Below are 72,089 nucleotides of genomic sequence, written 5' to 3' on the forward strand. Positions count from 1 at the left end.
GATGTATAGATTTTGGTGATCGCTACGTGTTCGGGGATCGTCAGCTAAGCTCATCACACTATCGATATCTTTTGGTATTTTGCTAAATTTTTGAATTTGGTCATATGGCATATATAGACTAGTTGTGGATTTTAGCTTAATTTGATAGTGTGGGTGTATTAAAGCCATGCGAAAATGGCTTAATATCCTGTTTTGTTTGTTTTGGATTGGATTATGAATCATACATGACTTGATAAAAGTTTAGTATTTTATGAGTAATATTTCACATGTGAATATTATGTGTGGTTTATTTGGTTGGTATCAAAGTGAATATATTATATGATCTATAATAAATGTAATTTTAAAAGAAAATATAAAAGAATGTTAATGTCTATGTACATGTTTGTGGTTGTTTATTTTGTTTGATAGGTTAAAGAGATTACCAAGAATTATAAAAGTGATATTTGTTTTGTATCTTGGATTAATAAAGTAATGAAATAGAATATGGAATTAGGAAGTGAATTATGTTAAGTATTTGTGAATATGCATGAAAATAGTTATTTCGTTTATATGCTGTTAAAATGGTATATGGTTTGATGTTTAAACATTGGCTTTTGTTTCCTAATTTGATTAGTAAAAATAGGTTGTTTTGACGTTTAATGTAATAAAAATAAATTATGTACTTATAATAAGACGTGAATTTTGGTTGTATAATTAGAACATGTATATTTGTTTTACATTTGGGAATAAATTGATTTGGTTACAGGAGAAGCTAATTACCTAATACACGTTAAATTATTTTGGACATTTTTTTAAAGAGATGTATGTGCGGTTTGACATTAGTATGTATAAAATACTTTTATTGTATAATTTAATTTTGGTCAATAATACTTGGCTAATCATAAATTCAAATTATATGGAATTTTATTTGGCTATTATGTGCTTGTATATTCTTTTCGAATGGGTGAATTGACAAATTTAGTAACTCTGTGACTTGATTATTATAACGTAATTAGTTACTCTATTTTATTTAAATAGGCTTGGTCATAATAATATAAAATGCTATTGATTAAATATTTTATGTGCAATGGTTGAGTTTGTTTATTTATTTATTATATCTTTTATTATTAATGCTGATTATTAAATTATGATTGAATAAAAATATCAAATCGTGCTATGTTCGGTAATGCCTTATAACCCTAATCTGACGACGGATACGGGTTAGGGGTGTTACAATTTCTTTATAAATCAGTTAAATTGAAGTCACACAACCTTAACCCAGAATTCACTTAACATAAACTTATTAGGAGTTATTGCCCTTCTTCTTTCTCAAATTCTCAAGCACAGAGAGTTAAGAAGCTTACTAGTTTCACAATCTCTTTACTTCCAAGCCCTAATTCTCACAACTTCTACTCCGTGCAAAGCTCTCTTAAGTTCTCTTCTTCTCTGAAGTAACCGAAGAAGACAAAGCAAGTAAAAGAAACTTATAATGTGAATTAAAGAGAATTTTTCTTCTTTACCAGAATATCCACTTTCACCTATATATATATCCTATACATGGTCTCCAAAACCCTTTTAGCCAATCGTCAGAAATCATTATGTCTCCCACTATGGGACTAACTGGTCTCATCCTAACCAAACCAAAATTGAAACTCAACTATTTACCCAACACTCACAAATTTTACGTCTAGCTGACATTAAATTTATTTTTTCCATAATAAGTATATTATTTTCAACTTAAAAAAGTATATTATTTTCAGTTATTTCTTTAATTATCCATAAATAGTTCATTATTATTGTATAATACTCAAATTAAAAACTTAAAAAAATTTATAATAAAGTCGATAATGGCAATAGAACAATCACAAAGCAATAAGAAAAGAAAAATAAAACACACAGATTTTATGTGGAAAACCCTTTCGGGAAAAACCACAGGTAGAGGAGGAGAAATTCACTAATGTTGAAAACTGAATGATACAAGAGGAGTTCCGACTACATCTATTTAAATATTGGCAAACCCTATTCTATTCAATGTCAAATAGAAGAAGTGTAGTTCTATACATATTCTACTTGTGCGGCATGGTCCTTACCATGGGGGCTCCGCCCTCGCCCTAAGCCCCCAAGGCCTTTTGCCCCCATAGATCCCCTTATTTTGCCACTTTATTTTATTTCTTTAACAAGTGATGGGATTCGGGTTACATAACTCTAACAGAAATCAAGAAAATTATAATTCTACATGCTAATCATTTAAAAGAAAATTTGAATTGCCTCGAATGATAATCATCTTTAAACATGGTTAGGAGTTTCGTCATGTATTGTTAAAATTATCAATTCAATTTTATAGCATAAAAAAGAAAATTATATATTTATTTACAATCATATGATTAAACTTATTAACACGTTGGACTATTAAGCCAAACATGATATTTTATAATTAAAAATAAAAATTTTCCTATTTAAGAATTAAGGGTTCTTGATTATTAATAAAAATAACATGAAAACTAAACATCATATGAAATTTTCTAATTGCTCTAACATTCCATATTTGTTGCGTTAGTATTTAACATGTACTCATTTTCATCATTTGTTGATCCTTGACCAATTTCTTCATTATCTGAATCGGAACTTTTGAATCTATATCATTAAGATTGTTAAAATCTTCTTTTCTCATATACTCTTCAAAGTATAGGTCATCCAATTTCATCTATAAATGAAGTTTACAAATTATGCAATAAACTAGCACGATGTAAAATTGTTTTTTAGACTAAACTAAAGTGGTGTTGTTGATATGAGAAAACTTTTTTAGAACAATAAATGTCCTCTCAACCACATTTCGAAGTTTTTAGTGTCTCAAATTAAAGAGTTCATGAGCCATCTTTGATAATGATGCGGAACTCGATATTGAATTTAGAAGCCTGAATAATCAACTCAAAGCAAATCGAATGAAAATTAAACTTTCTTGGAAAAGAAGAAAACCATGACAACAAGGAATTTTAAGACTTTCAAAAACCTAAAAATTAAATGGAATATATCAAGATTAAAAACAAAAAGTTTCTAGAATTAAAGAAAATAAGCAAAAATTGAATAATGGATACGAAACACAAGGTAGAAGATGATAGGTGAATGGTGGCAAGATAGATGGATAAGTAGCCTGGCCTCCTTTGATGAACAAGTACCAACAAAGAACTATAATGGCTTTTACTCAACCTTCCCAGTTGACTTGAATTAGGCAAGCTAAAATTATGATGAACCTCCTCCACAATCTTAAAGAATTGATGCAAAAGTTCTATCATGAAAGAAACTAGCCTTATAAGAAAAATCTCCCTTGAAGTATTTTATTAATAAAAACAAGCAAATACATTATATGGTGGCTGTAGAACATATAATGTCATATATAGAGAGAGACCTAAGCTACTTGGAAAACAAGGAAACAACCCTTCTTTTGTCTCCAAGCAATTGGCCTAGTCATAATCTTACTCCTTAAGTTAAATTAGTCTAAAATACTAAAAAAAAAAATCATAACAAATAAAAGGTGAGTATTTGGTACATTAGCACTGTATTTTTTTATTCCATGAGCAACTTTAAAGAATTGACACATATCTCTTTTTTAGATATTTATTTTGTTAATATTTTATTATACTCCTATAACACAGTTATCAATCCCCAGACACTGCTTGCGGTGTCTAAAAACTCTATTGGCAGTGTACCAAATAATTTCTCATAAATAAATCCCTAAAATATAAAACTTTATAAATAAATTATTGTCTTATATATAATCAAAAGCATTGATATCGTGCCCAATATGATGTAAACTCGAACCAAAGCACAAAACTCATAATTCACAAAATAAATTTATCCAAAAATTTATGCTTGTGCAGTTTTCACTAAAATGGTCATATCTTAAGCTCTTGAAGTCAAAATAAGCCGATTCAAAGTGTTTGTCGAAGCTAAGAGATAAATCTTTCATCGGTATGAATACATCTTAACCTAGAAATACCTAGATCCCATCAAAAAATGCGTCGCAAGTCAATTGATCATCTAGACATGAAAATTGGAAACTTTGGTGAAATTAATTTAATAAATTTCAACCTATTCATTCATGTATCATTATGTTTAGCTTCATTCTCTCAAATGGTATTGTATCTCATAATATGTTGTAAGAAAATATTTTGTATTTGCATAACCAACATCTACTATATAATATTTCCTACAAAAACTACATTTAAAAAATTTTGATAATTTATAAAAAATAAAATAAAATTATAACAAAGTGATGATAATATTATTGAATTAATAGATGCAACTTTTAACCTGTTTTAAGATCTCTCTCAAACATCATTTCTTAGTGCTCTAGAATTTGAGTCACAACCCAACTTTATAATTCTTCAATTATATAGCTTTTATAAACTTAATTTGCACTTGATTGTGAGTTCAATAGCAAACTAACTTTAAAACATTTTTATAATATCTCGATTGTTATTCTTTCATGTAAATTAGATAAATAATAATATAAAATTTACAATATAACCTTTATAAAAAAAAAGTTGTGAGGTAATCAAATATGTATATCTGAATAATATAAATTTTATAATATTGTCTTTATAAGCCTAATTTGCTAATGGGGCCAAAATTGTATAAAATATTTGGACTTCATGTGTCCAATAGAAAATAATTTTTATCTAATAATAAATATATAATTATATTTCAAAATTAAAATAATTTCTTAAAATTAAAATATTTTACTATTATTATAAAAAATAATTTATATAAAAAAATTTAAACTTAAATCATGTATATGTATTTAGAAAATTATATGGCAATTTATTGTAATTCTTCGTGTAATTACCCAAGAATTAAAAATTAAAATTGAGTGCTTCAATTACATTTCGCAGCTACAAATTACAATTGTTATGGAGAGGAGAAATTAAAAATAAATCAAATATTAAAACAATTCTCAAAAGAAATGACAAAAGTGTTGAAAATAGGACATTCATATGTCTTGTCTGACGTTTGTGAAGTATTGAGGTAAAATAATTTTTCTTACATGGCATCATCAAGGGCTCACAAGATCTTATTTTGCTCACTTTTGATCTGATGGTTAAGAGCATCATTATCTACACTAAAATTGTTTTCTTAGAAGTTAACACCCTTTTTCAAGGGTGAAGTCAAGCATGCAGTCTCTCTTTTAGTTAAATGATTCAATTGTACTTTTAGTCTCTCTTAAACTTAGATAATTTAATTTAATTTAATTCCTTTAATCTTTTTATTAAATAAATATTTTTTTTACTTTTTCAAAAATTAATTATTCAATTTAAGTTATTTTAACATGTATTTTTTATTTTGGCCTCCAATTTCTTTTTTAAAATTGTCTCCCCTTCCACTAAAAATTATTAATTTCACCTTATATTTTGCTTTGAAATTTAGAAAAACCAGTCGATCTAAAGAGATGGTAATCAAAAGATCTTTTTTGTTGTTGTTTGATTTAATAATCAAAAGATCGAAGTTGAGTTTATAGCTTAAACAACTTTGATTTAATTTATTTAGTTTTTACTTTTCATCATATTCAAGCTACAAATCATCTGAAATACAAGCAAAAGTAAACTATTACATAGTTTTTAATTTGACACACAAAGCCTTCCAGTTCTTGCTGCAGTCCAACATCTTCGTAACCCTGACAAGTTTGAGAGAAAAACCCTGCAATTTAATTATCCCAAAAAAATAATAATAAAAGAGAGAGATAATTTATATATATATATAAAGCCAAATAAAATTGGGTTTTTGTGTGTGTATGTACGTTGAATTTCATGGCATTTTCACCTTTAAGGATCAAGGCAAATGATGTTCATTTTCTTCCATGCAAACAATACTTCACGTTTGGAGTAGTACATGTGCCCAGGAGGATCATAGTAATACTGCATCAACATCACCACCACCATCATTATCAACTTAATATTTGCAGGCATGTATGTAGGATGAAGGATACAAGGGTGGTTTGATATACCTTATAAATCCTACCAAGGCCCTTACGGCCAGACGGAACATAGCGCTCCTCCGCAACCCATCCAGGGAGCAACCAGTAATAGTTAATATCAGTATTATCAAAGTGCCGGACGGAGACAGCCCGTGACGTCCTTTTACCCCTTTTCTCGGCCTTCTCTTTCACTAATCGTAAGGTGGCTATGGTCAACGGCGACCGCTCCTTAGGCTGATGTGGTCGCGGTTGTGGTAGCGTTAATATTGTTGTTGCTCGTCTCCCCCTCTTCTTAGAGCTTGAGCTCGAGCTCGAGCTCGACTGCCCATTCTCTGCCTTCATCACTGTGCTAGAACTTGCCATGCTTTTTTGTTTTGTATGACCCTTCTCCATTTCTCATCATCTATATATAGCCCCAATGTGGGTTGATAATTTTACATATTTGCATATTTGCCTCTCATTTTCCTCTTTTCTTTTACATTTGTCCCTTAGGGTGTTGAATCATTTTCAATTTTACCCTTGGACATACATATATACCTTTAAATATTAGTTGAGCATAATTTTTAAAAATTTATTTAGGATTATTTTTTGGTTAAACAATTATTTTTAAAATGGTTGTTATTAAACGTGCGGGGATGATTTTTATGTACGTTGCATGAAAATGCATGTTGCGCGTGCTATCTAGAGGTGCTCATGGGCCGGGTCGGGTGGAGTTCGGGCCGGGCCCATAAAAATTCCAGCCCGGGCCCGGCCCGAAATATGGGCCTAAGATTTTGCCCAGGCCCGACCCGGGAAAAAATCATAAGCCCGGGGCCGGCCCGGCCCATTTTTATTTTAAAAATTTTAAAAAATTAAAAAAAGTATTTTAAAAATATTTTTAAAATATTTTAAAATTAAAAAAATTAAAAAAAAGTATTTTAAAATTAAAAAAATTAAAAAAAGTATTTTAAAAATATTTTAAAATTAAAAAAATTAAAAAAAAGTATTTTAAAAATATTTTAAAATTTAAAAAAATTTAAAAAGTATGTAAAAAATATTTTAAAATTAAAAAAAATAAATATATTTATTATATCGGGCCGGGCCGGGCTGGGTCCGGGCCGAAAAAGTGGTGCCCGAGGCCCGGCCCATTTTCTAAACGGGCCTCATTTTTTTGCCCAAGCCCATATTTCGGGCCTATATTTTTATCCAAACCCTCCCATATTTCGGGCTGGTCGTCGGGCCGGGCCGCCCGGCCCATGAGCACCTCTAGTGCTATCTCACTTTACTCACTCACTTTTATGAGCGCGTATTGTTGATTTTAGATCTTCTATTTTACTTGATCACCGAGAAATTAGGAAAATACATAATTGATATTGATTGAAATGCGATGGAACAAAAAGATAAATTTTTGAGCAATTTGATATTTCATGTTTATGTGTTAAATTTTAAATGGATTTAGAATATCATAGTTATAATTGCAACCCAATTTTTATAACATTAATATTCAATCTTCCATAAACATGTTTAATTAGTGAACATGAAAGTTTCAAAGATTTACAAACACTAAATTTATGAATTTTTTTTGTTCATTCATTAAATTTATGATTATTTGTGTGATTTATGGGTTTTACCGATGAATTTCTTAAGAAATGTTTTAAAATAAATTAATATATTGTTTATTTTAATGTTTAATGTTCTTATCAAATGATTTAAAAATCTTGAATTTAAATCATAATATTCATTATTTAAAGGGTTAAATTGAAATCAATCAAAAATTTGTGGTGGTTCTCACAATAATGAATTTTAGTTGGGATTCCCCTACGAGAATTAATTATGTAACCCCTGAAAGATTTTTTTCCTTTTCTGTTCACACTTACAATATATATTATTTTCTAATATATATTTTTTTATTTTAATTGAAAACATAAAATTTTACAAATCTTTAACAACATTATTTTAAATTTACACAAATATTATATTTATTTAATATAAAAATAAATGCGCATTCTTTTATTACATTTCCCATTATTTAATTTCCTGTTTGACCAAAGTTTAACCGCCATGAAAGCCTCGGAATTTGAACAGTAAAATGTCCTTTGTTCATTATCGGAAGGGTATATTGTAATTAATCAATACGCTTAGGGGTAATAAAGTAATTTGAAACAGGTATTTACCGCCATACATGCATGTAATCCAGATGGATTTCTTTCCTTGCAGATACCCCAATCTGCATTTATATTTTGTAACCGTTCACTGCTTTTAATACTTTGCCATTTAAAAAACTTTTCTACAGATCCCTTACCAAATGAACAGCTTTTTCAAATAAACATTTGTTTTTTTACGAAAAACATCATATTTTTTTAATTTATCTCTAAAATACTAGCTTAAAAATTACTAAATAAATTTTAAATAAAAAAGATAATTATAACATTGTTATTATTTTATATGTTTTTTTATCTTTTTATTTATTTCTCTATTTTAATTACAAAATATTGAAATTTTAATTATATATTGAAGCTTCACTTTTTAAAAAAATTATATGTGACTTCAATTTTAATTAATATTTAATTCGATTATATAGTCACCTTTCTCCAGTTTTAAATGCATCGGTTTTTATTTCAAAAAGTTAAATATTGACCTATAGATGAATTATTAGATTAGTTTATGTTAAAAATATTAAACAATAAACAAAAAGTAAAAGAGATGATAAAAACAATATATAATTATCATTGTCCAAGTGGTGGTGTAGTTAACTATATGATCTAGACCCCTTTTTGATATTTTTGAGGCCTTAAGCTAAATAATAAATTGGGTCTTTTTTTTTAATTAGAAAATTTAATACAATAAAAGTGAAACTTTTTAGGCCCTAGAGATGAAGCATTTATGGTTAAAAATTGAAAACCTTAAGCATTTAATTGATTTATTTTAGTCTAATTTTTTTTCTCATATTAAAAGTTGAAAAAAAATTTTGACCCCTTCCAGCTCTGAGCGATTGCACTCTCAAACAACCCTAGGGTTGAGCTTGAAATGACCATGCATGTCTCTGTGGTTCACCTTATCAAGTAGTTGATGAGACACTCCCACTTTATGAATTAATCGCCTCTTTAGACACTCAACTTTCATTAGAGTTTGGTGACAAAACCCTTATTAAGAACAATACTAACCTAATGAGAGGTCAACCAACTCTCGGTAGACAACACTTTACAATCTTCTCGTAATAGAATTGGTCTCCCTCAATAAGGGTTTAGCTTAATATCAAGGTTGAGACTTTGGGAACTTTGAAATTTCAGGTTCGAGTCTCACTTTATGTAAATCCTATGTGGGTTCTCAACCTATATTTATTATAGTTTATGTTCCACTATATGTGGACTCTGTATTGGTTTATTTTGATTCAGATTTGGGTATATTCCGATTATCAGCCTGACTATAATTTATAATGATTAATTTATTTTATAGTTATTTGAATGTATTCTTTGTAATTGCAATTGTGACAATATGTATATGTATACACAAATTTCACATAAAAATGAGACTTGGAAAATTAGAACAAAAGAAATTATTTATGAAATTGAGTTATGATTTTTAGATAACTACTTAGATTCTACTATTTAGTAGAAATCTGATTTAAGGGCTTGGTCTTGTATGGATGTGAGTTGTTTCAAGAATTTCAAGACTTGATATTGAAACTAGGTATGAGCATGTTTGCTTGAGAATTTGGTTTGATTTGATTTAAATTCAGTGGTCTTTAAGACTTGAGTTTGATTGAATGAAGTCCACATTAAGAGTAACTGAGACTTGATCTAGAAAAATAGGTTTGAATAGAGTAAGATCCAGATGTTTTTAAATTTTGATCTTGGGTCGAATATTGTCCCACCAAATTTGTAAACTCAAATTTATGAAGAGATATGAAGGACAAATTTTGTTCCACCAAATTTGTAGACTCAAATTTTGCGTCAAAATAAGACTTGAAAAATTAGAGCAAATCAAAGAAATTTTATTTATGAAATTGAGTTACAATTTCTAGATAAATTCTTCTCTTCAATGAAGCTTCTAAGGGTCATCCAGATTTGATCTTGGATGATGTGGGTCATTTCAAGGGTTGTCAAAATTTGATCTTGAAATTGAATTTGGAAAGATTTTTGTTTGAGAATTTGGTTTGGTTTAATTTGGATTCAAAGATCGTTGATACTTTATATTGAAAACGAGTTTTATCTCTTTTATCCAATAATAGTACTTTAATTTTGAGACATATATTTTATTTTTAAAAGTATAATCATATGCTATTTTACTAATTTAGGTTAAATAATTTTAAAATTCTCTTGGTGGGAGATAATTTCTCATATATTTTGACTTATTAAATAATTAAATAAATTCAATAATATTTCTTGTAAACTAATTATACTAATGTTAACTAGTTAAACATATTTATTGTTAATTATTTATACTTGGCTACAATCAACAATGACAATAAGTATCGATACTATTTTTTAAAAGTTTGATTGAATTAGTGTCATCCATCAACAAAGTCTCAACCCAAATAGAAAATTATCAAAAATTTATTTTTTAACAAAGTAACAATATTATTTTGTGTGTATTTTTTTATATTTATATATAAAAAGTAGAAAAATACACATATGATAAGATAAGGCTCCATTTGTTTCACTGAAAATGGCTTCCGGAAAATTATTTCTGGAAAATGACTTACTTTTCTGGAAAAGATAATATTTTCTGGTGTTTGGATAAATCTGTGTAAAATATTTTCTTTTGTTTGACAGGTTCTTTAAAAATATTTCATAAAAGTCGTTTTCAATTAAACAAACATACATTTGAATTTTTTTTATTTTTTAATTGAGTTTATTTTATATCTATAATTTTATATTTTACATTGTTTTTACATATATTAAAAATATTTTGTTAAATTTAGGTTCATTGCAACGATTATTTTTTAGTTACATGACTACCAACTAAGTATTTTTTATTTAAAAATGTGACATTAACAAAATTGACAAAAAAAAAATCAACAATGTTAGCAATTGGACTTGATTTTCAAATCTGGAAAGTAGAGGGACTAAATTCTTGAAAATAAAAGTACAAAGACTAAATTGCAAATTTGTGAAGAGTATACAGACTTATGACATATTTTAACATTTATACTACAAAACATTTATTATTGATATATTTATAATTGTAATAAATATTTAGTATTAAAATATTAATATTGATATTTTCAATAATATGTGAATAATATTATTTAAAATTATTATTTTTAAAATTTACTATTAAAATAAAATTTAAATATTAAATAATTTATTAAAAATAATAAATTATATTAATTATATTAATAATTTATTATATGACTAAATATAAATAATTAAATACGTATGTTTAATAATATTAAAAAATATAATATTTTATAGTAATATTTTAAATATTTTTAAAAATAAAAATAAAATTTATTATAAATATAATAATATTAAACTTGATTTAAGTTAATTTTTATATAAAAGTAAAATTATCTATTGAGGAGCTCTTCTCCGGAAAATGACTTACGCTTTTCAAAAGGGTAAGTCATTTTACAAGGAAAAAGGCTTATTTTCTGTTGACTTGTAAGTCATTTTCCGTTGACCAAGCTGTTTTCTGTGAAACAAACACAGGAAAATGCAGAAAATATTTTCCGTAAAACCTTTTACATGTAAACAAACGGACCCTGAAACTTAAGGCACTATGTTCTTTAATGTTTTAACTTTACTATTTCAACGAAAACCTCATTTGGGTATTATATAAACTTTTTATAAATATATTTGTTACATGAATTATTTCACTTACATCGTGAATGTGCCATAATCTAATATGCTTAATTTTAGAGAATAACCTAAAAAATATGAAATACTAAAATAATTAAATAAATTTATATGAAATGTTGGGTTTTTTTTTTTTTTGTTAATTCTTTTAGTAATCGTATTGTCAAATAATATTTTTACTCATATTCAATTACTTTGTGATGTTTGTGAATTGGGTGATTATAAAAATTTTATTGAAATAATAATAAAAGCTCTTACCTTTTATCATTTTATCTAGATAATGCAAGTACTTTCATTTCATTCAAATAACTTTTTCATTTACATTGATTTACTAAGCTAATCAAGAGGGAAACATAGCTTTTGCTCCAATTTCTTGAGGATAAAAATTATTCAAAATTGAATATAAAATATAGAATTATTGATGACATGTTTAGTTATTAGTGTAATAATATGAAGATGAAATTTTACTTATTATACATGTTTTAAAATAATTAGACATAAAATAAAATATAATTAGTAGAAATTTATATTTGAAATTTTAGTGACGAGTAAAGCTCTTGTAAAAAATAAAGTATCTTCAAAATAAGAATAAAAAAATCTTCTCTTATCACAAATAAATCATGCGAGTGGTTAAAAATTACTAATTGTAATTAGTTTATTATGAACTCATGTGAAAACATGTGAAAAAATAGTATTATCTTTGTACAGGGTGAGAAGAATATCACATGGTGCAATTGTTGAATGTAAGACGCAAGCTACAACCTTCAATATTCGGAACCTCAACCTTTGTCAATTATGCTGAGATCTCATTGGCTCATATGAGCCACTCTTAATCATATATATTTAAGTACAAAAAATTATAACATATGAAGATTTTAAAAAGGTAATTGATTGTATAAAACTAATTTTGAGTATTTACTCATGATATAGGTGAAAAATAAAATTATGTAAACAGATGTATTTATAAAAATTAATATAAACAACAAATGAGGCTTTAGTTGAATGGTAAAATACAAAAATTGAAAACTATAGAGACACGTATAGGTTCAAATCTCTATTTATGCATGGTTTTCTATTTCTCTTTATAAAAGATACAGAAAGACAAAAGCATTGTCCAAATGATAAAATGTACTTCGTAAAAGTAAAATATTTTTGTTATTGTCTAACTGAGTTGATACTCGATTATCTCATGATACAAATTTAATAAAGTATTTAATATATAGAATAGATAAATATTATATAAATAAAACTAATCGGGCTTCTCTGCTTAAGCCTAAAAAGGTAGGCCCAGGGGAAATAGAAAAGCACATCTAGCAAAAATATTCTAAAAGTCGCCCACCGTGGGGCTCGAACCCACGACCACAAGGTTAAGAGCCTTGCGCTCTACCGACTGAGCTAGACGGGCTTAGTTGTACAATTATCAGGCTTTAAATAAAAGTTTAAAATAACAAGTGCTACTATCATGTTAAGGGTATCAAACTCATGTTGCTATTGTTCACAACGATTAAAAAGATTCATATAGGTACAACTACTCATGATTAGACTATTTGTCCGAAAAATGAGATGGTTTGAATAAAATACAAAGCTTAAAGAATGAGTTTGGATAGAATTTAAGGTTCGTCTTTTATATGGCTCAGGCTTTGGGCAAGATTTTTATGGCCCGAACTCTGTCCAGCCCGAATATATTATGTTATTAAAATTTATTATATTAATTAATATTTATATTTATATTAAATTACTAACTCAATAACAATTAAAGTTATTACCCAAAACCTAAAAAAAAAAAACTTACCCAACTAAATAACCCAACTCAATATATAAAATTTTAAAAATTATATTTAATACAATAAAATATTTATTATATTTATAGTAATATTTTTAATATAAACACTTTTTAATGTGTTAGAAAACTTTTATTTTAGAATTTTTAGTGGTATTATATTTTTTTATAAAAAATTATTTTTAAATAAAAAGTAATCTAAAAATTTAAATATGGACAGGTCGAGTCGATTTAGGTTTACTTTTCTTAAACTAGTCGAGTAAAAAAAAAAAACCTATTTTTTCAAACCAAACCAAACTAAATCGAGCTTAAATTTAAAAATTAATTTATATATGATCATTATTTCATCTATAGAAATGTATACGATCACAAGATAATTATCCATACTATAATAAAATGATTGACTAAATTTGATATCATCAAACTCAATTGATAAAAATACGAAAAAGTTAAAGTTGTTGTTTTATTAAAAATATAGAGATAATTATATCATTTAATTATTTTATATATTAAATTAAATTCATCTCGTACTCTTAAACTAACAATGTAAAAAAAAATCATTTTCTCAATTATACCTACTATTATTATTCATGTAACTTTTAATTATTAAGAAAAAAAAAACTATCCACTTTTTAAAATATTATTATTTATTAAAAGAGAAAAATTTCAAAAGTACACGTGAATTTTGATTCAATGTACAATTTGATACATGAATTTTGATTTGGTGTAATCATACACATGAAATTTTGATTATGGTTCATAATTTTGATTCAACCATACACATTTAAAGAAATAAACACATAAATTTATTTTTATATTTGATAAATATAATTATTTTTTATGCAATAAACATAAAATGTACTATATCAATAATTGTGTTAATAATTTGTGAGAATTGGATCGAATCAAAATTTACATATAACATCATTTTAAATTTACGTATGGTGTACACAAATATTATATTTATCTAATATGAAAATTAATACGGTTTTTTAATTATTTTTTCTATTATTTAATTTTAATTACGCAGCACGTTGTTTGACCAAAGTTTAACCTCCTTGAAAATCTCAGAGTTTGAATCAAAATTTCATGTGTAAAATTACAAAAAGAAAACAAAGTTTATGTATAAAATTACATATTAGATCAACGTTCATGTATATTTTTTAGACTTATCATTTTCTTAAAATGTAAAATTTATATAGGAATTATTATTTTTCAAAATATAAATTTATATATAATATATTACCTTTTCACATGTGCTTTTTACAATTTTTTTGGAAATAGACTTGTTCAAGAGCCTACTGACCTTAGCTCAAAAAAGTATTTAAAATATAGGAGAGTTTGGATAAAAGTATAGAACTCGAAAATGGGTTTTGAAAAAAATAGGTCTATTTAAAATATAAGTCGAGTTTGGACTCCAAAATTCAAGGATTAAGCCTAACCTATTTTCTACTTTGTAATATATTTTTTATTTTATTTTTATATAATATGTAATTTATATAAAATTAAATTAAATATATAATAATATAAATGTAAGGTATAAAAGATATGATAAATGTAAAAAAAAATTATGCTAAGTTATTGATGATTAAAATTCAATAAAAGAAATTCACCAAAAAAGTAGTAAAAGAAAAAAAAATTAAATTAATAAATAGTATATTTAAAAAGAATTAAAAAATAATATAGATGGACCTAAACTGAGTTTAGGTTGGTCATTTTTAAATACGAGTGCGTTTGACCAATACTTGAGGTCCATATTTCGAACCGGGTCAAACTTAGATAAGCATAAAGTGGGTTGATATCACTACATGAGTTTAACCTGACTTGGGAAGCGAACACCTCTATTTGGAGATTAGGATTTTGTTAGTTTGTATGCATATTATTAGTAATTTATATATAAATATGCATGCATATGAAATAACTTTATGTAACACCCCTCGCCCAACTCGATCACCAAATCCAAACTACAGTATGTTACATTCGTTGTCAGAGAAACTACCATTAAATTCACAATATAACAATCATTTACGCATGCAATTCATTGTCAATCACATTCATTTTAGGTTAAACAAACAATTCTGAACCTTAATCAAGCTTACAAAAGCTCTTTTATCATCCCGAATACGAAATATGACCAAATTGTAAAGTTTTTAAAATGTATGGATCGATGTCGTGACTTCATCTAGTGCTTGTCACAACATAGCCATCTTAGCATGTCACGTCACGACGATAAGCCCTAACTCTTCATGACGTCACTTATTGTAATGGCAACATTGCGAAGTCCAAAATCTAAGGTCACAACATGGCCCCTGTTGTTGGTAAAAATGAACCATTTGGTACCTATTTCATACTCTCCAACCAAACCTATCAATTTATGCATCAATTACCAAGTTCATTTGAATCAAAACACACTAAGCACATACCAGACAAGCTCAACATCTATAATCAATTTCAAAACAAGATGTCCAATACATTTTAACCAATTAAACTTGAGCATTTCAATACCATTTGAGCATACCAACCAAATTCATTCAAATGCCTTGCCAAATCTATCAAAACATACCATTCCACTTTCAATACACACATAATTCATTCATCAACACTTTTATGGCATTAACCATAAACCAAAATAACCATTTATTAACAAATACCTTAAGCAAAATCATTATACATACCAATTCATACATCCACTTAACCATTCATTTTACATCATACCGCAGTTTTTTATATACCAAATTCAAATAGGTACATATATCGTCTCCTCAAGACATCAACCATTGTCATGAAACACCTTCAACATCATCACAAGCCAAATTCATTTCCATGTTCAACTCATCAAGACTTTTAAACATTAAAGTATGTACCAATACACCTATATACATGCCACAACCCTAGGTTCAAAATGATCAAACATTTACCAATTCGGTGATAGGATAGTGTGAGCTTCGAGTCAATCCAACTTGACGCATTTCGCAATATATTGATCTATAAGAAAAAGGGAAAACAAACGGGGTAAGCATATAAAATGTTTAGTAAGCTCATAGGCATTAAATAAGGCTTACTTTATATTACAATCAAATACAATATGATACCATAATTTGACATAGTTGGCTAGTTATTGCAACACACAACATTAACAATGTGAGTTTAACATATAATCAAACCAAATGACATCTCAACCATATATCAATCTAATTCATTTTAAAGTCAATATCCTAATACCATGCTCATGCTCAATTCAACATTTATCCATTTGAACATCAAGCTCATATCATATCATGTCATTTCAATTTTTCATTTTACATTAACCACTTAGCTAATGAACTCAAGTAAATGGACTTAGATATACAAGTAACTACATCACACCAATTGCTTGTTCAAGCTGAATATATATATTTATGTCAGGTTACCAGTCTAGGCTAAACCTTTATAACTACAAATCTGATTACTTGTACAAGCTGAATATATATACATGTCAGGTTACCAGTCCAGGCTAAACCTGTGTCATATGTATCTTCGAGTCCACAACAAATGTTGGATCTCGTTAATATATGTAACCAATCTCATACAAGCGCGCATAAAACCCTATTGAAATGTCAATTGTATCCTAATCTTTACTAAATTCATAAGGGCCTCTTTTTCAATTATAACCAACATTTTACAATCTAGTCTAATTCTCACCTTTTTCATCAATTCACAATTAAACGCATATACGATTACAAATAAAATGCACAAAAACCTATATAAAAAATACCATATGAACTTACTTGGAAAAAATAGCAAACAAGTTGAATCTTCAAAGACTAATCAACAATTTTGACTTTTCACCAATTATCTCTAGATTGATCCAATTCTCGATCTAAGCAATTATTTTAGACAATTCATCAATACCAAACATTTATGCATTGTATCATGACATAAATGAACCTATGGAACTTTATTTTTCGATGCCCTAAAGTTTTGAATTTTATTCAATTTAGTCCCTAAAACCGAAATAACTACATCTTTCAATTTTGAGCTTCGATTTTAAAATTGATTTCAATTACATTCATTATAGTTCCTCTACTATCTATTATTACTGAAATTTCACATCAATTTCACAATTTATTCACTTTAGTCCTTATGTACAAAACTAACAATTTAAACATTACAATCTAGTCCTTTTTCATATCTAAACTTAAAATATATCAATTTAATACCAATATCTTCAAGAAATCAACAATGGAAACTTTCAAAAACTTTAATATTTTTAAAAATTGGTACATGGGCTAGCTAAATCAAGCTCCCATGACCTAAAAAACATAAAAATTACAAGAAAATGACTTAAATTACCTTAACAATTGAGGATCGAAAGCTTAGAACCCTAAGAACGTTTTTATCTTTTCTTCTCTTGGATTAATTCGGCCATGAATTCCACTAGATTTTGTTTTTATACATAGATTAAATTTTGATTAACTTTAATTAGCTTTACTTCATTAAATCCTAGTAAATTTAAACCTTAATCATAATTAATAAAAAATGAGTGGAATATAACATCATTCTCCAATATAGGATGAATTAAAATGGTTTATTTACCATTTATAATCTTTAGTTATTTAAAATCTATAGTAATAATATTTTTACAATTTAAGCTCTGCCCCTTAATTAAGCAATTAATTGACAAAATTACCGAATCGAACTCTAATATACTATTATACCAACTTCGTAAATATTCATATTTAATATTTACAGACTTGATTTACGAAAATGGGGTTCCGGAACTGCCTTTTTCGACACCACTAAAAATCAAATTGTTACACTTTAAATTTTAAAATAATAACTACAAAAATTTAAAATTTTATTTTAAATAACATTTATACATTCTTCTTTATATAAATATATATATATATATATATTAAAATTTAATAAAATTCTTTTTTTTGGTGAATTACAATAACAAGGCAAATCCCAAACAACAAGCGCAACTAACGTGACTCAAACTCAAGTCACACCTGGGGCGGTGAACACCCTTGACCATCAGACCATCACATGAGATATGATTAACTTAATCATAGATTTTATGTAAGTATATAACAGATATTATTTTTCTATCTTAATTTATTTTTAACTTAATCTTAACAAGTTATTTCAAGTTTTTTAATATATCAAATTTAATTTTTCTAATATGCTAATATATATGTATGTATAGGATCACTAGTTCATAGTTGGTATAACAGAACTAGCCTTTCAATTGAAAGAAGAATCAATGGTCCAAGTAATTCATCTAATACCATAAAATCAATAAAAATTGGTTGAACCTCTAAAACCGTTCTAATCGATTAAAAATTAGTTGAATTTGGTTAAAACTAATTTAAATATTTAAATTTATTGTTATAGTTTACAAAATGATTGTTTGTATTTCTATTGTTATTTGTTTATGTTTGTTTTTTTTTTTTTCAACTTTCTTGATTTTTTTCTACCTTTTTGGTGAATGTTCAATATTTTTTTATTATTACTTTTATGATTAAACTAACAGTCAAACAATTGCATTGAAATTTAGTCGTTTAATCAATTTGACTAATGGTTCAATTTTTACAACATGGCATATTATCCGACTAACATAATCACTTTGTATTTATATGATCACTAGTTAAAAATACGCCCTTAATTACCCTAAATTACTATAATTTGTGCGTATTGCCATGATTGTTAATTAGATTTATTTGATTTATTGCATAATTGTTTCTATTTTAATTGTTAATGTTGTGTAAAACTATTAAGTTGAAAATTTAATTAAATTTAATTTTAAGATAACTAAGAAGTTAGTCTAGTTGTTGGTAAATACATAAAATTTAGATGCTAGTCTTTGTTAGTTTATTGCATATAAATTGTTGAAATATTATTTTTTGCTAATTCATTGCATAAAAATTGATCGATTGTTAATTCCTAAATCAATAGTTTAACAATAAGGTTCAGTAGCGCTACCAATTGAAGCAACTTATTAATTTTCATAAAATATGATCATCAAATTTTGAAAATTTAAAGAGACTTAGTAAAGTAAATATATCTTCATATGAGAAAGAAAAACTTCAAATTTTATTTTAAAACAGTTTTCAAAATCTAATTCTAGACATTCCAGACGAAAAATTTCTAGACATGAGTAATTTTCTTTTATAAATAAACAAATAATTGGCTCGATTGGTAAAAGTAGAGTTTTAGGATCTTGAGTACCTTAGTGTGAGACTTATCATGTGCAATTATGTGCTTGGGTCATTGACTCTTATCATGTGTGATTGATTTAATGTGTAGTTTTAATCTAGTTTGTTGACTTTGGTCTAAATTATACTAGTTCTTAATTTTCGTACTATACAAGTTTGATTTTTCTTTGTGATCATTTGTAATGTAACAATTTAGTACTTGTGATTATTCGAACATATATTTGTATTTCGTAATTCTTTAAAAAAAAAAAACCTTCTCTAGCACATCGTAAAAGTGAGTTAAACTAAAGGCTAAAAAGGTAGTCCCATTTTAGGGGGAAAGAGAATACCAAAACTTTCACTCTTTGTTTAAAGGAAAGCCCGGAATAAAAACAAAGAAAGCGCCCACCGTGGGCCCATCGTAAAAGTGAGTTAAACTTAAGGCTAAAAAGGTCGGCCCATTTTAGGGGGAAAGAGAATAGCAAAGGAAAGCCCGGAATAAAAACAAAGAAAACGCCCACCGTGGGGCTCGAACCCACGACCACAAGGTTAAGAGCCTTGCGCTCTACCGACTGAGCTAGACGGGCTTGTACTGTTGCTAAATTGTCTTATACAAATAATCAATATTTTGACTTTGTTATAATTTATTGGAGTCTGAAATTAGAATGTAGAATAAAAGAAATAGAAGACTTTTAAAATTTTGTGTATGATTTATGTGAAAAATATATGAAATATAATGTTAAAATTAAATAAATATAAGGGAGTTATATGCATAAATTCATGTGAAACTAAATTAAGTTGACATATTAGGTATTTAATATCCAAGTATAAAAATCAGTGAAGAATGCAGTTCAAACTGCAATTTCTTGGTCAAGCAAAACCACTAATTTAACAAATCTATACCCAAATTTGCCTAACAATGCTCATATTGTCACCACATCCCATTGCATTTCTAGCTAATTTGGAAGTTGAATGTGTCCAAACTTATTTGTTCAAGATTTAGGGTGGGTTTGGATGGGCGATTGGGTGCGGTGCGGTGCGGTGCGTTTAGTTTATTTTTTGTCTCACGCTACAGTATTCTAATCTCACCGCCACCGCTATTTTTACACTAACCGCAGGTAAACGCACGGCCCATCCAAAGTCACCCTTAGAGGGTTAGTTTGGATGAGCGATTGGATGTGATATGGTGCGTTTAGCTTATTTTTTTGTCTTAAGCTACAATATTGTTATAGTATTTAATCTCACCTTCATCGTTGTTTTTACATTAACCGCAGATAAACATACCACTATCCAAACCCACCCTCAAACAAGTTAATTTCATTTCATTCTCTCAACTTTTGGTGGATTATATTATAAAAATATTTTTGACCATAAATACTTATCCGATTTAAAATAAATACCGACAAATAAATGATAATTTTCCTCATTACGTATGCAAATCATCTTCCAAGAGAGTAGTTGGTGACTCAACTGTTTTTTTATGGTAATGGAGTTGTTAAGTGTGTATATAGATACAATCCTTAATTATTTAAAGGCTTGTTCAATCCTTGATATTTCCAAAAAGAAAAACAATGGGGAGTGTTGTTTTCCATGAATTCAAGAGACAAGCTTCTTTTTTCTTAAAAGAACAGATCAAAACTGTAAGATTGGCTTTAACAGATGTTACACCAGTTGAATTGTAAGCTTCTTTTTTCTTACAATTGTTTAGTTTCAATATAAGTCCTTGTTTTATCCGACAATTTGTTGCTTTTGAAGCTTAACTGAAGAAGCCACAGATGGGAACATGTTATCACCAAATGCATGTAAACTGGCTGAAATATCAAGGGCTGCCTTTGAAGTTGATGATTATTGGAGAATTGTTAAGATTTTACATAAGAGGTTATCAACTTTCTTTCTTTTTCCTTTTTCATTCTAACATTTGAGATTATTCATATTTTGAATTCGGGTTTAATAATCTTTTAGTTTATGGCATTTGCTAGGTATAAGATTTAATATTTATAACCTTTTTTTTATTTTTTTATTTTCAAGCTTTGAAAAAAGAATCGGTTTTAATCAAATTCGTTTCGTTTTTAATATTTAATAGAATTTCGATTCAATTCTCGATATATATAGTGGTGAAGTACTGAAGTGATTAAATAGGAAATTTTCCCTTTAGCCTCTCCAAAAATTAATTTTTTTAGCTCTTGCATTAATGAATATTTTTCATTTCTAGCCCCTCCAAAAATATAAATAGGTTAAAATGTGTCAAAAGTCTCTGTACTTTTTGAAAATTGAAAATTGAAAATTTAGTCTTTATACTTTTATTTCATGGAATTTAGTTCCTTTACTTTTAAGATTTCAAAATTTAAGTCCAATTGTTAACACTGCTAAATTCTTTTTGTTAAATTCAAGTTAATTACAAATTCATTTTTTTAATTACATGGCTACCGAGTGAGTAGATTTTTTATTTAGAAAATGTCGTAGTAACAAATTTAACAAAAAGAACTTAGAAGAGCTAACAGTTGGACCTGAATTTTGAAATCTGAAAAGTAGAAGCCAATAGGACTAAATTCCATGAAATAAAAGTTCAAAGTCTAAATTTTTAAATTTTGAAAAGTATAAAGACTTTTGGCACATTTTAACCATATAAATAATGTAATTTAAGCATTCTATCATAAACTTTTTAACATTCATCTCTCCAAAATTTTATAATTTTATCTTAACCCCTAAATAAATTTTCTAGCTTTACCCCAAAATATACACAATTTTTTTTTCTTATCGAATTCTAATGTAAGGAACTTTATTAAGGAAAGAAAACCCTCATATTTTCTTGTAAATTATCATATTATTAACTCTTAGTTTCATATTTAATCAATGACATCCCTTCCTCCTGCTCCCAAAAAAAAAAATTAATATAATGTCTTTAAAAATTGAGAAATTATAAATTAATATAATGATAAAATTACACTTTAATCTTTCGAAAACTTTTAGTAATTTAATTTTAGCATCTTAAAAAAAATGGGGACTAAACCATTAGTAATAGATCTAAAAATCAAATCTCAATATCTACCATCATTTTTTTCTTATTTTCAAACTTCAACCATCTTTTTTTATGTTTCAGGTTGTCCAAGTTTGATGCAAAGAATTGGCGAGCATCCTACAATGCTTTAGTATTATTGGAACATTTGTTAACTCATGGTCCTTTAAGGGTTGCTGAGGAGTTTCAAGATGATGAACATTACATCAAGCAAATGGCAAATTTTCAGTACATTGATGAAAAAAGGTTGCTAACTTAATTTATTAATCCAGTAACTTCTCATCATTCAATCAATATATATATTTATGGAAAATTACTGTATCTTAAAAAAAAAATTGCAGGTTCAACTGGGGACTGAGAGTGAGAAAATTATCGGAGAAAATCTTGAAATTACTTGAAAATGAATCATTTCTCAAAGAAGAAAGGTCAAGAGCTCGACAACTAACAATGGGGATCAAAGGCTTTGGGAGCTTCAACAATATTTCGCCTTCAAAAGATGAAAGTTTCAACTGGTTTAGCAACAATGGAAGGTTTGGGTCTACGTTATATTTTGATCAAAACGATGAAGAGCATTATTTCTGGGAATTTAAAGAGAAATTAACTCCATGGAAGCTTGAAGAAACTAAAGGTACTAATATGAGTTTAAAAAGAAGTAAAGATGGAGAATATGAAATGAAGATGGAACATCCATTTTGCGAGCATGAAATGGAAGATGTTGTAGAATCATTGCTTTCTTAAATTATGTGAAAAAAAATATGAAACTACAAAGACAGGTTTTGTTGTTGTTTTGATAATGCTATGATAGTGTTCCAAAATATGTCTTGTTTAGGGTTTTTACATAGTTGTGTTTGTATAGTAGGAATGTGCCAAAGAGGAATTGAATTTGAGTTTTAAAAATAAAACCAATCAAGCTCCAACCCAACTTTTAAGTCAATCTTTAGTTTAATCCTTTTACGGTTTGATTCTGCTTAATAAGGGGTTTAAATTTTAGGCCTAGACTTCATCATGGGCTAGGTTGGGTTCTGTTTGAGTCGATTCAAAATTTTAGGTCCATTTTCTAAGCTTGGATTCGATCCAATTAAAAAAATAGGTCTAAAATTTTGTCTAAATTTGACCTAGATTAAAAATGCTAAACTCAAATCTGGCCCGACAATATTAAATTTTTTAGATTATTTTTATATAAAAATAAATTTAAAAAATATAATACATCAAATATACTAAAAACAGTAAAATAAACGTTTCCCAATAAATTCAAAATACATTAAAAGAAAATTTTATACTTAAACACTAAGATAGTTGCAACTTAGCAAGTAAAATGCCTCTAAAATTGTAGCAAAATTAACAATAAAACAAGAGTTATACAATTTTCAAATAACAACAAAATAGTTACAAAATGACGGTAAAACATCAGTAAAATAATAGCAAAACAACAAAGAAACAACAACAAATCCTAGCCAAGGCTTGATCCGTTTAGAAAATAGACTTTATTTTTTGTCCAAACTCACTTTTTGGTGAGTTTTTGGGCCTGGATAGGTGACTTAACCCATGATCAAGTTTAATTAAACCCCTACTCTAAAGGAAATAATTTTATATAATATGATACACATTAATAGTAAAGGTAAATTTAGTTTGATTTTTTTTCCAAAGCGTCCATCATAATCCGTTTAGATCAATTCTTGATTTTTCTATTTCAATTTTAAGGTTTGAATTTTAAAACTTATTTTGTTTTTTCATACTAATTTTAAGTTTTGAATATTCTAATTTGCTTTAATAAAATAATTTTTTTATGATTTTTAGATATTATTTGGTAAAATTTCAAAGTCATAAATATTTAAAAAAAATTTCAAGTTAAACAAAATCAATTACTCTTATATAATATTTTTTATGAAAATTATTTTTTATATAAAATTTTTAAGTTATTTTTACATCATAAAAAATTTAAAATAATTATAAATTAAAAAAATTAGAATTTCTAAATTATTTTCCTAAACCCTAATCACTGAATTTGAATTTGGGCTTAAAAGCCCAAGAAAAACAACACGAATTCATGCATGGTTTAGCCCACTTCATGATTGAGTCGTGGATGTAAGGGATGTAAATTATAATTATTACAATTTTTATTTCTTTATTTTATGCTTAGACTTCTATTCAAGTAATAATTCTATTTTAAATTTATCACAATATTTTAACTAATAAATGTATTTTAAATTCTAAAAATTCTATTAAATTATGATTATTTTTAAATGTATAATTATTAAAACTTCTATTTTATTTCAACTTTTTTAACTAATAATTCTAAAATAAATATTATAATTATTTTTAAATGTGAATTAAGTAATATGATGAAAATTAAAAGGTATTCTCATTAGTTTAAAATTTTTCTAAACTCGTGCTTTTATATAGATAACTTCTAATGCGGTATGTGATTTTACGTGTTTAATATTTAATTAATTTTAAAATATTGTACTTTTAATTGTAGCAATTAGTGTAAAATAATATTTTTTATTTGAATCATTCAATATAATTAAAATTTATTAGTTTATCAATTCAAATACTATAAATGAAAATTTTCAAATAATAATTAAATCATTTTTAACATATTCAACATACTATATAATTTTACTATATATAATTAATGAAAAGTAACATTATTAAAAATAATAACTAATTAACATAATTAATTCTAATATTAATTAAGTGATAATAAATACTAATAATAGTAAATTATAATTATAATTATAATTATTGCAACCTTTTTTCCCTATATTTTATGTTTAGAGTTCTAATAATTCTATTTTAAAATTAGCATAATTTTTAATTAATAATTGTAATTTAAATTCTAATTATTTTGAGTTCTAAAAATTCTATTTTAAAATTAGCATAACATTTAATTAATAATTGTAATTTAAATTCTTATATTGGTTTTGTTATAATGTTATAACGAATCTTTATTCTATTTTTTTTTCTCATCATATTCATATCAGATTTAGATCAACAAAAATTGAACAATCAAATAAAATTAAACTCAAATTTTCGCGGGCGAATATTTACTCTTTTTCTAGTTCAGTTGCCAGGTTAACCCATGACCTCTCAGAATCAAAATAAAAAGAAATGCATTGGTCTCTGGTTTGTTCCGCCATCTTCCCTGATAAATCATTAGGATTCGTTTTCAATAGAATCCTCTACATTCACGAGTTCTGTCATCCTTATCGCTCTCGATTAATGCTTAGGTCTGAATTCTCCGATGGAACCTTAATTTAATATTTCTATTTATTTAATAAAATAAAAATAAAATAAAATTTGTTCTTGAGTCAACCTTCTTAGTCTTTATTGACTTAAAGTTTTTTTAAACTTGTACTTATATATATATATTATAAATTATAGATGAGTTGTTCATGCTAATGAGGCTTCGATTCAGTTGACAAAAACTGTTTTAGATATTGAGTGTTCAAGTTTGAGACTTATTATATATAATTAAAATGTGTGGGTCTCTGAGTTCCATCATGAGTTGTTGTCATATGTGAGTTTTAGTTCGGTTAGTTAGTTCGTGCTCTGGATTGTTAGGTTATGCTATAATAGTTCGATACTATACTAAGTGATTACTCATACATATATTTGTACTTGTAAAGTTTCAATTTTTTTTAAAAAAGCGTTAAATATGTATTAATGAATTAAAATTAAAATTTTATATGTATATTTGTAGAATTTTAGTCACATGTTAAGATTTATTCCTAATATCATATTAGACTTGTACTAAGCTTAAAATTTAGTTGTTGTCTCTTTATTTAAATTTATTAAAATATGTTTTAAGTTAATTAATATATTACTTATGTTTCAACCAAAAAAATCATTTATAAAGTAATATTTGATATGTTATTTTCAAATTTTATACATAAGAAATAAAATTATTAACATGTACATTGGTAATTAGATCTATCCAATACTCGAGTTTTTCTTTTAGCTACATAAATATGGGCCACTAAACCTTGACTCAAATTAATTTTTTAACAATAAAAATATTAAAAAATAGGTTTTTTCAAGTTAGGTATAATTTTTAATGTTGACAAATATGAGGGTTTTTTTTTTATTAAAATGACTTCAATTTTTTAATAAATTACGAAAATGATATATATTTTTTATTATATACGTAAATAATCTGAAATGAATAGTAAAAGTTGATGGAGGCAAAGAGAATGGTGCCACCAACATGCCACGTCAGCCATCAAATAAAAAAAATCAAATTTTTAGTGGAGGCAAGTAAAATGATGCCACCTGTATAAATACAAGGGACATCTTGAAATTTTTCAATAATTGGAGGGCCAAAAAATAAATAATGATGGTGGAGCCATTCAATAAAATAACATTTTTTTAAATTTAAAACAAAAACTAATAAAATTTAAAAAAAAAAGAAAATGGGTGATATATTACATTGGTGGTGCCATTTAAAATGACTCCACCAAATAAAATAATTTTTTAAAATTAAAAAATATAATAAAAATTATAAAAAGAAATTGGGCGATATATATTGGCGGCGCGATATAGAATGGCTCCACCATTTTTTAAATTTAAAATAAAAACTAAAAAAAATATCCTGTGGTGGCGCAATTTAGAATGGCTCCTCCACCATTGTTTATTTCTTGGCCCCCCAATTATTGAAAAATCTCAATATTTTCCTAGTATCTATATAGGTGGCGCCATTCTATTTAGCTCTACCAAAAAATTAATCTTTTTATTGTAATGGCTGACGTGGTATGTTAGTGGCGCCATTCTCTTTGGCTCCACTAACTTTTACTATTTATTTCAGGTCATTTACATACATAATCAAGAAAGTGGATTATTTTCGTAATTTATTAAAAAGTTGAGGCAATTTTAATAAAAAAACCACAAATATGAGATAAAATTATGCTCTAAATTTAAAATTTAATCTTTATACTTAAATAAGTTTTTAGTTTTAATATAATGTTAACAATTAAAATTGATAAATTTTTCATCGAAATTTGTTATCAATAAACTCATACAATCATCTTAATTTTAGAAGTAAATGGTATGAAAATATGCTAACAAAATTTGACAAAAAAAAGTTATCAAAATAAAATGATTGATGGTATAACTTTACCTAAATGTAAGTAATAATAATCCTTAAAAACATAAAAATTATTAGATTTTTATTATAGTCACAATGTGATGAACGAAAATATTTTATATCGATTGACATAGACATTATTGTCAATATAGGAGAATATAAGTTCGAGTGCGCTGAAACATATTATTCTCTTATGGTTGGGTTGGGACTATGGATAATTTTAAACATTGTATCAAAAAAAAGAGATATAATCAAAATCTATAATAAAATTATTTAAAAAAAGAATTTATATATCACTATAGAAATATTTATTTATTTATTTTGGGCATCTTAAAAATATATTTAATAACAAAGTTTTCAACCAAAAAAGAATATAAAATGAAGGTCCATATGTGTAATTCGGGTTGAGTTTGAATCCAAACCCGAAAAAGACAAGACCCGTCATAAGCGCGTAGCCGACTTCATTCAAAAAGAAAAATCAAAATTCTCACCCGCCCAAAACACGCAACTAAAAACTCGTGGTGGAGCCCACGACTTCTTTTTCCAAATCCGAAAATCAAATCTCAACCATTCATTCTATCAAATCCAACGGCCGTAAAGCCCCCATTTTCCCTCCGAACATTCTAGAACCTAGTCACCCTAATTTAAAATATATAAAAGCACTAACCCTTAATACTAAGCCACACAGTTCATTCTAAACAGCAACTCTTCGTTCTTCATTTTCTTTTTTCTTTTTCTCTCTAGTTTCTTTGATTTTTCTTGGAATTTAGAGTGATGGCCGGAAAAGGAGAAGGACCGGCGATCGGTATAGATCTCGGCACGACTTACTCTTGCGTTGGAGTATGGCAACATGACCGAGTTGAAATCATCGCCAACGACCAAGGCAACCGTACGACGCCGTCCTACGTTGCTTTCACCGATTCCGAGCGTTTAATCGGTGATGCCGCTAAGAACCAAGTCGCCATGAATCCGATCAACACCGTCTTCGGTACGTCTCTATTTCCCCTTTTATCGTTAAAAAAAATTGCATTTTAGATTTAGATCTGAGACTTTGTATGCCTTTAGAAATTGTTTCTACGAGGAGATCTATTTTTTTTATTTTTATATGCTATTTATGACGTCATTATATGATTTGCCCGAATTTAGGAGAGTTTGGCTTCCCTGCTGTAATTTTGTTGACTGTAAAATTTATTTACCTTTTTTTTGTTAATTATTGAAATTTAACAGATGCTAAGCGATTAATCGGCAGAAGATATAGCGATTCGTCGGTTCAAAGCGATATGAAGCTTTGGCCTTTTAAGGTAATCGCCGGTCCTGGTGACAAGCCCATGATTGTTGTTACTTACAAGGGCGAGGAAAAACAATTTGCTGCCGAGGAAATCTCATCTATGGTTTTAATCAAGATGCGTGAAATCGCCGAGGCTTATCTCGGAGCGACGATTAAGAACGCTGTCGTTACTGTCCCAGCTTATTTCAATGACTCCCAAAGGCAAGCTACCAAAGATGCCGGAGTCATTGCTGGTCTTAACGTTATGCGAATTATCAACGAGCCAACAGCCGCCGCCATTGCTTACGGTCTTGACAAGAAAGCCACCAGTGTTGGTGAAAAGAATGTGTTGATTTTCGATTTGGGTGGTGGTACTTTTGATGTTTCATTGCTTACTATTGAAGAAGGTATCTTTGAAGTTAAGGCCACTGCTGGTGATACACATTTGGGTGGTGAGGATTTTGATAATAGGATGGTTAACCATTTCGTTCAAGAATTTAAGAGGAAGAATAAGAAGGATATTAGTGGGAACCCCAGAGCATTGAGGAGGTTGAGGACTGCTTGTGAGAGAGCAAAGAGGACTCTTTCATCGACTGCTCAAACTACCATCGAGATCGATTCATTGTACGAGGGTATTGACTTTTACACCACGATAACTCGTGCAAGGTTTGAGGAGCTTAACATGGATCTTTTTAGGAAGTGTATGGAGCCAGTTGAGAAGTGTTTGAGGGATGCTAAGATGGATAAGAGCAGTGTCCATGATGTTGTTCTTGTTGGTGGTTCCACTCGTATTCCTAAAGTGCAGCAGTTGTTGCAAGACTTCTTCAACGGGAAGGAGCTCTGCAAGAGCATTAATCCTGATGAGGCCGTTGCTTATGGTGCTGCGGTTCAGGCTGCTATCTTGAGTGGTGAAGGAAATGAGAAGGTTCAGGATCTATTGCTTTTGGATGTCACTCCTTTGTCCCTTGGACTCGAAACTGCTGGTGGTGTTATGACTGTTTTGATTCCGAGAAACACTACCATTCCCACCAAGAAGGAGCAGGTGTTTTCAACTTACTCTGATAACCAACCCGGTGTCTTGATCCAAGTTTATGAGGGTGAGAGAGCTCGAACCCGGGACAATAATTTGTTGGGTAAATTCGAGCTCTCTGGCATTCCACCAGCACCCAGAGGCGTTCCCCAAATTACAGTTTGCTTCGACATTGATGCTAATGGCATCTTGAATGTCTCTGCCGAGGACAAGACTACTGGCCAGAAGAACAAGATTACCATAACAAATGATAAGGGTCGGTTGTCGAAGGAAGAAATCGAGAAGATGGTTCAAGAAGCCGAGAAGTACAAGTCCGAGGATGAGGAGCACAAGAAGAAGGTTGAAGCCAAGAATTCATTGGAGAACTATGCCTACAACATGAGGAATACTATCAAGGATGAGAAGATTGGTTCAAAGCTTGACCCGGCTGACAAGAAGAAGATTGAAGATGCCATTGATGGAGCAATCCAATGGTTGGATGGCAACCAGCTAGCCGAGGCTGATGAATTCGAGGATAAGATGAAGGAGCTCGAGAGCATCTGCAATCCTATCATTGCCAAGATGTACCAAGGTGCAGGGGCTGACATGGGTGGTGGCATGGACGAGGATGCCCCACCTACCGGTGGCAGCGGTGCTGGACCTAAGATAGAAGAAGTCGACTAAATCAAATATTAAGATAGTATTTTGCCGATGTTTAACAGCTTCTGCTGGTGCTATATTTTATGTTTTCAGCAACCTATGTTTTGATGTATTGAAAAAATCTGGTTTATTTTTGGGAACATTACCATCTTAGGTAACTAATGTTCCCCGTTTTAAGAATTATATCAACTTCTCTATATTAATGTTTAGTTTTATCTTCATCATTGTGTTTAGGTTATATGTTTTTTTTCTTCCTTGAATCGTTACAATTACAATTGTTATTGGCATGAAATGTGGTGGAAAACAATCTGGTAAACGATGGGCTCGGGAGCTAAAAGAATATATAATTGGAGTTCTCGAAGAAATTGACACGAATAAAAAATATTGATATAATATAAATATTCAAATATGAATAAGTTAGTTCTCTATCTTGAATTGCTTCATTTGAATCATTTTAATTAACAACAATATCAATTTTTTCTAGGGTAATAGACTTGGAAATTGTTTTTGTATCGAAATTTTTGGTGGACTAACGTAGTATAGTAAGAACAAATTTGGATAAAAAAAAAGGATTACGTCTTAGTATGTTGACAATTATCAAATTTAAACATCAATTTCGACAAAAAAAAAGATTTTAGTGTGAAAATAATTGTAAGTTGAAAAATGCATTTAACCCTAAATCAAACAGCAAAAGACTATGTTAGCTTTAAATTAAGTAGGGTTATGGTCATTTACTATTTTAAATTTAGAATTTATATGATTTCAAAAGATCTTTGTAAAATAAAAATGTACACTTTTTAAGTTTCTCTTCTTTCTTTCTTCTCATTTCATTCCATGTGTTTTTTTTTTCAGTTTGCAGATCTATTTTATGGCTATTTTTGTTGTCTTCATAAGTTGTAATGGATAGATGATGGTGCCTATCATTGTTGAAACACCACCGACCACCGATAGTTTCTTTTAGAAAGTGAGTAGCTCTTTATTGACTTTTTAATCTGTTTCTGTTTTGAAAGCTTTAGAATAATAAATTATTTCATGAGTTGGTTTGGACCGGTTATTTCAAGTTTTATGTTTTTTTGTTTATTTTTTCATTGTTTAATAATTCACTTGTAGAAGGTTTTGTCTACTCTTGTAGTACGCTTTTTAGTCTTATTTATGCACGCAGTCTTGCTTTTGTGAGTAATTTTAGGGTTGGTTTTGTTGCTATCCCCTCTAGTTTGGTGGATGCTCGGTTCTTTTGCCGATTTATGCCTGCTGTTTTGGACAATCCGAGGCTGGTTTCCTTATTGTATTAAGTTCTTGCAGTTACTTCTGATATGTTGAGCTTGAGTTGTGACAGAGCCAATTGTCAACGTGTCATAATGTTCAATTGATGCTGAAGCTGAAGCTTTTATTGTGTTGATGGAGCTTGTCCTTCAGCGCGTACAACAAATGTTTGTTGTTTCCCCCCAATTGTATGGTCTCATTAATTGAATGAATTAATGAATTTCTCTATAAAAAAATAGAATTTATATTATTTTACCTTGATAAAATTTAGTTATTGTATTTTTGTTATACATTTAGTTAGTCCTTTTAGTTGACACCCTTGATTATTTTGATAAAAATGTTGGATTGAATTTTTTAAATAAAATCCATTCCAACTTATCATGCCAAAGTAGATATTATTATTATTATTAGAAATGTGTTTTCTAAGAAAAACTCATGTAATCATTTTAATCGAAATAGCTAAAGATATTAACTATTTAGATTAATTAACATTATTGTAAAAGTGAATAATCAAATTATATGAAATTTAAATATAACTTACACCTTAACAAAATAGAGACTAAATCTCAAATGTGAGCGTAATAAAATCAAAGTTGAATTTGACCATTATCTCATAACACCTAAAAAGAGAGAGAAAAGGATGGAGTTGTAAACAAGTAATCATGTAGGTTAGGCGTTTCTTCTATATATATATATATAGTTTAGGTTGAATTATGTTTATGGTTCCTCTACTATATTTTAACTTAAGATTTAGCATTGATACTTTAATTTGATATAATTTAATTAATGTATTTTTATAATATCATTAGTTAGTCCAAATAATCACATCAAATGAATTTTTTTTGTATGTGCGTGTTAAAAAATTTTTTTAAAGAAAAATTCACTTCATCATTTTAATTGGAATAGTTAAGAATGCTAATTATTTGGACTAATTAATTTTATTCTAAAAGTAGAGAACCATGTAATGTGAAATTAAAATGTAAAGACTAAATTTGAAATGTGAACACAGATAAGAAAGACTAAAACTAGAATGGACTGTTATCTTATAATGGAATGGATTTGACACGTGTCATTGAGAAAGGCTAAAGGGCATTCCTTTTATGTATAGAGTATAATTGAATGTTAAAAAATATATGAATAGAGAATTCAAGATTAGTTTCAAGTAGTGTATTTAATTAACACTTAAATTTAAACATTTTATTGAGTTGATGTCACCTTTAATTGGGATACCAACTTAGTTATGCCGGTTTTTTACATAAATAATATATAAAAAAAAACCAAAATGGGTTCTTGCAAGAATTATGTACCAAAATGGGTTGTTCAAATGGGTGGAGGTGGTGCATAGGCAACACCATCCTCATTTTGACACAATATGGTGAAAAAAAATATTTTAGTAGTGGTGCCAAAGGGATAGGCGGCACCACTTTTCTATTCTGGTATACATAGGTAAAAAAATACGAAGGGGGTGTGGTGCCTATCTGATAGGTGGCACACCTAGTATATTCCCCCCTACTCCCCCATTCGGCTCGTATCAATTTTTAAAAAATATAGTAGAACAAGAGAGGGAGAAGAGAAGAAAGAAAGAAAAGAGAATAAAGAAATTGTATTATTATTTTTATTGTTATTTTCAAATATAATAGATTATGATAAGAAAAAATTATTTTGTTAGTATTATATAGTTTGCTTAGTGTTATTTTTATGTTTTGTTTTAAAGTTATTTTGTTTATTGTGATTTGTTAGTAACTTTTGTGTTTAGATTATTGAGAATGTTATGTTTTAAATTTTTTTAATATATTTGAAAGTTTTTATGTTAGTAACTATTATAAAGTAATTGTTAGTTAGTGATAACAACAGGAAAAAAATAAATAAATACTGAAAATATTTTTGTCCTAGATATTGTTAGAAATGACAATAAATTTGATATTGTTAGAAATGGTCTCTTTTCATTCATTAAATTTTTTATGTAAGTATTTTTATGCTGTTCGAAATTGTTTTGAGAATTTTTGTTTATTTTTAACAGATTGAGTATTGAAGATGGATAATCAGTTTTTCGTATGCGTTTATTTTGATGGAATAATATTGACAACAACCGTTAGATGTATATTTGAATGTTGGCAACAAATAGCAATGAGATTTAATAGAAATGTCTCGTTCGATGATATGAAGGAAATGATTAGTGCAAAAATTGTTAGACGTTGTGGGAGAAGGATCTCGAAACTTTTCTACAAGTTTCCAGTTTCGACAAATCCTATCAAATTCACCGAAATGGAACTTGTAGACGATGAAGACGTGGAGACAATGATCGCTCTTTATTGTGGGAATCGGAGTGACCAAAATGCACTGATTCACTTATTTGGAGTTAGCCGGTGTGGAGCCAAATGAAGATCTCACTGCATATGGTGAAGAACATAGAGCTCAAGAATCGTGCATGGTGGCTCCAATATCGTATGTTGATAATGAATCGACTATACACGGGGATCAATATCGATCTTAATATTGCACCCGATATTGATGTGGTTGGTGATGATGGATACAATAGTAGTGATCCTTGTGATCAAGAGGTCGATAGTGATAGTGATCCTGATGTGGAAGAGGTCCTCGATGATATTGACGATGAAGACGTGAATGACGATGGAAACATTAATGTGTCTTCAGTCGGGAACCAAATTCAACGTATTGTGATACACAATAATCCTGGCCACACATGTCATTCATAGACCCTGACACGATGCACGTAGTCGAGTTTCCGAAGTACCCTGAAATACTACCTACTTATTGGCTAGCCGTAAATTCTGATCCTGAGGAGTTGTTCGTAAGCCAGAGATTCAAAAGTAAGGAAGAGTGCGTATTTGCTATTAAGCGGTATAGCATGAATATATCAGTGGACTACAAAGTCGCAGTGCTTAAACCGACATTATATATTGGGAAGTGTTGGAAGTCAGCAGAAGGCTGCAATTGGCGGGTACGAGCTGTATTTATTCAAAATTCGCAGATGTGGGTGATACGTAAATTTGTTGGGCCTCACACATGCACATCAACATGTATAATAGAAGATCATCAAAAAATTGATTCCAAAATTATCTGTACGTGTATCATGCCAATGGTGAGGGACATGCTGACCATTAAAGTTTCGGTGCTGATTTTCGAAATGCAGATATGATTCCAGTATCGAGTATCATACCGAAAGACGTGGATAGCTAAATAGATGGCAATGGAGCAATTGTACGGGGATTTCAATGCGTCGTATAATGAGCTACAGTGATGGATAGCAGCTATGCGGGACTACGTACTAGTGACTGTCATTGAGTTACAAACACGACCTTATTACGGCTCGGATGACCATTTACAACTGAGAAAAAGAATTTTCCATCGAATATTCTAGATGTTTGATCCATGTGTGCGCACATTTCCCCACTGCAAGTCGTTTGTGCAAATAAATGAGACTTGGCTATATGGAAAATATACACAGATCCTACTTCTTGCGGTTGCTCAAGACGACAATAAGAACGTGCTCCTGATAGCATTTGCCATCGTAGATAAGGAGAACATGGAATCGTGGGAATTCTTCTTTACCAACTTGCGGAAGTATGCTATTAGCAATGATAATATTTGCATCATCCCTGATAGAAGGAAATGAGTAATTGTAGCCATTAGGCGTTCCGGTGTGCCATAGAGATCCGTTTACTGCATCCGGCACATCGCGGCTAACTTCCATTGAGATTATAAGAATGCAGACTGGCAGAGACAAGTTGTGAGAATGGGTAAAGGATAACCTTATCTTTTCAATACAAGTTTTAATGTTTTGGGGCAATACTGTAACTTATATTTTCTTAATACATATACAACGCATGAGCTAGAGCCACACATTTTCCACCAAAGAATGACTTGACATTGAGAGTGACATAGAGGGTTAAATGAACACATCTTTTCGACAGTGTTGGGTACCATGGAGCAGTGGCAATGGGCTCAAAGTTTTGACGAGGGATTTCGTTTTGGTCAAATGACCACAAACTTGGTGGAGGGGATTAATGCTGTGTTGTTGAAAACATGACATCTTTCGATTTCATCTGTCTTCTCGGCTACATTCTACAGGTTGACTACCTTGATGCCAAGAATGGGTCAGCAACAAGTCAACCAGATGGAGGCGAGACACGTGTTTGTCGAAGATGTTAGGGATGTAATGGTTGCAAACCGTAGGATAGCGAGGTCGATGGATGTAGAAGTATATTCACGATGTCTTGAAACATTTCGAGTTACGGAGACCATCGGTTGTCGACCTAGTATACCACCTAGGTCCTATGGAGTTGATCTCCAAAACAGACGGTGCAATTGTAGGAGGTTCCAAACACTTCATTATCCATGTGCGCATGTTGTGGTAGCGTGTGCTAAAGTCTCGCTCAATGTTGAACAATTTTTTGATGATGTGTACACCCTCAAGCGCACATTGCGTGTTTGGGAGAATGAGTTCCCCGTGCTGCCTGACCTGTCTACGTGAGAGGTGCCTCCGACAACTTTCGAGCTTGTCCCAAACAAAGGGTTGCGTAGGAATCCGAAAGGTCATCCGCAATCATCCAGAATTCGTAATGAAATGGACATTAGGGAGAAATCTGACAGTAAGCGTTGACCTGTCTACGTGGGAGGTGCCTCCGACAACTTTTGAGCTTGTTCCAGACAAAGGGTTGCATAGGAATCCGAAAGGTTATCCGCAATCATCCAGAATTCGTAATGAAATGGACATTAGGGAGAAATTTGAGGTAAGCGTTGTGGATTATACAAATTAGCTGGTCATAATCGGAGTAAACGCCCGCAGTGAAACTACCATGTTGGACAATCGTCACGATCGGGTTGGAATTGAGCTTCTATAATCCAAAGTACCTAATTTATATTACAAAGTTTGTTCCAATTTTTAATGTTGTAATGTATTTAATTTATATTACAAAATTTATATTACAAAGTTTGTTCCAATTTTTAATGTTGTAATGTATTTAATTTGTATTACAAAATTTATAGTACAAAGCTTTTTCTAATTTTAGTGTTTTAATTTTGTAATGCTGCAATTAATCTAATTTATGACCACAAAGTTTGTTCCAAGTTTTAATGTTGCAATTAATCTAATTAAATAAATACAAAGATTGTCTTTTTCTTGATTTATATTTTTTTAAAATAAAAAAGTACAAACTTTGTAATATTTAAATTGCAAAAAACTTCTAAAATCCTCTAAAATTGATGGTTTGATGGTGTGGTCTAATGGTATATTTCTGCGGCGATTAATTTCCTCTTTAGTCATAGGTGGGGGTGTGCGAAACATGGAAGAAAAATCATTGCCCCGAACGCCATCGATGAACTTGAGTCGGGAGGAATGCTGTATTGGGGTGGATACGACCAGTAGGAGTAGAGTAATGCGGTGGATACGGGTCGAGAAGAGTGTTGTACTGCGGTGATACTAGATTAAAGGTATCAAACCCGGAATGATATCCGTGTCCTAACGAGCCCGAGAAATAGTCATTGACCCGTAACTCCGAATGTAACAACCCGATTTTAACCCTAATCGGAACAGTAGTTTCGGGACCACAAATCCGAATTAGAAAAATATTATTAATATTATTTTGTATGTTTATTTTGTGTGCATTTGATTGTGTGAAATTTTCGTGTTTTAATTTCGTCGTTTAAGTGTCCGATTTAATAAAAGGGCTTAATCGCGTAAAATAAAAATTTAAGGGTTAATTATAAAAGCACTTAATTGTTGTTGTCTTTATAACTTAGTGGTTTTATTATGCAAATAATCCACTAAGTAAGTTAGTGGGTGGCAAAGGACTAATGTAACCTTATTATATATGTTATATATATATATGTAAAGGTTAATATAGTAAATTAAAAATAAATCTAATATATGTTTAATATAACAAATTAAAAGGGCCATGTTCTTCATCTTGGCCGAATATAGAAAAGAAAAAGAAAGGGAAATAGAACAACAAAGTTCGGCTATCTTTAGGTCTAATTAAGATATGTTTTTGCTTCGGTTTTTGATGATTTTTACGTTTTTGATATCGTTGCTTTGAATACTACCCGACCCATGCTTGAATTTCTGATTTTAATGAATATTTTGAGTTATGCCATTGATGAATATTTGTGTTTTGTGATGTTTGATGATGAATAATGGAAGATATGTCTTAGATTAACATGTTTTGTCTTGGGATTTTTGATGGATTTGAGTGTTTAGGGCTAAATTGTGAAAATAAATTTTTGAGGGACTAAAATGTGAAATAAATGCAATGTGTGGACTTGTATGAGAACCATGAATATTCGGCCCTTGAGTAGTATGGGCAAATTTTGTGTATTTTGTGTTTTGTGCAAAAAGGGCTAAATTGCAAAAAGTGCAAAATGTGAGGGGCAAAATGGTAATTTTCCCATTTATGTATTTTTGGACTTAATTGAATGTTTTTATGAATAAAAAGGTTAAATTTGATTATGTTTAGATCAAGAGACGAAGAAAACGAATTTGGATCGCGGAAAAACGAAAGTAATCGAATAGTCGATCGTGTCTGCTGATATCCGAGGTAAGTCTAATAGCAAATGTATGTCATTAAATTAGAATATATATATGTTCTATAAGCCGAATTTTATGTTCTATAAGCTAAATTTGATTTTATGAATTATACAAATTTGTTTGCCGAATGTATGTTTTAAGTTTAATAAGTTGAATTAGCTTTGTTATTTTCATATTGTTAGCCGGATATACAACTAGAAATTGGAATGTTGAAATTTTATTTTACAAATATTGAATATGTTATATCATGCATGCTTGAGTTTAATAAGATGAAGTTAATAGCATATATTAAATAAATATATGATATTGTTCGAATGTGTAATACAAATTCTTTAAGTTGAATTTAATGATATAAATTGTATGTGTATATGTGGTTCGAATAAATGATGCAATGTTTTGAATTGAATGAAATGATATGAAATATATATATATATATATAAGAGGTTAGAATGTAAGATACAAGTTTCTTTAAGTTGAATCTAATGTTAATAATTATATATAATTGTACATGTGAATCGAAAATAGGATTTGAGTTTCTTGAGTTGAACTTAATGTTGTGAATTATGTATATGTGGTTCGAATGTGAGGTTGCTATGAAGAGTTGAATATAAAACAATTCTTATCGAGATATAGTTTTTGAGAAAGATCTATGTGTGTTATAAAGATTTATATGAAAGATTAACTTTGCATCTCAGTTATTCAGGCTATGTGCCTAGCAGGCTTGATGCCGATGAAATAATTCAGACTTTACGTCTAGCAGGCTTAACGCCGGTGATACATTTCGGACTATAGGTCTAGCAGGCTAAAAGCCGGTGTACTGAATCAGGTTTTAAAACCTAGCAGGCTAAGTGCCGGTGAATCTATTTAAATTATGTGAAAATATGCAATTGTTATATCTATGATTTTGGTTATATGAAATCGATGAATACATAAACATTAGGTTTTTATACGCTTGGTGAGTATACATCTACATTTCGGTTTATGCTGTGGTTAAACATAGTTGTATGCATTTGGTGTATACAAATAATAAAGGCATATGTACATTAGGTATATGCGGTTGTTAAATACATATAAGTTAAGCCTATGTGTTTGATAATTGCTTATGTATGCAATTGGGATATATATATATAAATGTACTCATTTAAATGTATATGATGAATATGTATATTTATATTCGAATGTACGTATTAGCTATGTGTTCAGGTATAAATTCAAATGAGTCTATATATATACAAACGAATATAATAGATGGTTGGTATATATGAGTATGACAAATTTTATGCACATGATAAGTACATATGTGAATTCGAAAGTGTGCAAGTAATAAAGTGTATATACATTCGGTTTTAATTGTTGATAATTATGTATGCATTTGTCCATAAGTAATTGTTAATATATATGTATATTTTTGTTGTTATGCTATAGACTTACTAAGCTATAAAAGCTTACTTTGTTTGTTTTCGTTCATTTGATTTTATAGATTTTGGAGACGCGTTACGAGCTCGGGGATCATCAGTATAGTCCATCACACTATCGACTTCTTTTGGGTATTTTGTTAAAAATTTGAACTTAATCTTATGGCATGTATAGGTTTGAGTACGATGTTAACTACATTTTGATTGTAAATTATAATAGCTATGCAAAAGTAATTAAATTTTCATGTTGTGATCAGATTGGTTTTAAAAATGGTTGTGTTTGTTCGGTAATGCCTCGTAACCCTAAATTCGACGATGGAGACGGGTTAGGGGTGTTACATTTTATTGGTATCAGAGCTACGGTTTAGTCGATTGTCGGACTAACGTAGTGTGTATGAGTCTAGCTATACATGCCATAATTTTTATACTGAGATAGTGTGATGACTGCTGACATCTAAAAATGTGTTTTCGTATAGTAATGGATCCCGAACGAGCCGTAGCCGATGATGTTGAGAGTATAGCGCCTGCTCCCACGCAAGGGACAGAGCCGGTAGATTCTCAACCGACCTCGAGTAACCAGGAGGGAGAGGCTAAACAAGCCTTCTACCAAATGATGAATGACTGGTTTACTCAATATGTCCGAACTAATCCGGTTGCACAACAACCTCCACCCCCGACTAATCCACCTTCGATTCCTGTTATACCCCAAGTAAGTGATTCGATGAGATTACTTAAGCCTCCGGTTGACAAAATTCAAAAACACGGGGTCGAAGAGTTCAGAGCTACTGATGATGATGATGCTGAGCGAGCTGAATTCTGGCTTGATAATACTATTCGAGTGTTTGATGAGTTATCTTGCACCTCTGATGAGTGCTTGAAATGTGCCATATCTTTGCTACGGGACACTGCATATCACTGGTAGAATACACTAGTATCGGTGGTTCCGAAAGAGCGAGTGACCTGGGAATTCTTTCAGATTGAGTTCCGTAAGAAATACATCAGCCAGAGATTCATTGATCAGAAGCGTAAGGAATTTCTTGAATTGAAACAGGGTCGTATGACAGTGACAGAATATGAACGGAAATTTGTGAGACTCAGTAGATATGCTCGAGAATGTATTTCGACTGAAGCTATCATGTGTAAAAGATTTGAAGATGGGCTGAATGAAGATATTAAACTGTTAGTTGGCATACTTGAGATAAAAGAGTTCATAGTACTTGTTGAACGAGCTTGTAAAGCTGAGGAGCTCGGGAAAGAGAAGAGGAAAGCTGACTATGAAGCTCGAGATTCTCGCAAAAGATCATTCAGTAAATCATTTCAGTCGATCTCAAGGAAATCCAGAGAGGATCATAGCCGATCTAAAGCTACTGCAGGGTCTCCTAAGTATGATCGAGATCGACCCCCTGTGAGTTCACGAGCTACTTCAGTTGCTAGCGTTGGTAGTGTTCGACAAAATAGATCAGAGTGCAAGCATTATGGGAAATGGCACCCTGGAGATTGCAGATTACATGATCGGTCTTGCTTTAAGTGCGGTTCAAAGGATCATTTCATTCGAGAGTGTCCAATGGTAGCTGAGCAAAACACTGTACAGAATACCAGACCGAGTAATGTGCCAGTATGAGGTAGACCGCCGAGGCATTTGAGTAATGTAAGTGACAGTCAGAGAGGAACAAAAGACACGGTAGATCGATCTGAGGCTCGTGCACCTGCCAGAGCATATGCCATCCGTGCTCGGGAGGAGGCTTCTTCTCCAGATGTTATTACTGGTACTTTCACTCTTTATGATACTAATGTTATTGCATTGATTGATCCTGGTTCGACTCATTCTTATGTGTGTGAGACTTTAGTATTCAGTAAGACTTTGCCTGTTGAGTCTACTGAGTTTGTAATTAAAGTATCGAACCCCCTGGGCCGGTGTGTTTTGGTTGACAAAGTGTGCAAGAATTGTCCGTTGATGATTCGAGATTTATGTTTTCTGGCTGATTTGATGTTGTTACCATTCGACGAGTTTGATATAATTCTGGGTATGGATTGGTTAACTATGCATGATGCTATAGTAACTGCAAACGGAAAACTATTGATCTACGGTGTCAGAATAATGAGATTATTCGGATTGAATCTAATGATCTGAATGGTTTACCAGCAATAATATCCTCGATGTCGGCTCAGAAGTATGTAAGAAAAGGTTGTGAAGCTTATATTGCATTTGTTCTTGGTAGTAAAGTGATCGAAAAGAAGATTGAATCTGTGCCAGTAGTGTGTGAGTATTCAGACGTGTTTCCCGAAGAATTACCGGGTTTGCCACCAATTCGAGAGGTAGAGTTTGGTATTGAGTTAGTACCAGGGACGACTCCAATCTCAATAGCTCTGTACTGTATGGCACCTACCGAATTAAAAGAATTGAAAGTACAGTTGCAAGAGTTGACTGATAAAGGTTTTGCACGACCGAGTTTCTCTCCTTGGGGTGCACTAGTTCTATTTGTGAGAAAGAAAGACGGAACGATGAGAATGTGCATTGATTACCGACAACTCAATAAGGTGACTATAAAGAATAAGTATCCGTTACCACGGATTGATGATTTGTTCGATCAGTTGAAAGGGGCTACTGTGTTTTTGAAGATAGATCTGAGATCAGGCTACTATCAGTTGCGAGTTAAAGACTCTGATGTGCGAAAGACTGCTTTCTGAACGAGGTACGGACATTATGAGTTTCTTGTTATGCCTTTCGGACTTACTAATGCGCCTGCTATTTTCATGGATTTGATGAATCAGATCTTTAGGAAGTATCTGGATTGATTTGTGGTAGTATTTATTGATGACATTTTGATCTACTCTCGTGACGAAAATGAGTATGCCGAACATCTGAGATTTGTGTTACAAACTTTGCGAGATAAGCAGTTGTATGCAAAGTTTAGTAAATGTGAGTTCTGGTTATGTGAAGTCAGTTTTCTGGGCCATGTTGTATCAGCATCGGGTATACGGGTTGATCCGAGTAAAATTTCAGCTATACTTGATTGGAAACCTCCGAGGAATATTTCGGAAGTTCGAAGCTTTCTGGGGCTTGCTGGCTATTATAGACGTTTTGTGAAAGGGTTTTCTATAATTGCGACCCCGATGACAAAGTTACTACAAAAAGACGTTAAGTTTGAGTGGTCAGAAAAGTGTCAGAAAAGCTTTGATCAGTCGAAAGTTCTTTTGACCGAAGCTCCAATCCTAGTCCAACCCGAATCGGGTAAAGAGTTTGTTATCTATAGTGATGTATCTTTAAATGGTTTGGGCTGTGTTTTGATGCAGGAAGGCAAAGTTGTAGCCTATGCCTCGAGACAGTTAAAGCCGCATGAAAAGAACTATCCGACGCATGATCTGGAATTGGCCGCTATTGTATTTGCGTTAAAAATATGGCGTCACTATCTGTTTGGCGAAAGATGTCATGTTTATTCTGATCACAAAAGCCTGAAATATTTGATGACTCAGAAAGATCTGAATTTGAGACAGCGTCGATGGTTAGAATTGTTGAAAGATTATGAGCTTGTGATTGACTATCATCCGGGAAAAGCTAATGTTGTTGCTGACGCCCTAAGTCAAAAATCACTGTTTGCTTTGAGTGCAATGAACGCACATATGGTTATGTCTGATGATGGTGCGATAGTAGCTGAGTTGAAAGCAAAACCGTTATTTGTTCAACAGATTTGTGAAGCCCAGAAGGTCGATAATGATTTACTTGCAAAACGAGCTCAGTGTGACTTAAATGTTGATTCAGAATTTCTAGTTGATGCTGAGGATTGTTTGAGATTCAGAAATCGATTATGTGTTCCGAGAAATTCAAAGTTAATCCAGATGATTTTGAATGAAGCTCATAATAGCCGATTTTCTGTTCATCCGGGAAGTACAAAAATGTATAACGATCTGAAACAGCACTATTGGTGGCATGGTATGAAACGAGACATTTCTGACTTTGTTTCGAAATGTTTAATTTGTCAGCAAGTTAAAGCCAAGCATCAGGTACCATCTGGGTTGCTTCAGCTGATCATGATACCTGAATGGAAATGGGACAGAGTTACGATGGATTTTGTATCCGGTTTACCGTTAACACCCAGCAAGAAAGACGCAATTTGGGTTGTTGTTGATAGATTGACAAAATCGGCTCACTTTATTCCGGTTCGTATTGATTATTTACTTGATAAACTTGCTGAATTGTACATTTCTCAGATTGTGAGATTGCACGGAGTGCCTATTTCTATTATTTCGGACAGAGACCCGAGATTTACATCGCGGTTTTGGAAGAAATTACAAAATGCTTTAGGTACGAAACTACATTTTAGCACAACTTTTCATCCGCAAACGGATGGTCAATCTGAGCAAATCATTCAGATACTTGAGGACATGCTGAGATGTTGCATTCTCGAGTTTGAAGGTACGTAGGAACGATACTTACCTTTGATTGAATTTGCTTATAATAATAACTTTCAATCTAGTATCAAAATGGCACCTTACGAAGCTTTGTACGGTTGTAAATGTCGTACACCATTGTATTGGACCGAGCTCAGTGAAAATAAGATACACGGGGTTGATTTGATTAAAGAGACCGAACAGAAAGTGAAAGTGATTCGGGATAGTCTGAAATCAGCATCGGACCGTCATAAATCTTATGCGAATTTGAAAAGAAAGGATATAGAATTTCAGATCGGGGACAAAGTGTTTTTGAAAGTATCACCGTGGAAGAAAATACTCAGATTCGGTCGTAAAGGCAAATTGAGTCCAAGATTCATTGGACCGTATGAGATTATAGAGCGTGTCGGACCGGTTGCTTATAGATTGATGTTACCACCTGAATTAGAAAAGATTCACAATGTATTTCATGTTTCGATGCTCAGGAGATACCGATCTGACCCTTCACATGTAATTAGTCCGACAGAGATTGAAATTAACTCTGATATGTCATATGAAGAAGAACCGATTAGCATTCTGGCTCGTGAGATCAAAGAATTACGGAATAAGAAAATTCCGTTAGTTAAAGTATTGTGGCATAAACACGGAGTTGAAGAAGCAACTTGGGAGTCAGAAGATACGATGAAAGAGCGTTATCCAAACCTATTCACCGGTAAGAATTTTCGGGGACGAAAATCCCTAAAGGGGGAGAGTTGTAACAACCCGGTTTTAACCCTAATCGAAATAGTAGTTTCGGGACCACAAATCCGAATTAGAAAAATATTATTAATATTATTTTGCGTGTTTATTTTGTGTGCATTTGATTGTGTGAAATTTTCGTGTTTTAATTTCGTCGTTTAAGTGTTCGATTTAATAAAAGGGCTTAATCGCGTAAAATGAAAATTTAGGGGTTAATTATAAAAGCAGTTAATTGTTGTTGTCTTTATAACTTAGAGGTTTTATTATGCAAATAATCACTAAGTAAGTTAGTGGGTGGCAAAGGACTAATGTAACCTTATTATATATGTTATATATATATGTAAAGGTTAATATAGTAAATTAAAAATAAATCTAATATATGTTTAATATAACAAATTAAAAGGGCCATGTTCTTCATCTTGGCCGAATATAGAAAAGAAAAAGAAAGGGAAATAGAACAACAAATATCGGCTATCTTTAGGTCTAATTAAGGTATGTTTTTGCTTCGGTTTTTGATGATTTTTACGTTTTTGATATCGTTGCTTTGAATACTACCCGACCCATGCTTGAATTTCTGATTTTAATGAATATTTTGAGTTATGCCATTGATGAATATTTGTGTTTTGTGATGTTTGATGATGAATAATGGAAGATATGTCTTAGATTAACATGTTTTGTCTTGGGATTTTTGATGAATTTGAGTGTTTAGGGCTAAATTGTGAAAATAAATTTTTGAGGGACTAAAATGTGAAATAAATGCAATGTGTGGACTTGTATGAGAACCATGAATATTCGGCCCTTGAGTAGTATGGGCAAATTTTGTGTATTTTGTGTTTTGTGTAAAAAGGGCTAAATTGCAAAAAGTGCAAAATGTGAGGGGCAAAATGGTAATTTTCCCATTTATGTATTTTTGGACTTAATTGAATGTTTTTATGAATAAAAAAGTTAAATTTGATTATGTTTAGATCAAGAGACGAAGAAAACGAATTTGGATCGGGGAAAAACAAAAGTAATCGAATAGTCGATCGTGTCTGCTGATATCCGAGGTAAGTCTAATAGCAAATGTATGTCATTAAATTAGAATATATATATGTTCTATAAGCTGAATTTTATGTTCTATAAGCTAAATTTGATTTTATGAATTATACAAATTTGTTAGCCGAATGTATGTTTTAAGTTTAATAAGTTGAATTAGCTTTGTTATTTTCATATTGTTAGTCGGATATACAAGTAGAAATTGGAATGTTGAAATTTTATTTTACAAATATTGAATATATGATATCATGCATGCTTGAGTTTAATAAGATGAAGTTAATAGCATATATTAAATAAATATATGATATTGTTCGAATGTGTAATACAAATTCTTTAAGTTGAATTTAATGATATAAATTGTATGTGTATATGTGGTTCGAATAAATGATGCAATGTTTTGAATTGAATGAAATGATATGAAATATATATATATATAAGAGGTTAGAATGTAAGATACAAGTTTCTTTAAGTTGAATCTAATGTTAATAATTATATATAATTGTACATGTGAATCGAAAATAGGATTTGAGTTTCTTGAGTTGAACTTAATGTTGTGAATTATGTATATGTGGTTCGAATGTGAGGTTGCTATGAAGAGTTGAATATAAAACAATTCTTATCGAGATATAGTTTTTGAGAAAGATCTATGTGTGTTATAAAAATTTATATGAAAGATTAACTTTGCATCTCAGTTATTCAAGCTATGTGCCTAGCAGGCTTGATGCCGGTGAAATAATTCAGACTTTACATCTAGCAGGCTTAATGCCGGTGATACATTTCGGACTATAGGTCTAGCAGGCTAAAAGCCGGTGTACTGAATCAGGTTTTAAAACCTAGCAGGCTAAGTGCCGGTGAATCTATTTAAATTATGTGAAAATATGCAATTGTTATATCTATGATTTTGGTTATATGAAATCGATGTATACATAAACATTAGGTTTTTATACGCTTGGTGAGTATACATCTACATTTTGGTTTATGCCGTGGTTAAACATAGTTGTATGTATTTGGTGTATACAAATAATAAAGGCATATGTACATTAGGTATATGCGATTGTTAAATACATATAAGTTGAGCCTATGTGTTTGATAATTGCTTATGTATGCAATTGGGATATATATATAAATGTACTCATTTAAATGTATATGATGAATATGTATATATATATTTGAATGTACGTATTAGCTATGTATTCAGGTATAAATTCAAATGAGTCTATATATATACAAACGAATATAATAGATGGTTGGTATATATGAGTATGACAAATTTTATGCACATGATAAGTACATATGTGAATTCGAAAGTGTGCAAGTAATAAAGTGTATATACATTCGGTTTTAATTGTTGATAATTATGTATGCATTTGTCCATAAGTAATTGTTAATATATATGTATATTTTTGTTGTTATGTTATAGACTTACTAAGCTATAAAAGCTTACTTTGTTTGTTTTCGTTCATTTGATTTTATAGATTTTGGAGACGCGTTACGAGCTCGGGGATCATCAGTATAGTCCATCACACTATCGACTTCTTTTGGGTATTTTGTTAAAAATTTGAACTTAATCTTTTGGCATGTATAGGTTTGAGTACGATGTTAACTACATTTTGATTGTAAATTATAATAGCTATGCAAAAGTAATTAAATTTTCATGTTGTGATCAGATTGGTTTTAAAAATGGTTGTGTTTGTTCGGTAATGCCTCGTAACCCTAAATTCGGCGACGGAGACGGGTTAGGGGTGTTACACCGAATGATAAGAACTACCAATGGAATGTGTATGCGACCGCTCGGGCTCGGGCTCGGGCTCAGGCTCTGGTTTGACCTTTATATCGGACACTGGCTCGTATGCCCCAGGTCGATGCATGTGCGGGAGGACTACAGTCGACTGCCCACCAAGTATATATGGTTTTCCCGTACTAGAGTACCATTGTATGTACTCTAACGATGGTTGCAAATCGGAAGAAATATCCATCTGAGGTCTCTGCGCCATCCTATTATCCCACAATGCAACATATTTTCGGTGCACAACCCTCAAATTATTTCTATGTTTTCCTCTCTTGTTGATCCCGTGAATCTTCCCCACCTGCATTGGAGGATCCGGGATGTACTGGATGCAACCAAACTGCCAAAGTGCTTAATTCTAGTTATACCACTTGGTTGTCTAGAAATTGATAATTTGTGCATTAATGCACCATAGGTGAGAATAAATGTGGGCAGACGAGGCTATAACAGTCGCAATATATGGTCTCCGATACGACATCCAGATAAAGTACACAATTAATAACATGGTTAAAATTTAACACGATTCGAGTAAGCTATACAAAGTAATTACATGTCATGAATATTGGAATAGCTTACCCCTTCCCTAGCATGTTGTTCAATCATCAGACGATATATCGGGACAGTGTACGACCTCCCAATACCCAGATAAAGACTCCATCTATGAAAACAAATTACATGTTTGAATAGTATCGTTAGAATAGTATCATTAGAAAAAAATGTCAATTAATAACAAGTAAAATTTTATCACTTGTTCACTAGTGGAAATACATATGGTTAGTGCCTAACCGATGCCAAGAATGACATCCGATAAAGAGCCCATGACTACAGCAATAGAAGGCATCTGCCTATGTCTACGACATCAGGCTTTGTCGTCTGACAAAGCTTATGATACAACATAGCCAGAACTGCGGAACCCCAACTATACGAGCGAACATTCTGCAAATCAACTAATAGGGGTAAATACATCAAATGAACCCTGTTGTTGTTCCCATCTGGCATCAGTACACCCCCTATAATATGTATAATGTACGCTTGAGCTGCGCACATCACCTCATTCTCAGTGGCATTAATTGAAAAGTTTCAAAAGTGGCTTTCAGCCATGAAAATTTCAAGCCTGTAAATTTGGACTCAGCATCGTCAGGCGAGGACGAGACTCCTAGTAGGCTATAACAAAGGGAAGCCGGCTTAGCTATTGTACTTACGCCCGTTACGGCATTCCTGTCGATTGGGAGCCCAAGTTGCAATGCAACATCCTCCAGAGTGACAGTGCACTCCCCATACGATAAATGAAAGTGTGGGTCTCTGGGCGTCAATGCTAGACCAATGCGGATATTAAATCGTACCGCAAGTCAAACGTCCAGATCAATGCTGCTGACCCGAATCTAGCTAACTCCAAGTATGACATCAGTTGTTCATCTGGAGAATATCGTAAACCATTCACCCGACCCCTTAACGCACGATACGGGCCTTGACAGTATTAAATTACAGAAAATAGTTATAATAACATAATTTATTTCCGTAAATTACGTAGATCTTTTTTTAAGGGAACCTATGGTTAACAAATAACAATATATTACCATATTATTAATTGTGTTTGATATGTGACCATCGTTCTTAATCAATGAACCCATTGCGATACCTGCAATTTCAAAAGAAATTTCAGTTATTAATTTCAAAGTTTGATGGATTTAAATATTTATAAAAATACCTAAATTTTATATATTGCTTTTAATTACAAAAAACATACCAAATAGTTTTGTCCACATCATATCTTTTGCTATACTACATTAACAAAATAAATATATCTTATAAATTCCAACTCAAACTCCAACTCAATGGTTCTATTCACAAATTTCATCTCAATGGTTTGATCTTTTACCTACATAAAAAATAAAAAGTTCATATTAAAAAAATAAAAAATAACATGCCAATAAAAAAATATAACAAAAACATAACATAAACGATACATAATAAATACAAATATTATTATTATTATTTTAAAATGATAATAAGTAAAATGTATTGGTTTGAAATATAATATATATAATAACATGCCAACTTAATTATTGTCAAAAAAATATAATTTTTTTTGAATAGAACTTCAAAAGAAATTTCATTTATAATATTTATAAATAACATAAAATAAAATTTAAAAACATAAACTCTTATTCTCAATTATAAAATCTTAAAAAATTAGAACATATAAACTAATTCCTAATTTATCTAATAAATTCCAAATTTCATATCAATGGTCTCATCTTTTACCTACATAAAAAATAAAAAATATTAAAATAATCAAAATAACATGCCAAATAAATTTCATAAAAAATAAATCTAATCAACCTATAACACACATAACAAATAAATTACATTAAAAAAAAAACATTAAAAATAAATTATGAATGAATGAAAATATAAAATAAATACAAACATACCTTAATAGCTCTTTTTAACCAAATAATACTTTACAAAAATAAAATTAAAAATTAAATCCGAATTAAATCAACAATAATAACAACAAAAACAAATTAAATTAACATTAATCCATTAATTTATAACAAAAAAATTACCTTTTCTTAAAGACCTAATCTTCCCTAAACAACAAAACAAACTTTCCTTTCCTTTTCTATTTATTTTTTGTCCTTCTCTTTCTCCTTCTCTTTTTTTCTTTCTTTTTCCCTTCCCTTCCCTTCCCTTCCTGCCCTCTCATTCTTCTTTTCTTCTCCTTCACTCATCGGCCAAAAATGAACCTTGGGGACCATTATAAGGTCCCTAAACACACAATACAACAAATACCCTGCATGAGCCGTCCCATCGCCTGCACCTGCCACCATGGTGTTGCCTCTGCCAGAGGCGTCACCAGTGCCGCCTGTGCTGTCTTCTCCATCACTGGGTGCCGCCTCTTCCCTAGGCGTGACCCAGTGTGCTGTCCCATCGTGGTAGCGGGTCAGTTTTTGAGTCCAGTTTTTACCGTATACGACTCGTATTTTACCTTGGGTGCCGCCTATCTACAGGCCTCCACCATTATTTTGTTTATTTATTTTTTTCATGTTGATTGGTGTTAGAAAATCTGGGTGGTGCAGCCTATGCACCACCCTCCACCCATTTAAACGTACCATTTTGGTACATAATTCTTGTAACAACCCATTTAGGTATATATATTTTTAATATTATTTGGGTAAAAAACCCACAATAATACCTTATATTTTAAATTATAATTAATATCAGAGTAAACTATACCATTAGTCACTAACATATGGGTAAGTTTTCGTTTTGGTCACTGAACTATTCAAAAGTTTTCATTTAAGTCACTGAACTATTCAAATTTTTTAATTTAAGTCACTATTCAAAAACTTTGGAATAGTTCAGTGACCAAATTGTAACTTTTTTAATTAAGTGACCTAAACGAAAACTTACCTATAATTTAGTGACTAATCGTGTGGTTTACCCTTAATATTATTATAGTGCCACGTTCGTCTTTTTATACTTTTACATTATCTTTAAATAAAAAAAATACAAATCTAAGGACAATTTAGTCCCACTCCACCTATATTTATTATTAGCTAAATTTTAAAAGAAAATATTTTAAGGGTCTTACCACTAGAGGAGAAAAGTTCTATAATAATATGGGTTCAACTCTATTTTTTTTTGGATACAATATTTAGAATTACCTATAATCCCTTCTAACCTTTAAATAAGAGGATAAATGCGCTCCAGTGTGTTCGAACCCATGTCCTCCTGCATTGGCAACATTATCAGTGCCAGCCGAATTAATATTCAATTGGTAGATTCAACTCGTTTAGATTGCATTAAAACTAGGGAAAGAAAAGTAAAGGAAAATAACATCCTTTCCTTTGTTTGGATTAGAGGAGAAGACAAGGGGTAGGCAACGACCTTGGACCCATAATTATGATAAAATTGCTATAGAGACCCTTCAAAGTTTGTGAAATCATAAATTCATATAATGATAAAATTATATTTTGGTACTCTCAAAAATTTATTATTCATTTCAAACTATCCTAAAATAAATTTTTGGCTTTACTCTTAGTTTAAATTATACTAGATTTTCAATTTAACATCCATTCAGCAGATGCAATAAGCAAGTAGAGTTTAGCAAAGCGAAACAATGGTATTCATTGAAATAGAACCACCTATATTATACACTGAAACCCTTATAGAATGCAAATACAGGAAAAATTAAGCAATGGAAATGTCTATCACAATATGCAAAACTGTTGATCAAAATAAGGAAATATCAAAGGGTTGAATCCTTGATATTCATGGTTTGGATGGCGGATGGCGGTTCCCACTGGGGTTTGGGGCAGATGGAACCTTTCGCATGTTGTCTTTCACCTGTGTTTCCAAGTTGCGGAATCATTGTTCTTGTCAGCCATTTCTTCATAATCGAACAACGGGCAAATATATGCTTATGTAATGTATTGTGATTATACTTACATGGTATAAAATGAAAATATAATATATATAATTATTTTAAATTATTATTTAAAATATAATTATTAGAACGTCTTATTTAGTTTTTCTAAAAATAATTTTAGATGCAACTTAAATATATATGAATTTATTTAGTCTAATTTTTCTAAACCCGACACTCTAAATCTTAACCTTAAATTAATAAGAATCAAACCATTTATGTTCATAAGCTATTTGTGTTTGATTTGGAAAGACACTCAAATTTCATTGGTTATTATAGAGTCAAGTTTGAACAACTTAATTATGGAGAGAATTGGATTCGAATGTCATAAAAGTTGACTTTAAAAGCTTGTGTTCAAATGAGAATTAAAGCTCAACTTTAGCGTGTAAATAAGTTTAGTTTAGACTAATTAAATAAACTTGAGTAATTTAAAATTTCATTTTTGAATCGAGTTCCAACTTTAAAAATTAAAATCAATAATAAAAGTTAATCTTAACTTCTTCGAACGCAATTTGGTTACATCCTCTTAATTATAGTGTTTCCACTATTTTTTTAAAATTAATTTTAAAATTTTTTATAATGTAAAAATAAATATTTTATATTTAAAACAGTTAAAACAAATAAAAAAACGCCATATAAAACCGATTTTTAAAAATATTGATTATTTTTATTTACTTAAAAAAATAATTTTAAAGATATTTATGAATTTTTTTTGAAGCTTTATCAATTAATATCCAAAAGCCTTAAAAAAAACCAGTTTTTTCAAAATAGAATTTGAAAATTCAAAACTAAAAAATAGAGTTAAAACTATACATAAACTATGATATGATGTGAAATTTGATACATGAATTTTTATTTGGTACAATTATACATATAATAGTTTGATTGTTGCTCAAATGTATACAAGAAACTTCAATTCAATTCAATTGTACCCATTTAAGGGAATAAATACATTAACTTATTTTTATGTTAACTATATATAATTATTTGTATTGTAATATGCAAACTTAAAATGTTCCTATATAGATAACTGTGTTAGTAATTTTTGAAAATTAAATTAAATTAATATTTTATTTATAAAATTGCATAAAATCAAAGTTCAGATTTTCTTGTCTTTCCTAACCAATAAGGAAAAAAGAATTGGGTCAAAAGAAAATGCCATTTTGGAGTTTTATCAACAATTTTTTTGTGTAGGCGGGGATCCGGTATTTTCTGAATCCTTTTGTAAGGAATTACAAAAGAAATTCTTTCAGCAAAGATGTGAATTAGAAAGGATTGGTTGACGAAATATGAACCAGAGATTGAATTATAATATACCTTAGAACAATATATTTTTGTTATCATGAGATATATTGGCAGCTGCAGATTATTTGATTGGAATGAAATTTTGAATGGGTACACTTGACGATATGAATCATTTTAAAAATAAACGTATAATATTACATATTGAACCAAAGTTCATATGTAATTTTGGGATTTATCCCCAAATATAATACTAAAGAATTGAAAATCAAACTGAATTATCAAGAGAGAATTAGAAAAATCTGAAATGCTCGATAAAATCAAACCCAACTCAGTCTTATATAACCTAGATCGTAAGTATATTTAGCAATAAGAAAACTCACCCAAGCTAACGAGAACCTGTTGGAAGGATTTTGTGTTTGTCTTGCAGTACTAATCTTCAAATCATAATCAACTATAAAAAACAAAAGATTACAAATGTTATAAAATTGGTCCCCCAAAAAAAGAGAGATTTGGTCCCCAAAAAAACACTGAGAAAAACTTGCCTGTTTCAATGGCTGGAATCCTTAAAGCTATTGAGAAATGAGATTGAGAAGCTGAAAGAAGAAGAAATGCAAAGATCATATAAGCTAAAACTTGGATATTCTTCATCATTGCCAAAAAAATTGTGGGTCTTTAATGAAGGAGAGCAACGCATTTATAGTGGACATATTGGTTTACTTAATCATTACATAATTTGAAAACTAGGTTAACTTCTTGTTTATGTTAAATGTTGTCTGGGAATCCGATGCCTTTTTTGCATATTTGGATTCATGTTAGGCTAGAGCTGTGGGAAATGTTAAAATTTATAAAACATGAATTATTAATGTGTTAAAATTGGTAATTATATTTCTTTAAATATTATTAAGATACAAAAAATAACATAAACATGCTAATCACGTCACTGATCTAATAATAAAACTTATATAAATTTCAAGTTGATTGAAATAAGAGAGTTTGCAAACCTATTCTCTCCTCCCATTCTCAATTCTTTTTCACTGCCCTAGATAACAGCAAGGTGGTTCCTACAGAAGTATGTCGTTTGTGTAATGAGAAAGTGCAAGTGGTCTCGTATTTTGAGACTCCCTAACCCTTCAAGATATGGATATTACAACGTTGACTTGGAGCTGAGTTTTCATGATGGGTCCATTAATTCACCACCTAAAGTTTGATAAATTAAAAAGGGAAAAGAAAAGAAAACAACTGGATTTTGGCATGGGAATGAATATTGTTGATTTTCTAATCATCTAATAGAAACCTCCTATATCATCGCTTTTACACCATCTAAATGAAAACCCAAACTTCTATCAAAGTTAATTTCCAATAAGTATTAATACTACTTTATTTAGTATCTTTTATGGAAGAACAATTATTATTGAGAATATGCTTGTCGATATAAGTGTACAACAAATAACAAAGGAGGAGATAAGAAGTAAAAGAAGGTGATGTTAGAAGGGCTGATTCATTTAAGTAGGCGGAGAATCAAAAAAAGGAGATAAGTGAATAAGGAATGAGGAAGCAAGGGAGATTGTGTGCAGGTAAAAGCTTGAGGATGCAAAGATGACCAAAAGATCTCTCCTTCATCGTTCTATAGTATATTTATAGGGAGGGAGGTCTCATGCCCAGTAATGCCATGTCATCAACAAATCTGGGACATGGTGATCGTGTGGTCGGCCAAGTGGCAAGACCATTTTATGTGGGTTGTCATCACGTGTGGTACTACTCTGACATTCTTCTTGTTGAAATATTATAAGGTTATTACACCTTGATGGTCCCTTGGTGGTCCCCTCTTGGAGATGAGTGCGTTCCTGCTAAAAGCAAGTGGCTTGGAGGATGAGGTGCTCAAATGATTGGTCACCGAATAGTGACTAGTTGGGTGATAAAAGATGGGAGACCATTCGGGTAGTCTTTAGATGGGAAACTAGCCAAGTGATGTGAGGCGGAGGACCATTCGAGGATGCCTATTAGGTATCCTCTCGTGATACCACGTGTTCGTACTGGATAGGGGGTATAAAAATGCTCTACCAAAAAAAAACTAGATTGAGAACAATTGTCATTTGAATAGTTATATTCAAAATAGCTGCAGTTTAAGATAATCTCTAGAACCCTTTTAATCTATTTCTTCACCAAGCCTTGCTTCACTGCTTAGCTATTACATGTTGCACCCAATATCTTTGTAACTGAAAATCTCTTTCAATCATTTTTATTCAAAACCTAATTTTGCAATTTGATCGCTACACTTAAAAGTAGGAGTTCTCAACTCATTTGGGAACTTCTGGGATTTTGGTAAATGCTATTATCTCAATCACTCTCTAAACCCTTTCAACCTATTTCTTCACTAAGCCTTGCTTCGTCACTTTAACTATTACCTATCACTGCACTCAATACTTCTTAGTTTCCTCCAATCTTCTTCTCTGCCATCTCTTAATGTATTTTGTTTCACTTGTTTGTAATGCTTTCTTTCCTTACCAAAAAAAAGCCTTCAACAATATTTAATATACATTGAATGTATATATTTTGAACATAAATATTTGAAAATTAAAAAAAAAACTTATTAGTAAAAAGGAGCTTATAATCTCAACATAAGAAAAAAAATTAAAAACTATTATTAAAGAAAATTATTGATGTGAAACCTAGGATATGAAAAAACCCCAAATATCAAAGTTTAGTAAATTTGAAAGAATTTTTTTTTGATGTAAAACAAGAAGATGATTTATCTTACGTCACCTCTGTAGTTGAATGATTAATATTTGGAGAAATAAAACAAAGAAAATGATAAAGAATATAATGAAGAAGAGAAATAAATTTTGTATGGAAAAATTCTTTCAAATAAGCTTTTATTTCAATCACACAAGTTTTTAATTATTCTTCATCACATACAACTCTTTATATAGGAGTTGTAAGTGACTATTCATCTATATCACTATATGCTAGGAGTTGTGACTATTCATGCATGTGTGTATCCTTTCATATTCAAGCCTCTTAACTTTTCATCTTCAAGTCTCTTCACTATTCATATTCAAGTCTTTTCACTCTTCATATTCAAGTCTCTTCACTCTTCTAACTTTTCATAATTTATTTGTGCAAGGTTAATTTAATTATGTGCCAACAATGCCTCCCTTAAATTAAACTTGCTTTGAACTCCCAACCTTTCAACATTTTTCTTGAAGACTTGTCCACTTAGAGGCTTTGTGAAGATATCAGCCATCTGATCTTCCGTCTTGCAATATTCAACTTGAACATCACCATTATTCACTAGTTCCCTCAAGAAGTGATATCGAATGCGAATGTGTTTTGTCCTTCTATGAAGAACTGGATCTTTCGTGACCGAAATAGTAGAACTATTGTCACAAAACAAAATTGTTGACTTGCTTTGCTTCTGCTTAAGACTTTCCAAAATTCCACGTAACCAAATCAATTGACATCCTGCATAAGATGCAGCGATATATTCAGCTTCTGTAGTCGAAAGCGCCACAACTGATTGTTTCTTTGAGCTCCATGAAACTGCACCACTACCAAGGTGAAAAACATAACCAGAAGTGCTTCTGCTATCATCAATGCTTCCTGCTAAATCACTATCCGTATAACCAATGAGATCAACTAATTTATTAGCTTTATAGAAAATTCCATAATCAATGGTTCCCTTCACATATCTCAATATTCTCTTGGCAGCCTCTCAGTGATTGGAGTAAGGTTTCTCCATGAATCTACTTACCAAGCTAACAACATACACGATGTCAGGCCTTGTAGAAGTCAGATACATCAACTTTCCAACCAAATTTCTGAATATGGTGGAATTGACTATCTTTCCTTCACCCTTATTAGATAACTTTAGACCTATAATGCATGGAGTAGAGATACACGAGCTCAACGTGAGTCTAGAACATACTAAAAACAAGGAAACTAAAGATCCAAACCATGTACAGGCAGATATATATATAAGATTCATAACCAGACAAATAATATGCACACAAATTCAGATGATAAGTCCCATGTCAGAAAACATCCCACCCATCCAGCCAAACACCTCTTCGTCCCCTGTTCACACCCCATAAGAGCTATATGATGCTTAGCCAACCATGCACACCCCATAGGACCTCGAAAAGCCCATCCAACCCTACACACCCAGAATGTGGACTTGGCCACTCAGATATTAATATGTACCAAAGCTGACATATATGCAATACTGTGCAGTAAACCGTCGTACTGATGTATTGTAGTTGAAACTGCCAGAACAGAATAGAATACAGACTCCCTTCTCTTCAAAACCAACCCTAAAAATTAATTTATGAAAATGCATGTATGCAAACAATCTTGCAGAAACAACATACAAACAGTTATTCATCAAATAGACGGAATCAAAAGTGCGCATGATCATTCAACCAGACTCAGAATGGTTGGTGTTTGTACACTTTTCACAAAATACACTAACAAGTACACGTCTCTCATACATATATCAAACCACAACAGTACTAGTCGTATTCTCAGTAATTACAAATACACACACACAAATTCGAATTGACTACAGAGTCCTCATAGAGAGTGGGAAGCACAAATATTTAAAACAAGTCAGCTTGTAGCTCAGGGTAACAAATTTGCGTAACAGGGCTACACGGCCATGTGCTCTGGCCGTATGGAAGTGCCTAGGCCATGAGTGGGTCAAAATGCCCATGTGGAGACGATACACGCCCGTTTGAAAAGAGGCACACGGCCATGTGGCTAAGGCACACACCCGTGTAACCCAAGGACATGGCTATGTGAACAGGCCGTGTAAGTCTCTGTCCGATTGCTAATCTAAGGTGCAGGGCAGACATGTTTGTGTGAAAGTCTCGTGTGCCTACCAGACATGGTCGTGTGTCACAAAACACACGCCCGTATAAGATCCTTAAATCCCCAAATTAGCCACACAATCGTGTGGTCAGGTCGTGTGACACTAAATCACCCAAACCCTAATTCCCAAACACATACGCCCGTATGCCCAAGGGACACGATCGTGTGGAAATCAACTAATTTCCCCAAATCAGCCATACGACCATGTGGCCAGGCTGTGTGGCCAGGCCGTGTGGCACCAAACCTTGCTCGAAAACCCTAATTTCTAGTTGTACACGGCCGTGTGAACCACCCGTGTAGGGGTACACACCCTTGTGGCCACTCGTGTGGTCACGAAACCACACCGAAATGACCAAGAAACCATGAATTTGTAGCCACAAAAAAGTCCCTAATTACTACGGGTTCAGAAACACACCTTTAAATAGATTCTCAAGCACCAGAACCTGACCAATTCGCCTCCTCAACACAATTTTGAAATCTCAATTACACAAAAATACCAATATCATCACCATACTAATCTAACACAAATGAATTACCTAAAATTGCTCTACCAAAAACCAATAACACCACTTACCTCCGCTCGATCCCTTGAACTATCCAAACACCATCAACGAAAATTAAAGAGAAGAATTTAATGGCAGAGAAAACATATAATTTTTAAATCTCGAAGAAAAGTAAAGAGAAGAAAAAGAAGAAAAAAATGAAACTGATATCAGAAGGTAGGAGAGAAGCGTAGAGAACATGAAAATGACTTTTGGAAAGTATTTAAAATAAAAACAAATAAAATAAGTATTTTTGGACTTAAAACAAAAACTAAATTAAAATTATCATCCACGCCTATTAACTAAAATATGTCTATGGTTAACTAATTGACGGGCTTAAGGAATAGTGGAAGCCATACTCAATCGAAAAAGGATGTTATCCAACCGTATTTCAAGTAATTGTAGCAAAACCTGAAATGTTGACCCTTTGGCTTTTCTAGCAATACGAACGTATTTAAGTAATTGTCGTTCTGTAAGGCCATAATTAAAACGCAATTTTTGTTTTTCTTCAAAACGAATACGATATTAAGATTTTTTTATCGGGTGCTATTGGTTTCTAAGATCGCTTCCGGCTAAATCAGACATATGAGGACTCAAACCCGAGACCCCAAGCTAAACTAACACACAACCAACCACCAGACCAGTAGGCTCATTCTAACACTAGAACACGGAAACCACCCCAAGTGCGTGTCCTACTCACTGACCCATACTAGAATCTCAAACTTCTAACCCCAAAAATCGGGGTGTTACAATCACTTTTCCACTGCTAAATTGTAAATGTGTTTTGTTAAGAAAGTAATTCGGATTTTCAACTGAGTTTTCAATAGTAAACACTGTTATAATAAAAATGTTAAACTTAAATCGTTTTTCATAAAATTCCTGAGTTTTTCTGAAAAGACACCAAAACTTCCTTCTAAAATAAACATTTGTTTATTTTACATGATATGAATACATCGATGCATGTTTACTATAAATTACCGAACTCTTGTGATCTGTTTGGTGGTCAACGAATGTTCACCCATAGTTCCCACCTAGATTTAAGCCCTCAATGAGCAAGTAGTAGGCCTTTATTTGACAACTCTCTTTGAATTAGTGCATGTCTGTGTGATGTACGTCTCTACTATACGTGTGAATACCCTATTTTAATTGTAAAATACCAGAAAAATGTACTATAAATTACCAATGTTTTTAATATTTTCTTTTGTGTTCACACTTTTTTTTAGATTTTCATTCTTGTTTTGAATTTTAAGGTTCCTTTTTTTCATATTTTTAGGAAAAAAATAGTTTTATTTTGTTGAATTTCTATGTACTTTTTTTAGAAATTTTTTTAAAATATATATTTTGAATTTTAATATAATCTTCTTACCTAATTATTAGCACATTTTTGTTTTACTAACCTAACTATGAAAGCTTTTCATTCGGTCAATATTGTTATAAAAATCAAATTTCTTGCATCACTCAGGACATTGAACATCTATGTACCTAAGAAAAAAGAAAGTTGGTTAAACATCTAACTTAATGCTGATTTGGACAATTGGACTCTTCTTTTTCTTTTTTTGCCTTTTTGATATGAAAGCATTGTAACTACATATAAAAGTAATCCTATAAGGCTTTTGGATGGGCTTTTAGTAAAGCAAGCTTGGGTTGGATCATATTCTCCATTCTAGAGTAACCTAAAATTATTGAATGTATTAAGCCTTATCTATGGACTTAAAATAGTATTATTTCTTTGTTTGAGTTACCCATCTAATTGTATTCCAACACAAGTCTTTTGTTACATTCAATCAATTTATTTTTATTTTTATTTTTACTTAGATTACTTAAATTCCGTTTGGTTTTTTATTTTTTATTTTTTTAAAATTAAAGAATACGTTTGATAAATATAAATTTGTTTTTAATAATAAAAACATGTTTGATACATATTTTTCTAATAGAAACATGAGGAATAAAATAAAATAATTACACATTTATATGGATTCGAAATTTTATAAAATTTTGTTTTTTTTCATTTATTATCATTTTCAATTTTATAAAAATAAAATTTTTGATTTTTTTTCAAAAATCATTTATAAAAAATTTTATTTGTTTTTAGTCGTGATAGTTATAAAATTGACACATGTTTTGGTAGTAGTATTAACATCTCTTAATATGTAAGTTTACGATAGCCACTTATTTGGGTATGAAAATCAATCCACGCCAATTACGCTACTTAAAATAATAATTAAAAACTTTTTACACATATTGAGATGATAAATTCTAATAAAAAGAATTCTTTTAACTTGATGTTTTAAAGAGTGTCCTTTCTTGAAAAATAAAATTTCAATTGGGTCGGGTTTCAAGCGATGATTCAACAATCGGTATGGTGGATTAATACCCATCAACGAGTAAACTTAGATCCAAGTCGACCTGACAATCAGTGCAGGAGATCAAAAAAAAGTTATTTAAATTTTGGTTCGTAAATTCATGATTTCTAAACTTGTTTCGTGAAAAAAAACTGAACTATAGAAGAGAAAAGGAAAGAGAGCTTTTGATTGGTGCAAGTAGTGCAGATAGAGAAAGCCATATAGCATCAACTTTAATAGCCTGATAACTAAAATAAAAACTTTTGAATAGTTCAGTGACCAAATTGTAACTTTTTTAATTAAGTTCCCAGAACAAAAAACATAACCATAATTTAGTGACTAATGGCTTAGTTTACTCGATTTTATTCTATAAAATATTTTTAAATTAAATTTATTTCATAGGCATATAAAAATTTTAAAATTTACTATGTAATTATATAAAAATAATATTTTTTTAAACATATCATTTTTGAAAAAATAAAAATTAGAACTATATTTATAATAAAATTTAGAAATGTTTATTAAGTCAAGAAAAGAAAAATATGTGAGTTATCAGTTTCTTTTTTGTCCTTTCATTAAGGATAAAACTAACATTTGATAAAATAAAACACTAGTTTTTTTCATAGCACTTCACATTTCATAAAATAATTTTGAGTTTAAGAATTAAAAAAAGAATATTGAAAATGTTTTTATCATCGTTTTGATTTGGTTTCAAAATAATAGGTATATAGGGTAATTTTTCACGGAAATTAATTTATAGAAAATGTTTTTTTTATGTTGGTTTCATGGAAAACAATAGAAAATAAGTCATTTTTCCCGTAAAATGACTTACCCTTTTGAAAACCGTAAGTTATTTTTCGTAATTTTTTATATAAAAATTAACTTAAATTAAGCCTAATATTATTATATTACTAATAAATTTTTAATTTTAATTTTTTAAATATTAAAATATTAATATAAAATATTATAATTTTCAATATTATTAAACATATATATTTAATTATTTATATTTCATAATATAATAAATTATTAATATAGTTTATTATTTTAATAAATTATTTAATATTACATTTATATTTTAATAATAAAATTTAAAAATAATATTTTTAAATTTTAAATAATATTATTCATATGTTATTGAAAAATATTTATATTAATATTTTAATAATAAATATACATATATTACAATTATAAATATATTAACAATAAATGTTTTATAGGATAAAGGTTAAAATATGTCATGAGTCCATTAATTCTTCACAAATTTAGAATTTATTCCCTCTACATTTTTTAGATTTGAAAATCAGGTCCAATTGTTAATATTTTTTAAAAAAATTATCAATTTTGTTGATGTGATATTTTTAAATTAAAAAATATTCACTTAGTAGTCATGTAACTAAAAAATGACATAATGAACCTAAATTTAATAAAATATTTTTAATAGTGCTAATAGTTAAACCTGAATTTTGAAATCTTAAAAGTATGACTAATTTCCCAAAACTAGAAGTACAGTGACTAAATTTCAAATTTAAGAAGAGTACAAGGGCTTATGACATATTTTATCCTAATATAAAATATGAATATTTTAATTATATAAATATGAGTACTATTTGTTTAAATAATGCTTAACTTCATCTATCCCTTACAAGTCTAATGTGTTAATATGTAATTTAAATTAAGTTTTAATTAAGTATTATTTAATATTATGTATTTATGTTTATATATGATATTGATTATTACAAAATATTATCTTATTATAAAATAAATTGCGATTGTTGAAAGAAACTGTATTATAATACTTTGTAATAAATATATTTATGTCGTGTTTATTTAACATAGAACTTTTAGAAAATGGCTTTAGTAAAATTTGTCAAAAAATAGAAAATATTTTATGCAAAATCATTCAAACACAGGAAAATATAATTTTTTCGAAAAATCATTTCATTTTTCAAAATTGAATCTCGAAATATTTTATTGAAAATGACAGGGACCCTTGCCAGCCCCCTGGGTTCACCCTCTACTCTTAACCAATCATAAAATTTTTATGACATGTGACACTTTAAAACTAAAAAAAGATCCAAAAAAATTATATATTATTTCCTTAAACTTTTTTTTTAATCTGATAAATATATTCATCCTTTTTTATTATTCACCTAAGAACTTTGGTGACGAAAAATTTAAGAATTGTCAGAAAATTAATCCAAACTCAATTTCCAACGATAAAATCCAGATTCCGGTGAACTTCTTTTAAACTCAATTTTAATTCTTTGGTCACCTCAATTCAAAACTCATGTCTTGTTTTTTTTCCTTAAAAATAACTTTCTCGTTAATTTTTATATACTTTGCATAGAATAATTAATATTGGGTGAATGTTTATAATAGAAAAAAACCAAATAAAGCATGAAACTCGTATTCTAGGGAGAAGCTAAGCAAAGAAAAGAAAAGAAAAGGTTAGTATTGCAAAGAAAAATTATCTTACATTTAAACAAAAAGTGCATTAAAAGAGAAGAAAGAATCATGTGAGGAGAGAGAATAACAAAACTGAAAGGTTTTAATTCAATTAAATTTGACTTTTTATAATTTTATTTTATTTTATTCTTTTAATTTAAAAGTAATATGTGCCATAAAATAATTGATTAAGAAATTCTTTTTAAGGGCCAAAATAATTTAGATAACAGAATATAGTTTAGATAGTACTTGTGATAAAAAAAAATTTAAACAGCAACTCGAGAAAAAAGTATAATTTAAATATTAGTTATTTTAGTATTGGGACTGACCTTTCAAGTGCCTAAATTTTATTGTAAATTAAATCATTGGATTTAAGCCAAAATGAAAAGTTATTGGAAATAAATATTTTACTAATTAAAAAGGGGGTTTCAGCATCTTTTGCAAATCCTTTACATGACTGAATCTTACAGCTATGGAAAAAACCATATGAAAATGCCAAAATTGACTCTCCAATTGCCCTTATATTCGTTGATGGTACCAAGCAAAAGGCAAAAGTTACTTTAATTCGAAAGAAACCTATCAATTAGAAAGTAATCAATTACTAGAGGTGCTCATGGGTCGGGCGGCCCAGCCTGACGGCCTGCCCGAAATATGGGAGGGTTCGGGTAAAAATATAGGCCCGAAATATGGGTTTGGGCAAAAAAATGATGCCTGTTTAGAAAACGGGTCAGGCCTCAGGCACCACTTTTTGGGCCCGGGCCTGGCCCGGCCGAGCCCGAATGTATAATAAATATATTTTTTAATTTTAAAATACTTTTTAAAATACTTTTTAAAATAATTTTTTATTTTTTTATTTTTAAAATAATTTTTTAGTGTTTATTAAAAAAATTGACCGGGCCGGGTTCGGGCTTAGGGATTTTTCCCGAGCCGGGACTGGACAAAATTTCAGTCTCATATTTCGGGCCAGGCCATAAGCACCTCTATCACTTACCTTATGAAAACCTACAGAATTCAAGACAAAAAAACCTTTTTAAATAGGGCTAAATGATATCATTATAGCTTTGTCTCTCATTTGAGAGGTCAATAAGACAAATCATAATCATAAACCCTTGTTTTAAGAGAACCCCCCATCTTTCTAAAGGGGTGTCCTACTATTTATCCCTTTTTTTACTTAAAAGAGATAGTTTTAGTATGAATTTCAAATTTAACACAAGTAATATCATTAATATGAATCTAACTAAGACTCTAAAAGTATTCAAGCTCAATTGGCATAGTTATTGTTGCAATGAGGATAAGAGTATCTGCTCTCAATAGCACGATTCTTTTGTGTACCTCCTGACACATTTTTGTCTTGTTTTTATCTTTTATCTTTTTTTATTTATCTTATAGTTTTTTTTTTATTTTTTAACTCTTAGACTCACATTGAAGTTCTACTTGACTCATTGTTTTAGATGCTTGGTTACTAAATGGAGAAAGGAACAGAGGACTTAAGTATCAAGAATGGCGAAGATGAGGCATGGCTTCTGCCTGGTGAGGTTGAGCCTCAGAAATTAGTATATGAATTTTTTTTGGTTGGATTTTTTTTACCTGAATCAGGGGTTTAAAAATTTCTTATGTATTCGGGTTCAGTTAGACGTTCTAAAACCTTTAAAGCGGCGGAAAAAAACATGACATCTCCACCAAATTTATTTATGCATGATTTGAATATGAAAGATTAACTCTTTTTACATTTTGTGTGATTGCTTAGGTCCAATTCGTTTGAATCACAACATGAAGGAGATGGAGTTTGGTTAGGACTTTTCCCTTCAAGCACAGATGAGGAGAGCCACCACTGTAAGTAGCATTTGGCTCTGAGAAAAAGGAAATGCAGATTTTTTAGGCATAGAGGGCAAAAGTTTGGCCAAAATTCGAGGGACAAAGGCAAAAATCTTGGCAAAATATCAACCTTAACTTGGGTATTAATTTGGAAGGATTTCCTAATAAAAACAATTTCAAGGAAGCGGGTCCTCTAGTGGGCCGGGCTGGACATATATGGAACATGATTTGGAAGATAACCCGATAGAGAATATGGAGGGGAAAAAAAGACCTTGTTCTAAAAAACTATATTCAAATGTTTTTGTTTCCATGGATTTGTTGGAGACCACTGATGAGCGTATTATTGCTCATCTTCAACAGATATCGACGGTTTCCAATAGGTAAGCCAACCAAACACAATGAAGATTTTATGTTAGAATGTCCGTGGTTTGTGGAACCCACGGGCTGTACGAAAACTTCAACATTTGCTAAAAATCTATTATCCCCAAATCGTATCCTTTATAGAGACAAAACTTAATGTTAGGCATATGGAGAAAGTTAGGAAAAGGTGCAAATTTCAAAATGGTATTGAAGTTCTTGCAGATGGTACGCATGGGGGTTTGAGTCTTGGATGGAATGTAGTACAATTGGTTCAACTTCGAAGTCTTTCTAAGAACCACATTGATGTTGAAATTCAAAGGAGAGGAGATTCCAAAATAGAGGCTAATAGGTTTTTATAGGGCCCCTGATGTTAGGGATAAAGCCAAAACTTGGAATTTATTACGAACTTTGGAAAGAAGTCGAGATTGGCCTTGGATGGTTTGTGGAGACTTTAATGAAATCCTATATTCCTACGAGAAGAAGAGAGGTTTATCGAGGGAGGAAGGGAGAATAGAGGAGTTTCGAAAGGTTTTGGAGGATTGTCAATTAAGAGGTATAGGATATTTGGGATCTTGGCTCACGTGGGAGAGGGGTAGCATGGCGAAGACAAATATTAGAGAACGAATTTACAAAAGGAATTGCAACATCTGACTGGGTGAATCTTTTCCCAAATTTTTTGTTGCATCACTTATCACACTCATCCTCTGATCACTGCCCTTTACTTATTCAAATAGATTAGGGAGATTATAGAAGGAAAAAATGGCGGTTCTGATTCGAAGCATTGTAGGTTTTGGAAGATTCTGGTGACAGGGAAATAAGAAGTTTATGGAAATAAGAGTTCAAGATGTTCTATGAAACGACTTTATGAACATAGCTTCGAAATGCAAATTTGGGCTAAGAAGATAAAAAAGCAAAGAGTTCAACAAGCGAAGCACTTAACCAGGAGACTTGAATACCTGGAAGACCAAGATAGGACTGATAAGACCCTTATTGGATTGATTAATGTCAAATTACACCTTAATATGGATATTAAGAAGAAGAAGAGGTATTGAGAACAATAGGCAAGGGTAAATTAGTTAAAAATAGGAACCAAGAATACGTTTTTTTCCATAATCATGCATCTCAAAGGTGTTTCACGAATCGCATATACGTGTTGCAAGGAGAAGTTGGTGTTATGGTTTTTGATCACCGCGAGATAGAAAGTGATGCTAAAGCCTATTTTATGGATCTTTGCATGACAAGAGGCATAGGCAACCTTGACCATGTGTTATCTGGAGTGGCAAGGTGTATTTCAAATTCCATGGATAATGAGCTAACCATCGATTATAGGGAAGAGGAAACTGTCGAAGCTTTAAAGCGAATGGGTCCAATAAAGGTTTCGGGGGCAGCTGGCTTACCAACTCTCTTTTTCTAAAAACTTTGGCATAGTGTTGGTAAGGAAGCCTGTTCATTCTTCCTTGATATTCTTAATAGAGGAAATTCATTAGAGGCTCTTAATAGAACCAATATTGTGTTAATTCCAAAAGTTTCCCACCCTACTAATCTCATGAATTTCCATCCTATAAGCCTTTACATGGTGATCTATAAAATAATTACAAAAATATTTGCTAATCACCTTCAAAAGGTACTTAAATATTGTATTGATAAAGCGTAGAGTGCTTTCGTGCCGAGTAGGTTAATCACTGATAATGTTCTTTTGGCTTACCAAGTGCTACATGCTTACAAGCAAAAAAAGGACAAGGAGAAAGCATTTTGTGCCTCTGAATTTGGATGTGATTAAGGCTTACAATCGTGTAGAATAGTCGTTCTTAAAAAGTATGATGTTAAAAATGGGGTTTGCAAGTTCTTGGGTTGATCTCATAATGCATCGTACTAGTTCTGTGTCATATTTTATCATTATTAATGGAGAAACAAGAACGAGTGTTAAACCTACTAGAGGACTATGACAAGGTGACCCATTGAGTCCATATTTATTTTTGTTGTGTAATGAAGGCCTTTCGGCTCTTATAATATTAGCAAGGTAAGATGGATTACTCGAGGGTGCAAAAGTCTATTGGGGAGAACCCCAGATTTCACATTTGATGTTTGCGAACAATTGTGTTCTTTTTGGAAAGGCTACTTAAAGGAGGGCTACTACCCTTAAAACCATTCTTCGTGAATATAAAGCTTGCTGGGGTTAGTGATTTAATTTTGAAAAATCTATTGCCTTTTTTAGTTCTAATGTTACTGATCAGAATAAATTTCTTGTCTCCCAGATTCTTAGTGTTAGATGCTCAACAGATCTAAAAAAGTACTTGGGGTTACCGAATATGGTGGCCCGGAGTAAAAAATTGACTTTTTAAGGATTGAAGGATCGTATGAAAAACAAAATTAGCAGTTGGAGTATTAAGCATCTTTCACAATGGGGTAATGAGGTATTTATCAAATTTGTCTTATAAGCAATTCCCACTTACTCGATGTTATGCTTTTTAATGCCAAAAGCTTTTTGTTTGGAGTTGGAAAACATTATTGGGAATTTTTTGTGGCAAAAAAGTCAAGGAAAGCGCAGGATGCACTCGTGCAAACAGCGTAATCTATGTACTTTTAAAGAAGATGGAGGTATGGGTTTTAGGAGTTTATCTAAATTCAAAGTAACATTGTTGGCAAAGTAGAGATGGCATTTGATTTGTTACCCAAACTATTTACTCTCTCATACTTTAAAGGCCAAGTATTATAGGGAGACTGATTTCTTAAATTCAAGGTTAGGAAATCTACCTTCTTATACCTAAAAAAGTTTGTAGGCTACAAAGAGCCTTCTTAAGGCAAGGCTATGCTAGCAAATTGGTAATGGTACAAAAGTCTCGATTTGGGATGACACTTGGGTGCCTAGAAATATGGATTTCAAAGTACGACATATTGTCAAAAATTCAAGTATAAACATAATAGTTGAGCTAATTGATCTCAATGGAAGGAGGTGGAAAGTGGAGCTAATAAAAGGTACCTTCAAAGAGAAAGATGCAGAGAGAATCATTTGTATTCCCCTCTCGCGTACCCTAAATATAGATCACCTTGTATGGCGAGGAAAGGCTACGGGTGAGTACTCTATCCGCAACACTTACAAACTACTTTTACAAGGGCTATAAGAGTCTACGCCTACTGAGAATCAAACCAATTACACCTCTCTTTACAAAAAAATTGTGGTCACTAGACCTACCCTCCAAAATTAAAATTACAAATTGGAGAAGTTCTCTCAATTTTCTGCCTACTTTTAGCAATCTATTCTACCGAAGACTAACTGGTTCTGTAAACTGCCATAGATGTGTTAATGGAGCAAAATCTCTGGAGCATGTGTTTCGAGATTGTCCTAACACAACAGAGGTTAAGAAGCAATTAAATTTTACTTGGCCAATAATAGTATCAGATGCAGATTATAGAGACTAAATGTCTTTCATATTTGAAAGTAGTTCTATGTAACGGTGTAGAATATTTGCATGTGCTACATGAGCGACATGGACATTTAGAAACAGACTTGTTCACGAGGGAGGGCAAAGGTTGTTAGGAAAAAAATTGGTTTGTAAACGGTTTTCTTACACAGTGGAAAATTAAAATTTTAAAAATTGACTCAATTTGTGGAATTTATAACAATAACCCCTAACTGAATTCACACCTGTGTTTTCGGCTTAACAAACGTTCGTTGTTCTCATTTTTCAACCAAACGATCTTCTCCGCTATTATCGTACCACAAGCTACTTCGAGTGTGGGCTCGAACCAATTGAATCAAAACATAGAACTAGAAAAAGTTTTTTTTCTTTTATTTGGGGTGAAAATGAAAATTCTCTCTTCTTTTATCTTATGATAACCATTACATCTTCCATCATGAAAAGTCAATTTCTATCAAATAGTAATTAAGTCATTCATTACAAAGATGAAAGACTCATGGTCATGTTTACTTTTCATCAGCCATGTAATGCCAATGAAAGGATATCATTTACTCATGTCTCAGGCTATGAATTCCAGTGTTGTGAATGACGCTACATACTGTAGAAGTCATACACCCTATGCACCAGCTTTTGGTTCCTTATCTATTCAAACTCAAGCTTTTACTTACATCAAAGTGTACGAGTTATGCATACATAGTCCGTTATCCATTCAGGATTTAGGTATGATACACTATGACTGTCACAAGTGAATAAATTGATAAAAAAATTTAGGATCTATTCTACTTGGGTCCAGTTCGATGTACTATCAATCCAGTCAGTCATATCTATGTCTCTATCTTCTAGAAGTCATCCGCTCCGATGCTCAAGACAAGGCATCTCCCCAATTGGACTTGATAGATGACATACTAGTCTTTCAATCAGTTTGTTCATTTTCGATTAGACTAAGGGCATGTTTGGGTTCATCTACTAATACAAGTTGGCTTTTTTCCAACCACATAATACCGCTTAATATTAGTTAAACATTAGATAATCAATTAGCAACATTTGCTTCCATTTTGCTTTGCTTGTAAAAACCATTTGAGGACAATATAAAAAGTATTAATGTAATTTATGAATAATTTCATTAACCAATCTGTTCAAAAAATTACAAGTGTACTTAGACGAAAATACTACACTTAGGGCACCAGATCCAACAAAGGTCACCTTCAGGTATAGCGGGGTTTTTTACAGACTATCCACGAGAGTTTGATGGTTTAAGCCAAAAGTTACCTATTCAATTGAGGGTGCCAAAAAGATGGAAAGCATTGGAGAGCTCGATCGTTAAAATTAGGGGTGTTCAATCGGTTAACCAACCCGAACTACCATTAACTGAATTAACTGACCCTTTTAAATCTTTAACCGTTAACCGAACCAAATTTTTTTCAAAATAAATAAATCAAACCAAACTTTTTCGGTTAATTCGGTTAACCAACTGAATTAACCGAAATTTATATGTTTTTTTTATTAAAACAAGTATAAAACATATCAAAAATTAATCGAAGTAACCAACTTAACCAAAGTAACGAATTTAATATATCTAAAATGTATATAAAAATATATAAATTTTCAGTTAATTAACTGATTTCAAACCAAATTAACCGTTAATCGAACTTCCAAAAAATTATTAATTGACCCCTGATTGAATTAATTCGGTTAACCGACCAATTAACCAAATCCAGTTGATTAACCGAATTAATTCGATTTTACCCAAATTTTGCAAACCCCTAGTTAAAATCAACTTTGACACTGCGTTCAAAAAACAGAGAAAAAAGTCATATTCTGGTATCGTGATGAGGGATTCAAGTGGAGCAATGTTGGGATCAAGTACAATCTTGCATGACAGCATACCAACGGCGTTTGCGGCAAAGACAAGGGCATGCTTTCAAGCGATCCAAATGGGGCTGAACCTGAGGCTATGGTTGGTGAAGATTGGAAGAGATGCCCTTTCGATGGCGAGGAAACTTTACAAAGGAGGGATAGATAGATTAGAAATCGGTTCCTATATAACATATTCCAAATATCTTTGTGTAAGTTAATTATCGTTAATTAAGATAATCAATTTAAGAGAATTATTTTCATTAAGAGTTTTAAAGTTGAATTATGCTTGGTTAATTAGGTAGATTTTACTTAAATTTAAGTAGATCTTTGGGTTATAAATACTTGGCTTAGCCACTTACAAGTGTTGGTGCAGTAGTAAGGCACATTTTAATTTTAAAGGGAGATGCGGGTTCAAACTTTGGAAACAGCATTGTTGGAAGGGATAGTTGCAGCCACGAACTTTGAACATGGACCGTAAAACGGACACGAACTATACTAAAAAAAGAAAAACCTTGGCTTGGCCAGCACTTGTAAAGCATAATTTTTTAAGTTTAACAAACTTTGAGTAGGAGCTTTTTTTAAAAGGTGAGAGTTTGACCTCTTTTTTTATTTCTCCGTTATCCAATATTCTAAGGACAAAAGTTGATTAGAGGTGACGTAAGACAAAATTGTCAAATTATCGTTGTAACTAGTCAGAAGTTGATTAGAGACGGCGTAAGATAAATCATCTTATCATTGTCGGTAGTTAGAAATTGATTAGAGGTTGTTGGCACATAATTAAATTAACCTTGCACAAATAAATTATGAAAAGTTAGAAGAGTGAAGAGGCTTGAATATGAAGAGTGAAAAGACTTGAATATGAATAGTGA

General features: G+C 30.7%; 4 protein-coding genes and 2 non-coding genes across 7 annotated transcripts; 2 read left to right on the forward strand and 4 right to left on the reverse strand.

Moving 5' to 3' along the window:
- Positions 1–5,504: 5,504 nt before the first annotated feature.
- On the reverse strand, positions 5,505–6,326 carry LOC107900210 (uncharacterized). Of its 2 annotated transcripts, none has more exons than XM_016825903.2 (3): positions 5,981–6,326; positions 5,797–5,891; positions 5,505–5,650 (listed from the first exon to the last, which is right to left on the reverse strand). In XM_016825903.2, the coding sequence occupies exons 1-2, from the start codon at positions 6,311–6,313 to the stop codon at positions 5,799–5,801; spliced, it is 426 nt and encodes a 141-aa protein (XP_016681392.1). In that variant the 5' UTR covers positions 6,314–6,326; the 3' UTR covers positions 5,505–5,650; positions 5,797–5,798. The 2 variants fall into 2 exon arrangements, with proteins under 2 accessions (XP_016681392.1, XP_040951955.1); XM_041096021.1 differs by having other exon boundaries at positions 5,505–5,673.
- Positions 6,327–13,062: 6,736 nt separating this feature from the next.
- On the reverse strand, positions 13,063–13,135 carry TRNAK-CUU (transfer RNA lysine (anticodon CUU)). Its single transcript has one exon. It is a non-coding gene; the product is annotated as a tRNA-Lys (tRNA).
- Positions 13,136–20,200: 7,065 nt separating this feature from the next.
- TRNAK-CUU (transfer RNA lysine (anticodon CUU)) lies at positions 20,201–20,273 on the reverse strand. Its single transcript has one exon. It is a non-coding gene; the product is annotated as a tRNA-Lys (tRNA).
- Positions 20,274–21,096: 823 nt separating this feature from the next.
- LOC107899818 (ENTH domain-containing protein C794.11c) lies at positions 21,097–23,572 on the forward strand. The gene is made up of 5 exons (XM_016825571.2): positions 21,097–21,116; positions 21,221–21,364; positions 21,442–21,564; positions 22,787–22,948; positions 23,044–23,572. The coding sequence occupies exons 1-5, from the start codon at positions 21,097–21,099 to the stop codon at positions 23,438–23,440; spliced, it is 846 nt and encodes a 281-aa protein (XP_016681060.2). The 3' UTR covers positions 23,441–23,572.
- A 4,885-nt stretch (positions 23,573–28,457) lies between these two features.
- On the forward strand, positions 28,458–30,942 carry LOC121218583 (heat shock 70 kDa protein 4). Its single transcript, XM_041096022.1, has 2 exons — positions 28,458–28,773; positions 29,013–30,942. The coding sequence occupies exons 1-2, from the start codon at positions 28,560–28,562 to the stop codon at positions 30,743–30,745; spliced, it is 1,947 nt and encodes a 648-aa protein (XP_040951956.1). The 5' UTR covers positions 28,458–28,559; the 3' UTR covers positions 30,746–30,942.
- A 21,067-nt stretch (positions 30,943–52,009) lies between these two features.
- Positions 52,010–54,249, reverse strand: LOC107899820 (uncharacterized). The gene is made up of 3 exons (XM_041095617.1): positions 54,069–54,249; positions 53,952–54,022; positions 52,010–52,247 (listed from the first exon to the last, which is right to left on the reverse strand). The coding sequence occupies exons 1-3, from the start codon at positions 54,220–54,222 to the stop codon at positions 52,173–52,175; spliced, it is 300 nt and encodes a 99-aa protein (XP_040951551.1). The 5' UTR covers positions 54,223–54,249; the 3' UTR covers positions 52,010–52,172.
- Between the last annotated feature and the right edge of the window lie 17,840 nt (positions 54,250–72,089).

The sequence above is a fragment of the Gossypium hirsutum genome, chromosome D06, assembly GCF_007990345.1.
Source record: "Gossypium hirsutum isolate 1008001.06 chromosome D06, Gossypium_hirsutum_v2.1, whole genome shotgun sequence".
NCBI lineage: Eukaryota > Viridiplantae > Streptophyta > Magnoliopsida > Malvales > Malvaceae > Gossypium > Gossypium hirsutum.

Excerpts from the sequence above, each read along its gene's own strand:
- LOC107900210 (XM_016825903.2), bottom strand. The coding sequence starts at position 6,313 with ATGGCAAGTTCTAGCACAGTGATGAAGGCAGAGAATGGGCAGTCGAGC. Across the intron at positions 5,892-5,980 it reads GCCTTGGTAGGATTTATAAG|TATTACTATGATCCTCCTGG; the intron begins GTATATCAAACC and ends ATGTTGATGCAG.
- LOC107899818 (XM_016825571.2), top strand. The coding sequence starts at position 21,097 with ATGATAATTTTCCTCATTAC. Across the intron at positions 21,365-21,441 it reads GATGTTACACCAGTTGAATT|CTTAACTGAAGAAGCCACAG; the intron begins GTAAGCTTCTTT and ends TTGCTTTTGAAG. Across the intron at positions 21,565-22,786 it reads GTTAAGATTTTACATAAGAG|GTTGTCCAAGTTTGATGCAA; the intron begins GTTATCAACTTT and ends TTTATGTTTCAG.
- LOC121218583 (XM_041096022.1), top strand. The coding sequence starts at position 28,560 with ATGGCCGGAAAAGGAGAAGGACCGGCGATCGGTATAGATCTCGGCACG. Across the intron at positions 28,774-29,012 it reads TCCGATCAACACCGTCTTCG|ATGCTAAGCGATTAATCGGC; the intron begins GTACGTCTCTAT and ends GAAATTTAACAG.
- LOC107899820 (XM_041095617.1), bottom strand. The coding sequence starts at position 54,222 with ATGATGAAGAATATCCAAGTTTTAGCTTATATGATCTTTGCATTTCTT. Across the intron at positions 54,023-54,068 it reads GGGACCAAATCTCTCTTTTT|TTGATTATGATTTGAAGATT; the intron begins TTGGGGGACCAA and ends TGTTTTTTATAG. Across the intron at positions 52,248-53,951 it reads ACAGGTTCTCGTTAGCTTGG|GTGAAAGACAACATGCGAAA; the intron begins GTGAGTTTTCTT and ends TTGGAAACACAG.